Source organism: Mya arenaria, chromosome 9 (assembly GCF_026914265.1).
Source record: "Mya arenaria isolate MELC-2E11 chromosome 9, ASM2691426v1".
Lineage (NCBI taxonomy): Eukaryota > Metazoa > Mollusca > Bivalvia > Myida > Myidae > Mya > Mya arenaria.
Window position 1 is genome coordinate 76,504,069 of NC_069130.1, and position 72,089 is coordinate 76,576,157.

The 72,089-nt window shown below is 35.3% G+C and overlaps 1 protein-coding gene across 1 annotated transcript; it reads left to right on the top strand.

Annotated features, from left to right (window-relative positions):
• Positions 1 to 898: 898 nt before the first annotated feature.
• Positions 899 to 52,222, top strand: LOC128246634 (ski oncogene-like). Its single transcript, XM_052964931.1, has 7 exons — positions 899 to 1,913; positions 17,594 to 17,778; positions 22,853 to 22,942; positions 35,243 to 35,460; positions 36,035 to 36,237; positions 36,934 to 37,119; positions 45,121 to 52,222. The coding sequence occupies exons 1-7, from the start codon at positions 1,008 to 1,010 to the stop codon at positions 45,466 to 45,468; spliced, it is 2,136 nt and encodes a 711-aa protein (XP_052820891.1). The 5' UTR covers positions 899 to 1,007; the 3' UTR covers positions 45,469 to 52,222.
• The last annotated feature ends 19,867 nt before the right edge of the window (positions 52,223 to 72,089 follow it).

The following is a 72,089-nucleotide window of genomic DNA, read 5'->3' on the forward strand; positions in this document are numbered from 1 at the left end:
GGTCATCTAACTGCACCCAACTTAACCGTAATATCATCAAAATGGACCGGAATCAGCCTCTGATGAATGAACATGTGGTATGCCGGTCGAGAATTGCGTACAAAGACGGGGACATTCTCGCATATCGCATGTTTTTTTTTTACTTTCTCCGTATAACAATTTTGGAATAATCTCCCTTACAGTGTGTATTTAACGTGATATGATTCATATCACTCTTTTTTTTGGTCATATCTAGAAAACCAATAAATTATGGTCTTCCTCGGGATACATCTCACAAGTCTGCCAAATTCCCCGTCAGTCGACCACTGATACAGAATGCCGCGCAAAACCTCTGGAATGTGACCACAACAGCGCTAATTAATGGCATGTAGAAACAGACTATAGACTGTAGGTGGTAGCTCGAGACGACACACGAGTCCTGACGTCATAGACTAGACGGCTACAATGCAAATGTGTAGTCTCCAATTAGCACCAAACTGACCACCGTCTGTGTGCTCTCGACTTGTTTTCTGCCATTAATTTTCAAAACAAACACAATCCTTTGGATTTCTTATTTTTTACACACCATTATAAAAAGGATAAACATGCTTGAGTAGTTGCATTTTGCATTAAATCTTCAATTCTTCATAAATTATTGAGCGACTGGGGGTAAAAGATAACAGCCATTCATTCTCGCAATACACTTACAAGTTTAACATTCCAATAACGTTATTTTAATAACTGGGTTTAAAAAAGAGAAATTTCTTTATACGGCTAGTGCGATGACCACAAAATATGTTAACAGACATCAATAGATATTCTGAAAAATGACAGAAAAACAAGCCAAGGTCGTGCTCGCCAAGAGGCTTTCAGTAAATGTAACAGCGAGTCGTGTTATCCAATCAGTAGACGTCTAGCACTGCTGTATTTTGACTTCATGTGTAGTGTGCAGTAGCTCTCATTTTGATAACAAAATGTCGGAATTCGGACGGTTTAATCGACATAAATGTGGAGTGTAAGACATTTTAATGGAAAACGCGCCTCAATCTGTGAGCCCGCATATTCAGCGGGTTCTAAAAAGTTTTCAAACTTCGGCTAATCGGACGTTACAGGGTCCTGGAGTGGTTAATTTGCCGAATGCACATGATCGAGTTCAGGCTCAGCAAATGGCGAAACTTTCTAGTGAGGAATACACACGTAAAGCGTTTGAGGTTCAAAGTAATATGAGTAAGGAATTTGAGTACATGTACCAATTAAAGTGTCGCGTTCAGCAAATACCTGTGTTTACACCTGCGGATAGTGGCAGCAGCGAGAAGTCGGAGACTTTGTTGGAAAATGAGAAGATAGCATGCTTTTTAGTAGGGGGTGAGAAAAGATTATGTCTCCCACAGATTTTAAACACAGTGCTAAAGCATTCTGAACTTTCAGAAATTAACACAGCGTGCGATGATCTACACATATTTTGCTCGCGATGTCAGCCAGAGCAGTTGGAAATTCTAAAGCGGTCAGGGGACTTACCGATGACCGCCCCAAGTTGTGGACTGATTACAAAAACAGACGCTGAGCGCCTGTGTAACGCTCTCCTTCGTTCAACGGAAGAACCACCTCTGTCCCATCCCTCTCCTAACAGCTTCAAAGTGTATCATGAGTGCTTTGGCAAATGTAAAGGGAATTTTAATACGGATGCTTATACGTCCCCTCATGCTAACTGTATTCAGTGCACCGACTGTGGAAGATGGCTTACTCCACAACAGTTTGTGCGTCATTCACATAAATCTCTGGAAAACCGAACATGCCATTGGGGCTTTGACTCAGCCAATTGGCGACATTATGTTCTCTTGGCGAAACATCAGCCTGGAATTGACAAATTGCAAGAAGTGCTTGAGTCGATAAAGGCTCGATTTGATGGCTCCAACAAATATAAAAGGAAACAGGTAAATATTGTGACCTTTGTCAGATGTGGCTATTACTATTTTATTTTTAAGAGCTTTGTGTGTATTGTGGTGGAAATTTACACAAAAAGCCATAATATTATGGATATCGTTATCTCTTGTAAGCATCATATTGATTTTTTGAACTCATACATGAAGCAGGGGGACTCCATAAAAATGACGGGACTCCGTAAAAAATGTTTTGAAAATTCGTAGAAAATCTTATGATTCTATTAATCGTACAGACAACAAACCGATATGGAGCCAAGGTATTATATCGAGTTCTGATGTTCAAATGAAAAAGTCTCATCACGATTTGGAGAATTAGTTATTAAATAAGTACTCTTTCTATTAAACATACAATCAAATAAGTAGGTGTGTTCATATACTTCTATCGCAACCTTGGGGAGCCTGTGTATGAAACAGTCGGTCAGGGCCATAGAAGTCCACTACCAGCTGCTGTTGCTTATTTCTTAGGGGTGATAGGATTTAAATTCAAGATCCAATCGGAGGTACATGTACTAATTAATCCAAAGGCCGTCAAATGTCAACTTTTTAGCACACAATTATTCTGAAGGATCTTTTACTTCCCCAAGGTTTTTACAAACAAACTGTAACCTATAGGATAAAAAACGCTGGTTATGCAAGTTTTGAAAAGACAAGATTTTAAGGATTTGCATAACTGTTTAAATGCTAATACCTCCAAGATAAGCATTAATACTATTAGATATTGTTATTGTAGACAAATTGCATAACAGCATTGTTGTGAAGTATTCGTAATATGTATCTGTTATGTCAGTTAATGCACTATGAATGAGATGATTTCACAGATTTATTTCCAGTCTTCCAATTAGAGCGTCTGACACATATTTAGTGTATGTTCTTCTTTATATAATTGGTCATGGTGCTAAAATTAGGAATTATAGTTGGGTCTTAAGGTCTCTGCCTTGGGAACTGTAAATTGAATAAGAAATATGGTAAATTGGAGATTTCACATTTCTGAAGTTGAACCCCTATGTATGTAAGCTTAATTGCTCTTGTGCATCATTACAAAATGGGTTAGTACTTGTATATAATAAAAATAGAACTGGGCATAGGTATGGAGTTAACTTTTAAAGAGATGTTTTCGCTTATTTTTCAATTTTTCATGCACTGATTATGTTATTAAATTTTAAGAACTGTATAACTAATTGATATATTATTTTTTTTTGCTTAATTAAAGCATTTGCGCATGGCTTGCTTTATGGTTCAAACTAATGCTTTGCAAAAAACATCATAAAATTAATATTTATTGCGTCTCTGTCAGACCTTATCCGAGTTAAAATCTGTCATTTCATGGTCTAATGTTTTGTTTTGCCTTCCTTTCAATATATTTATCAAAATGTTGAAAGTGCTTGATACCTCAGGCATTTTAATGTTATGATGTTGTTACACCATAAAATAACAACGATTGTGCATAAAAAGTATTTATCACTGGGGTCAATCAGTGTAGACTTTGGTACACACCTTAGGTCTGGTATTTTGTGAACCTTTGACAGCCCAGCCATAACTAATATAGATCACATGGTGGCATGATAGAGGTATTTTTTGTGTACAGTTTGTCTGAAATGAATGCTGTTAAGACAGGTTTTCTTATCTTGCAAGATTCTTGAGATAGAAAATGTGAAGGCCAATGTGATATTAGAGAACAAGGTGGTTGTTATGGCCTGACCATGGCATTGACATTTTGAGACACAAAAGCATTAAAATTTTGACTGAACATGATTGCCAGTATTTATCAGTAACACCTGATTTAAGGAATTTACCTGTAGCATAGTATGTTAAATAACAGGATTTTAAACTGTCTGTAAAAACTTCTTTTCATTTTATTAAATAAACCATAACATAATATATATTAGTTTGATAAGTTAGCAATATTTGCACATTATGTACTTTCTTTGAAATACAGTTAAGTCTAGCTTTCAAAAGAAAAACAAATCCGGAAATTAGCCTGCTTATTCCCCCTAATGTCCCTCACACATACATGTACTTCACCAGCCGTTTCATTGATTTCCTGACTAAGTGCACTGCCCTGGAGGTGCCTCAACTGACCGACTTAGTAGCTATTAATACAGTAGACTGATTCAGTATAAATGAGTATGATCATCAGATGAAATACCTAGACCCTGTAAAACTCATTAACTTGGTAACATAGTTGTGGGTTCTTTGTCCTATAAATTGTATGAACATAATAATGTTCATTTGTGATTATTTGGTAGGTGTGCAGGTCATGTTTTTGTATTTAAGATGGAAAGAAGAACAAGTTTTGTTTATTGATATTCATAATTAGGTTATTATTGAATATTTAATGCCTGTTACTTTGTAGGCATCGTTTAAACTTGCATATATTTAAAACTCTGTAATCATGGTAGCTAACTATGGTCAGAGATTGCATTCTCTGTCATTGAAAACTTCTGAATAGTATTTATTGTGAATTGGTTCCATGGGAATTATTTTGCACATGGCCCTTATGTTGGTTTAGGTGTGCAGCATTACACAAAGGCTTATTGCTATTATAAGTACCAGTATGTAAACTACTTATATAGTAGTACTGTATTGTTTTAACTTATGTTGGCCTCCTATGGACATACACCTTTATTGACCAGTGTCCAGAAAGGCAGAATGACCAGTGGTTTTTGAGTGTCATGGCGCCCAGGGCAGGATTAGTCCACATAAGAATACAATGCCTCTGTATTGACTGACTGGACATCCATTGACAAAATGGGAGTGGACATTTCATTAATGATTTCTCTCAATGACACTGGACAAAATAAGTGTTATTACTATTAGTTAAAGATTACACACCTTTTAGTTCATTTCAGAGGTCTTAATTCTGTCCCTCCTTTATGACATACCATTTCATAAGACTGAAATTGTTTTTTTTGGTATGTGTACAGTGTTGTCAGAGTCTGCTTTCAGAGAATGCAAGACACAAGAGAGTGATACATGCTACATATAGCATTATTTGCTACATGAATGCATACTCGCAAAATCACTTATTTTTTATACGCAAGGCAGCGGGTTTCACCTTCACATGTACCATAAAATAGAAATTAAACAGCTCCCTTTTTCAGCCTATTGGTCTCAGGTTGCTTGGATACAACAACTCCGGTTTAATTGATTTTTCAGTCAGATACATGTTAATTCACTTAGGCTTCTTAAGAACATAAGTATCTGTAGTTCATCAAAGTCATTATCCTTTTTATTGAACACTGTAACTTGAACTTTGGCTTACAATTTCGTTAGTAAATATAGTTCTCTTTATAAAATACAACTTGGGTCAAGTGCATGAGTTGTTGATACAAGTAAATACAATCCTTTTAGTTGTCACCGATACATTTTGTTGTCTATCAATGCATGATACATCATCAATTCTCTTGATAACATCAGTTTAATTAAATGCGTTGTTGGCTTGATCATGCTGGTGATGGAAGTTCATAAAAAAATGTTTTTGGTTTTTAATAGGGAAAACAGAGGACATTCAGGGCTGATTGTTCTGGATTTTGTTAAAGTCAACACCATTGTTAACAGAATTGTAGCTGAACTATTTTATGATGTGCTGATATTTTCAAATATATCCAGCATAGCTGAATCAGTTGACATCACATGTGTGTCAATGAGAATTTCAGGGTTTTAAAGATTCAATAGTTAACAACGATCCAGGTTGTTCACTTTATAAATTTACAATATTCTGAACAATCGACCCAGAGTTCTCTTGCTGAGCATCAAACAGTACCACACTGTATTATCTGATTCCATATTTAATAAGTAAATCATGTAAGCAGTCTTGTGGGGACAGGTACCAGTGCCCTTTTGAATAAAGGGGAAATTAGACAATATTAAGGTAGTGAAACAATAGGTGGTGCCTGGCATACATTTTAAGTGGTCTAAAATATCTAGTCAAGTCTCAGATTTAAGACCAGTGGTAACAGAATATATAAATGATAAAGCAAAAAGGATTCATTTGAGGACATAATATAAACACCTTATTAGTATGTTAATTAAACCACATAGATCTGAAAGTCATAAAAAGTAAAATATTGACAAACAGAACATGGCACTGACTTGTTAATTTGTCTTACAGTGTTTCAGGGCCAAAGATTGAGATAGTATGTTGCCTTTTTTTTTAAACCAACAAATGTAACAACAAGTAACTGTCCAGAATTTCAGCATTCAGTATACTACAGGAGCAGGTTTATGTGGAAGTGATATCAGCAGGTGGGCTGTTAACAAAATGGCAAATGTTGTGATCATAGCAAAGGAATTTGCTTCTTTTTTTGTAATATTTTTGAGTTTGTTTAAGCTCTGTTCAAGTTTCTGAATCAAACAAAGTTATATTGTAACCTACCGAAAGGACCAATTGTGCATCTATTCAGGCATGTGTTGTTTAACAATATTATCAGTAAACTTTATAATTTAATATACAGTATAAAATGTTCAGCCACAAATTAAATATTCATATTATAAGGGAATAAGGTATATAAGTATTGTACATGTACTTTAAGCCAGAGCCACCTTGATGAGGTATGCCAACATGGTCTAAGTGACCAAGGTGACTGGTGGTCAAGCGGTCATTTACTGGCCAATTGTAAGTACTTGACCACACCAAAGAGACTGTTATGACTGTGTCTACCTTTGATAATGATCAATAGTATTGACTCTTATCCCTGATATAGCAAAATGGCAATTTCCCTTTCAAAATTGCTGTAACTGGCAATATTAATTTGGGTAGTTAATAAGTCTTGCTCACAGCCCACAAATTGTCAGACTGACCGCTGCACAGGGTAAATTGTCTGCTCTTAGGCTTGTTACTGGCATGTTTGTTGATAAGGGGGGTTAGAATTTAGTATTTTAATTTGACTGGACACAATCTGCAGAATAAATAATAGCTATAATGCCTACCTGCAAGGCTGTAGTAACTCATTACCATATTTGACCATATAGACATCTATGCCCTAATAGACATCCATGCCCTAATAGACTCCCTTGCCCTAATGCATCAGTCAGTTGTAACCACATTCAATTAGACATTCAATTGCCCAAAAAGACAACCTATTAAATGGATGCGCTGAGTCTTTTGCATGTACATTGTCTAATTCTGGGACTTGAACAAACTTAAACTTACTAATGTCTCTTAAAAAAATTGCAGCTAACGTTTTTGTAAACATCCTTTTGGCTGTCTTTTTTCAGCATTGCTGATGACTTATATTAAACCAGCTACCAAATTGTACCACTGTAGGTTACAAAAAACTAATGTTGTAAACAATGAAATTAACCTGCGCCGTGACATTGCATCACTATTAGGACATTTACGGTAAATAAGTTTTAGTAAGTTATTACACTTTTACAGGCACTTCATTTTTATGTGCTTAGTTTAAGCCGTAGACCTACCAGTTATAAATTGACTTAATGAGGTTAATACTTTCATCTAATTCTATTAAGACTTGATGATGAAATACTTACTTGAAATATTTCTTTTAATGTGAATGAAAAATGAAATTATTGCAGAATGATAGGTTCAAATTTGAGAAATTCCTTGGTGTTTTTGTTCTTGAATAATAAAACTAATATTCTGTAAGCCATTCCTCAAGAGTAAGTATAGAAAGCATGGCAAAGCAGGCTCACAAAATATTTTATTTATTCCTAAAAGCAACCATACAGTTTGCTGTATTCATCAATAAATTGTCACCCTGGGAGATATTTTGGAGAACAGACTTTGTTGTTATTGAGTTTCATTACTATTTATCAAGCCCACCATCCTCCTAGCATTTCCGGGTCTCTTGTCAAATTTAGACTTCCACTTCATTTTGTCTGAGGACTGTCTGACGGCTCCATTGAAACAAAATAATGAATTGTTTGATTTGTTTTCTTGTTTCCCTGGCAACTGTTTCAGGAAAACCTACTACCGCTATAAAAGCAGCAGCATATATTATTGCTTTATGGGCTACAGCTATTTGGAAAAACAGGATTTATTTCTCCAATATTGGTCTGTCTGTCTAGATGATTCTCATGGTCTGGAAGTGGCGAGACTGGAAGTCTGGTGAACCCCCCTCTCAATAAAAAACAATACAAAAATGCTGCCTTGGTAGTTTTTCACTGGCGCTGAGGGAACAGGAATGTATTTGATGGCTGTAGTCTTAAGTTGTATTGATCTTTCTCTGATGACTGACTGGGCATTTTTCATAATTTTCATTCTCTTGTGGTTGTAGGCCCTCTGATACTGTCAGATTGTTGATAGTCTGGACTCTGAGAATATAATGGTGGCAGACAATCAATACTGGCTGAAGAAGCTGTGGAGTATCACAGGGTCAATAAGTAATCAGGCTGTCGCCATTTAGGTAATGGGAAGCTGCTCAGACATGACATGAATCTGGAATCAATGGCAGAAGATAAGTCTCCACTAGCCAGACTGTATCCACTATTGTTGACAGGAGGAGCCTGATTGATCAGAATATTTGAGGCCCAGTCTGTGCCTGTCTAGAATCGCTAAATAGGGTATTGATTTCAGAAAAAATGCTGCCCATAAAGAGTTAAAATGAATTCATTGTATAGGCTTGCTGTTCATTCATCTGTGCATCACTTGTGGTTTATAGCAGTCATCGTATTCAGGCTTTCAAATAAACAATCCTGATAATGCATCAAAATTTTCAGCAATCAATTTGAGCAAGCTTGGAAAGCATTTACCAGTTCAGTGATTGTGCTGGGTTGTGCTAATTTTGACCATTGTGATAGGCTGAACAATTGACATATGTGTTATATGAGGGACAACAACCATGCATTTTACTCATTACGTACATGTGCAGGCACAATATTATCAAAGAAATTACCAACAACACAAAGAATTACTAATTCACTATGCAGAAAATGCAAACAAAAGCACTTGCAACATTAACTGACATCCTTTTTAAAAAAATAAAATATTTTTGACTTTTGGTTGTGAAAACTGAATAAACTAGTTTACTATAGAAATGTCAATACATGAACCATGACATTATGCACTGTGCCACAATGTCTGCAAAACAGTGCCACAATGTCTAAAAAACAGCAATCATAGTGCCGTGATGTCTGTCGTATTTCAGTTATATGGTAAAATCCGAGCGTGAGTGAAAGATAAGGTTGTCAAATTGAAAACAAAATCTGACTACATTTGAATTTTCTGTCATCACAATAAAAGTTAAATGCATCATTTGTTATGAGACAAATTTAAAGGTTTTGCATTATACTAGCATAATTCTAGGGCTGGGCAAGTTTTCATATGACATCCTTATATGGCCTATGGTTTGTTTAGGGTTACATCCTTTTCATGAACAATTAGGGAAGGCAGGTATTTTTTTATACTTTTAATAAGCTTTACATAAGAGCGTTATTTTGATCATTGGAGGATTGTGTAAAGCGTTCAAGGTTTCAAAATATACTTATAAAATATATAATTTTTTTATTTCATTTTTTTTTATTTATTTTTTATACCAACTGACTATAAAAACGGTAGGGTCGGCGCCTATTTTTATTTTCCTACTTTTTTCATTTTCTTTATCACAATGTTTATAGATTAACTTCTGAATACTGATTGTTCTTTTACTATTTATTATACACACATTTAGGTTAAAAAACTTATGGAAGTCTTCCTATTTGACTTGGTTAGGAAATAACCTGGGATGATTTAAGAATACCAGCGCTAGGCTAAAAGTGCTAATCTTGACTGCTGTATTGGTGAGAGAGTGGTCATAAGTCTTGCTGAATGTATGCAGGTTATTAGCTAAAAGACAATTTCCAGCATATCACAAATCCTAGCCTAAACTATGGCAGAATGGGTATAAATTTTCTAATAATCTGATAAGATCAAGTCTTTTTAAGTGGATGCAGACACTAAAGCAGTTACCCCCCTTGTAAATGACCCTGGAGCTCAAAGCATATATATATGTGAGCTCACTGTGAACTTTTGAACCTGACATGTCTTTGACCCTCAGGAATAAAAAAAAACATCTTCCCCCTTTATTACAGTGAAACTGTGTCCCATGGTGGTATGTTGACCTAAGTGGTGCTTAACTGATTGGAATATAAAGTACTTTGGCTCTTGGTGTGATATTGAACACAAATCTCCTGGAGTAATGTAATTTGTCTTGCAGACAGTAGAAGTTCATAACATTCTTGTCTCTTGGAGCTTAAGATGGGTCTGACCTTTATATGAACTCTGTTCATAATGACCAATGACCTTGGGGAAATAACTGGTGGCAAGTCTGGAGCACTTTACAATTGATATGTACTTTATGTACATTGTGAAGTTTATTTAAGGACTCTGGGCATCCCTCTGTTTTTGCAGGTGGCATATGATCGAATGTAGCTTTTTGTTGAACATAAGTAGGCATTAATTAAATCATTGTAGATAATGCACATCAATTTTCCTAAAATTTGATATATAACCAATCAACCTCATAATCAACTCTTTTGAAAAGTGTGGTAAAAAATTGTCCTTTGACCTCCAAATCTTTAAGCGCATTTTTAGCTTGACTATTCGAAGAATAAGGAGAGCTATACTACTCACCCAAGCGTCGGCGTCGGCGTCACCCCTTGGTTAAGGTTTTGCGTGCAAGCACACATAGGTTAATATCTCAGCAACTACTTGAGGTATTGCATTGAGACTTTATACAATGGTACTCAACCATCCAACCTAATTGAATAATCAAGTTTTATAACTGTGTTTTGCAAATAATGGCCCTTTATTATTACACTTAAAAATTCTGGTTAAAATTTGCGTGTAACCACATTTATGTTAATATCTCAGCACATCATGTATTGCATTGAAATCTAATCTTACAGTGATCCATGCATGTTTCGCCAAAACTTTTCAATCCTTACACTGAAAAGCGGCGGAAAAGTCGAGCGCGCTGTCTCTGTGACAGCTCTTGTTTTAATCAAAATCGGAAAACATGCAGTTGAGACTTGAATTCAAGCAACGATATGTATTAAATGTCATTAAGTTAATTCACATAGAATCCATGAGCATATATTTGGCGAGGGTTATCAGTGGCCATTTATTAATAAGAATATCGAGGTTTAACCAGGTTAGGTGTCATGTCAGTTTGACAGTCAGTCTAATGCATTTAAGCAGTGGCAGCATCATTAAAAATATGTGCATTTTCAGTCATTAAAATGTTTGCAAAGGAAATCCAATATTCATCATCATCATTAAACAAAATGTCATGCTTTTCAAAGAATCAATAATATGTTTCATTTTAATTGTCTCTTGTGCATGCCCGGTTCTAAATACAGTTCATTGGTCTTATTTTTTGTTGGAATATTCGTGCAGTGTAAATGAGTCACGCATATTAAATTGTAAAAAAAGAAGAGGATGATTATCTAAAAGCTATGAAAATGCTCATAAAAACTGGGAATCCGTGTGTTAAGGCCTTGTGATTTTACCATTGTTTACATGGTATTTTTGTGTTCACGTTTTACTGCCAGTGTAGCTTAGTCCTCAAGATATTGCCTGGTGCCAAAATTAATATTTTATTTTCTCGGTGAATCAAGAAGCGCAACTGAACAAAAATGATAGACAGAGATGAGACTAATTTCTATGCACATTCCATGAATATATGTAATTAATTATGTGTACTGCCATTGCAAATGTGTGTTTTATATCGGTGTGAATTAAAGAATGTTGCCTGCAAAATGTTGCAATGGTATGATATCAGGGAGAAAGTTGAACTCTGAGTACTTACAGATAATTTAGTTATCCATTTTTCAAGGCCTGCCCCAACTAGGTTATATAGTTAATGCAAACGTACCACAAGTTATTGGAAATAATATAATTATATGTGTATAAAAATCAGGACATTATAATTCAATTGTTACACATGAAGATTTGAATAGTTATTCGATAACTTTCTTTTTCTTGAAACTTTCAAATGTTGAAAGTGTAGGTGTTTACATGTCTGCGTGCATGCAGAACTTTGTGTTTTGCTTGTTTGCATTGATGTTGATATTTCTATGAAGGCAAATATTATTGTTGTAAATAAGATGTGTTACTCAGCTTTAAATGTGTTATCTTTAATAAATAAATTATTATCATTCTTTAATGTCTCCCCCTTCTGTGGCAGACTTACTGTTTTTGCCCTGTCTGTCAGTCTGTATGTCATTCTTTGTTTCTGCTCATTAATTATAGAACACTTGCACCAAGAAACTTACTTGGTATGCAGGTCGGTTATGACCAGTAGATGAAACTATTGATTTTGAGATCAGTAGGTCAAAGGTGAATGTCTTGGTGACCTTGAGCCGAAAAAAAGTTTCCTCATAACTAAAGTACGCTTGCACCAAGGAACTTCATACTTTCAGTCTGCTAGTTGGTCATGACTAGTTCAGATGACCCCTATTGGGTTTGAGATCAAAGGTCAAGGTTGCAGAGACTATGAAATGAAAAAAAATGGTTTCTTGTCAATAAATAAAGAACTTTTGCTCCATGGAACTTCATTCATCATACTGTGAATGCTAGTTGCGCATGACTAGTAAATTGTTGATGGTCAAGTTGCAGTGACCTTGAGGTGAATAAACAGTTCTTACTCAAGAACGCTTGCACCCAGGAACTTGATGCCTGGTATTCCAGTTGGTCATGACTAGTAAATGACACTTATTGATGGTCACGTCAAATGTCAAGGTCGCGGTTTTATCTCGATAACAATTAGGCCAAGCTAATTTGTCATTATATGTCCGCTTTTGGAGTCGAGGTACAGAAAAAAACAATGGAAACACTTTTAAACATGGTAAAATCCTCATATTGCAGGCCAGATCGAGGGGCACACAGTGATGAATTCATTATCTACTAAATTTATGGTGCAACTGTTATGCCATGCATGTGTTCAAATTATTATCAAACATACAATTCTACACAAAGTAGTTTTTGTTATATGAGCACTCTACCGAGTTTTAATTATCATTTCCATCATGATAATTGCACATACTTGACCATGAACAAGGGCATGATATCATGATAGATGATGCACAGCATATTTTGATAACAGTCAAGTGCATGTTGATAAGATTATTTAATCATTGTTGGAGTTCAGAATAAAGTTCAAAATCATTGAAATATCACATTGTAACCATTTAAAAATCACAATTTGTATTGTGCAAGATCATTTGATAGCATTGGCTGCAGTATCAGCCAGAGATGGTTTATGTTTCAGGGCTTTTTCTATAGTACCCACGGGTCCGACTATCAGACCCATTCTCAAAGCGAAATATAAGATATTTTTCCCAATTCTCAGAAAAAAATCCAAATCAAAAGTAAAAAAACACCCCAAAAAGTATTATTTTTTCAGGAAGTCTTATTACCTGTACTGGTTCATTTATTTAAATAGATATTTATACCCCAAGGAGCCATTTTGGTCTTTTAAAAGGGAAAAGAAACTAATATTAAATAATTTCCTCATTCGCAAGAGACTAGATGTACAGCTTGTTCTTTTAACTGTAAGATTTCCCAATTTCGGCATTTTCGCGACGCAAATTTTCCCAAAATGTCTAGGCCGGGTCTCTTTCCTAAAATGGGCAGAAAAAGCCCTGTGTTTTCACCAACTCTGACCAATACAGACACCATTTATGTTTATAAAAGTTTGTCCTTCTTTGGCATTGTATATTTGACAATTAGTTCTCATAAACCGCCCAGAAGCCTTGATATAGAAAAATTAAGTCAGCTAATTTTTCCTGTATGCGGTCTACATGATCCAACTCAATAATGAAACGTGTACTAACGAAATACAGGTCAAACTGTTTTTGTTATTGGTATCTTTTGATTTTATGGAACATATCATGGCAATTATAGTGCTTAATAGTCACTTATAATAGCCCATTCAAAAAAAGTACAATAACAAATACACATTTATATATATATATTTATATCGTTGTGTTTATTATATCTGTTGAGATGTTTGGTTTTTGACCAGTATACACAGTCTTGTGTTCATTCGATCAAATTCTTTACTTGTGGCATGACAAATCATTGGTACATTTTATGGGTTTTTTGAGTCTTGAACATTCCCTATATTTGTTGAGTAAATATAACATACAGCTCATTGATCTTGTTCCATTTCTATAGTTATTTATTTAACCCCGTAAACAGTTACTAGACCAGAACATTTGACTGTGTATTTGTAACATTGGTACAATCTTTCTCTCTGAGTCCTGTCGAGATATTTCAGTAAAACATCACTTGTGCTATTTTCTACTGCATAATTGTACTAAAGACACTTATCTTGGTGATTTATATTGTGTGGCTGACGGCCAGGTTTAAGGATTGTTAAAATACCTGTGCCGAATATCTTGCCATGAAAATAGAATATATAATGCTTACTATAAACCAGTCAATAACCGTTCTGAACTTGCCAATATATTTGGAATCATATCAAAGCCAAACAGTACATTATTAAAGATCAATGACAAAGCATGCATGGTAGGCATAAGATTATTTAAATTCATGATAAAACACATTACTTAAATTAGAACATCGCTATTAAAATCATTGTTTAAAGCTTGTCAGTTTTTCCTTGTTATGGGAGAACTTTAACCTTGAAGCCATTACTTAAAAATCATTCAAGAATTTGAAATGTAACTTGGTACACATGTTGAGAAAGAATGCACCCATGTACAGTCAAACTCTGTTGGCTTGAAATCACAGGGACTGGCGAAAATTATAAGCACAAGTCTCAGATAATTCGAGCCAAACTGGACTGTTTACCTGTAGTGTAAAGAAATCGGTCCTTTATATCTTGTTCAAGTCAATAAGGAATTTGAGCCATCATGGTTCGGCTGTATAACAAGGGGAATAAATCTGGAGTTAATAATTGTTGAGTTACGCATCTTGTATAAAGTGACACTCTTATTCAAAATCAATACATACACAATTATAACAAACATAACTTTTGAGTGATAAACCTTTAATAACTTACTTTATGGAAAATACCAATTATTTATAACAAGACTGTAACCTTCTATTTACCGTTAATAGCTGAAAACGCAGTAATATTAAATGATTGGTGATTGCTAAAAGATTTACTGTGATCTTCTATCTTCTCATAAGGTAGAAATTCCATGTTTTCTGCACCTTTCTTTTAAACTTAAATCGGTATCCTTCAAAAGAACCTTTGTTTTTGACATTTATATATCTCTTTTTGTGTATCAGAACAATTGTATTAATTGTGTGGTATTAAAATCTTATTTGGTTGAGAGTGCATCTTTGAACTGAAAAAAGACTAAATGAGCGATGGTGTTCACTCTGCACAGCCTTCACTTGTTTTTTGTTTATTTTCTGATGTTTTAAGTTTGCCACACTATTGCTAAGTCATTGTATTTATGTTTGTTCTAAAATTTGGCTAATTGTCTTGTTGACCTAATTAATTGGCTTTGGAAACAAAATGTCTATTTATAAATATCAATACTGTACCTTTGAGACATTGCAATTTTAAAATTGTTCAAATTAAGTTACAAAATTGCGAACTGAAAGGTAGACTCATGTTGCAAGAGTTTTATAAAGATAAGTGTGTCTGTCTTGTCAAAATACCATCTGAGAGAATGATACATGGTACATATGAAGTGAATTGAACGAATGTTGTATTGCCATCTTAACTTACAATTGCTTCCAAATTTTACCGACAATTTCACTTGTTTCTTGTTTCACTCTATTGGGAATTGGGTCGGGAAAAATGCGCCATATTGACTAAAATTGGGAGTTGAAATCTCGTCTAGATATGAACAAGAATGCTTTCGAAAATAGTAGGAGGATAAAACAAATGTGGTAAAGTTTGTTTCTTAAAAAATACACCCAACTATTCTACAAAAAAGGTTTTGATTATTTAATTTTACTTTGCAAAAACATTTAAGTGGTAGTTTTAATTTGGAGGGAAAAAGACAATTTTTAATAGGATGGGCTGAATTTCAGCCCAAATTGCTAAAAAAAACACTCTTAGATTTTAAAAATATTATTGAGCTAGAAAAAACGACATGAACAGTGCGCAAATACAATAGACGAAAAAGCCATAAACATGCCATTTTTTTAGGTATATTGTGGAAACTTCTCTTGGAATGCCAGAGATTTGTGCACTGAGTTTTCTCAGCTAGGAACATCCTGACAGAATCAGGTTAATTTGGCTTGAAAGTCTTTATAGTTCTATAAAGATTATGTTGGGTTGCGTTTTTTTTTCTTTTTTATTTTCTTTATAGCTATATTAAAGTAGACCAGCAAATAATGTTGGGAGATTAGAATTTAAAAAAAAAACTCAACAAAGCCATGTTAAACAATGTGACAGTGTGACAATATCTCATTTCATTTACACAATTTCCATTTTAAACAGTTTAAAAAATTAAACTTCATTTATTTCACTAAGAGTGTGAAGAAAGTCAAATTAACTTTAGCTATTAAGTCACTTTTTCGTGTTCCGTAATTCTGTGGTTTTGTGTTGTGGTTGAATTATGGGAGATAGGACATTGCTCCAATGATAGGAATCGAAACCAAGTCGACTTGGTGAGAATCGAGAGCCCTAACCACAACGTCTAAGCCAGATAACCTTTTTAAATTCCTATTGAATTAGATTGAAGCAATTATTAAAATTGATAAACTGGTGAATAATTGTTTAAATTATTTTTAACAAATATATGTTCAATTGAAATATACTTTTGAAGCAAAGTGGTACTATAATTATTTTCTCTTACTCCCTTGCATAAACGATTTAAACCACATATTATATGCTTTATCCTTTTTGCTGCGGAGGCTTGCCATGATCAGCTCCAGAGGGGGGTAAATGAATGGAATATTAGCACCAAGGAGTACAAAATTGATGTTTTCCTGAGCATTTAAATGCATATTAAAAGAAGCATTACCATAAAACTAAGTACTTGAGGTTGGCAAGGGTAGATTCACGTTCACTGGCATTCTTGCACTTAGGAAGCTGCTTCCGTTTTTTTGGAAACAGTTTTGTGAAAAGATAAATGCTATCACAATGCCATTTATAATGATTCTGTTGTTTTAAAAATTGTCAGATATTTTGTTCTTTAAAAAAAGTATAATGTTCTTTGTTTAAAAGAGTGAACCACAAACAGGCAACTTATTTAACAATAATTGAGCTATTTTTTCATAGAATTACTTTTAAAAAAACAGCCAATGGGCTGGTTTAAGTCATACCAGGAACATTTTAATCATACAAATTTCAGTAACAAGGATTGTTAGTAAAAATTACATGTTATTTCAATCAGAGCATTTCCGTATAAATTTTAAGAAATTATAGGGGAGAGGGCAATTTTAGTTCTATTAATTCACTATGAAAATGAGCCAGTAAATTTACAAAAAGGAGTGTTCGGTCATTCACAATTAATGTTATGTCACTCATGTTGACAAGATTTTGCATGTGAGCGTGGTGTTGCTTACATGTATATATGTTGAGGGTGTAATCAGATTTTCTAAGAAACTCCAATTGTCCAGCTTACACCAACCATCCCTCATACACCAAGGCAAGGAATCGATCCCGAGATCACGCCTTTTTGAGATGTGAGTGAGTGTGTCCTTCGAGACAAGGTATAATGTTTTGTTCTGAGATAAATGACTTCATGATTGACTGTGTTAAAATCATCTTAATAATCTGTAACCTTGCTCAATGTTTCAGGGTTCAGACGTATTGTTACAAGATGGCGCGAAGCGAAGCAAGAGCGATGGATCCTCCTCGTCCTCCCCTGATGCATCATGGGAAACTGGGAGCTCGTCGCTACGGGCGATGATGTCAGCGTTCCAACCCTGGTCTGCAAAAGACGGGAAAATGTTGCCGACCCCCCCTGCTATCATGAGAGAAGGGTATGTTGTACAATAGAAATAGAATAAAAACCTTTTCAAGTTGATGCTTTAGCTTGGCGAGCAAGATGACAAAATTCAAAAGATAAAGATAAAAAATGTAAAAAAAAGTAAGAGGAATTGTTTGTTTTTTTAATTCAGTGAACTACTAATAATAAGCTGCATTAATATTATTGTTAAGTATTTTAGTAACAAACACTTTTTTTTACTGCCCTTCTTATGAAAAAAAGTAGTAAAAGAAATCAAGTGTGTCAAGAATTGACAAACACTAAACATTTGAGAAGAAAGATGCTGATGTTTTTATGCACTAGCCTAGTAGCGAATTCATTATAACCCAGTGAACTAGGAATCATCAAATATATGCTTGGAATGTGGAGTATTATCATCGTAAATCAGCTACTGGTAGGCAAAAGAGAACAATTCGTTCTAATTTCTCATCCCGGTATTAAAAAAACAACTAGTTTGGTGCAATTTTTATACTTTTTTAAGTGGCATCATATGTTAACATTTTTCTTGCTTTTAAACCTAATTTTAATTTTTTTCTCCCTTATTATATAAGATACAGGCCCAAAAGTCAACACATTTTTCCCCTTGACCTAAGCGAGAGACTGCTACTCGACAAGGTCATTGCCCACTTTTTGCTTGAGCCAGACATGTAAATAATGTAGAATTAGTATTATATGACTAGGTCAGTGCCCACTAACAGCCATAATAAGATATATTCCAGTTAAATATTCAGTCTGTCTTCACCACAATAAGTCAGTAACCTCTTGGTATTATTGCAGTGGTCTGAGTACTTATACCATAATAGTCTATGTATTTGTTCTGGCCATTGACATTTGTTAGTATTTAATTAAGACATAATATCAGTTTCTGTCACACTTAAGGCTAAGTGGTAATAAAAGTGACAAATTTGCAGTGATTTTTGACAATTTAATATTAATATATATATATTTCAAAACATGAAACATGCATTCTCTTTGTTTTTCTAACTTTACACGTTAATGTCATATTTTGAAAACATTACAAGGGCGTTTTTGACAAGGTTTTGAATGTTCTTGCTTTATGCTCGTTGTTTTTGGAAGAAATAATGTTATTAATTGTCATGATGAAGTTGACATTAACGGTTGTCCTTAAATGCAAAACTTCAAACTTGGTCATAGAAATGTTCCAGATATAGATCGTGTTGGGCCCTGCTTGATCCGGATTGGTCCTGGATGGTCCGGGAAACCACCAGGGCAATTTATCTGTTTAAAACTGCTGTGGTGACCCAGGCCCATCAGGGAGGGTTTTTCCTTATTTAGTCTAGGATGCATGGTCTGTATAGCGATCGTGTTGGCTCTGGGAAGGTCCGTAGTTGCACTATGTTGATCCTGGGCAATCAGGCATGTTGTGTTGAACGGCGGTCTGTGGTGGATCAGAACAATCTGTAGCTGATCAGGGATGGTTCAGGATTTAATCCATGTTGGTCAAGGACAGTCCGCAATGTGGCGCTGCTGTGGTGGTACTCTGTTTCTATCTCTTGTGGTGTCCACTGTTTTGAGACCGTCAGGAGATCATCAACTCAATTTCACCCAGGACCACCCCGCATCACGATATCTCTTGATCCGAGATGGTCTGGCTTAGGTGTGACTGTACCTTTATATGTAGCCCCTTTTTACCCTGCTTTGGGCATTAAATCCCCTCATACTCAAACAGCCCCCCCCCCCAAAAAAAAAACAAACAAACAAACAAACCCAACCAACCTTTTTTAAGATTGACAATTATCTGCTAATAGAATAAAAGAATCCCTGGAATACTTGTAACATCTTGTTGTAAAAAAATATGCAGGAAATAAAATTGTGGGAAAATCGGTCAATGACTTGCATCTTGAGTGGATTCAAGTGTCAGCTAGCATAAATATTCCAGCATCACACTTGTCGTGCAACATTCCATTTTTGGGATAATGAAAGAATAAAAACAGCATTTACATAAAAACCTAAAGCCTTGATTTTAATATGCAAATTTATTCATTTTCCTTTGCATTTTTATACACAATATTGGTTATCAAAAGTGCATTAAACCTTTGGATTTTGTGCACATTCTTTTTTTCTGAAGTATATAATTTCGTTAGTATTTGATACTTTTTTGTCCTTGCAAAAATGTTATTGTCTGAATTTGTTCGTAAGTCTAGAATGCCATGGCCCTTATTATGTGGACCTCCAGGCTTCGAAGAGAATAAAAAAAAAAATGATGTGCAGCTGCATTTTGCAGTCCTTAAATTGCGTAAATTGACAATATTAATTTATTTAGTAATTTGATATATGGGTTTTGTCTTGTAAGATAATAAAAAAACAAACTGCCAACAGGCATCAACCAGGGTTTGAATATTTAAATTAGTTGTAATAAAAAAAACACTAATTATTATATTTGTTGCCCAAAGAACCCATCTCATTAGAAATTGTATTCAACAATGGGAGAAAAAATACACACTGTTGTTCATACTGCTGGTTATTTTTTCTTAGGCCTCAAATTACATTTGGTACGGGTTACCCGACCCTACCCAGGTAACAGGTGCTGACCCTACCATTTTTATATTCATTTTTCTTAGTGTGTTTTATATGTTGTTTAAAACCTTGAAAGCTTTATACAGAAGATTACTTAAACTCATTCTCCAATGATGAAAAAAAACATTTTTATATAAAGCCTAATAAAAAAAAAAGAAATAAAAAAAAGCCAACCTGATTAGAGCCTATACATATTTTTATGCCCCCTTTTGAAAAAAGTGGGGTATATTGTTTTGCACATGTCGGTCGGTCGGTCGGTCGGTCTGTCTGTCTGTCGGTCGGTCGGTCGGTCGGTCGGTCGGAATACCAAATGGTTTCCGATCAATAACTTGAGAACGCTTTGACCGAGGGACCTCATACTTGGTATGTGTATTGGTCATCACCAGCAGATGAACCCTATTGATTTTGAGGTCAGTGGGTCAAAGGTCAAGGTCAGTGTGACCTTTACATGAAAAACGGTTTCCGATCAATAACTTGAGAACGCTTTGACCCAGGAACCTCATACTTGGTAGGTGTATTGGTCATGACCAGCAGATGAACCCTATTGATTTTGAGGTCAGTGGGTCAAAGGTCAAGGTCAGTGTGACCTTAACATGAAAAACGGTTTCCGATCAATAACTTGAGAACGCTTTGACCCAGGGACCTCATACTAGGTAGGCTTATTGGTCATGACCAGCAGATGAACCCTATTGATTTTGAGGTCAGTGGGTCAAAGGTCAAGGTCAGTGTGACCTTTACATGAAAAACGGTTTCCGATCAATAACTTGAGAACGCTTTGACCCAGGGACCTCATACTTGGTAGGTGTATTGGTCATGACCAGCAGATGAACCCTATTGATTTTGAGGTCAGTGGGTCAAAGGTCAAGGTCAGTGTGACCTTTACATGAAAAACGGTTTCCGATCAATAACTTGAGAACGCTTTGACCCAGGGACCTCATACTTGGTAGGTGTATTGGTCATGACCAGCAGATGAACCCTATTGATTTTGAGGTCAGTGGGTCAAAGGTCAAGGTCAGTGTGACCTTAACATGAAAAACGGTTTCCGATCAATAACTTGAGAACGCTTTGACCCAGGGACCTCATACTAGGTAGGCTTATTGGTCATGACCAGCAGATGAACCCTATTGATTTTGAGGTCAGTGGGTCAAAGGTCAAGGTCAGTGTGACCTTTACATGAAAAACGGTTTCCGATCAATAACTTGAGAACGCTTTGACCCAGGGACCTCATACTTGGTAGGCGTATTGGTCATGACCAGCAGATGAACCCTATTGATTTTGAGGTCAGTGGGTCAAAGGTCAAGGTCAGTGTGACCTTAACATGAAAAACGGTTTCCGATCAATAACTTGAGAACGCTTTGACCCAGGGACCTCATACTAGGTAGGCTTATTGGTCATGACCAGCAGATGAACCCTATTGATTTTGAGGTCAGTGGGTCAAAGGTCAAGGTCAGTGTGACTGTAAGCTGAAAAAAGGTTTTCTGATTGTCCATATTTTTTTATGTTCAGAGGCAATTTAAAATAACTTGCCATATGTATTTGACACGTAAAGGCAAGATCAACTTTTCATGTACTGACCTTGTTCATAGGTCAATGTCACATTCGGGGGCATTCGTCACATACTGTGACAGCTCTTGTTAAAAATGGTGTAACCCTAACCAAACAATTTTTTTTTGGCATTGCTTAAAATTTTAATTTTAATTATTTTACTTAAGCTTGAAAATTTTGAATCAATTTGCAGGTATTCGTGACGAATAAAAATTAACAACAACATATCGGCCGATTGTTCAGATCGTAGTTATTAAATAAATAATGTTGTTAATGCCATCATTGTCAACTTTCAAATCAATTCAAAGTGCATTTTTATTAACCCTTAAGCTGCTGATGGCGATTTTAAAGGCTTTGCAAACAGCTTGGAACCAGACCAGACGCCGAGTAACTCAGTGCCTGGTCAGGTTCCAAGCTATTTGCCACTCAGTCAATATATCCCCAAAGTTTTAAGTAAATTGAAAGAAATTTAGAATAAACCAGACGACATTTTTGAGCAGACGACAATTTACCCAGCATGCAAAGGGTTAACAGTAACACAAGATTTTATTCTGAAATGGCGGTTTCATGTTCTGGGAAATGATATTTTTTTGCCTTACTTTAATCTATTTTTCTTTTGTGCTGTAAAGGAATTGAAAAACAATATGTTTGATCAGGTGGAATATTAAGTCTGCATGTAGAATGACATTTTTAGCTTTTCTTTTTTCCTAGGAATTGTTGAGGAATGTCATAGCCTTGGTGTTGTCACATGCTAATACTTGAAGCTTCGTTGGCCATTGGCAACCATCGCAACGACTGAAGCTCTTGTTTGAAATTTTATCATCATGTAGCTGTGTTTAAAATACCTCAATTGTCAGAGGTAGTTTCTAAGGCTTTTCTTAATTTTCTTTATTTAAACCAATGTTTCATCTTATTGCTATCAAACCAGATCTCAGTATCTTTTTTGATCCAGGCCTGCCTCTTGATGAATTATTTGTTTGTTTCAGGATTGCTGACATCGCCCCGTCATACCTCCGCTCCGGCCCGCCCGTGCTGCTCCATCCAGACAAAGTCGTGCCACACTCAGAGTCATCACGGTACGTTACATTGTTGTGGTTACATGATTATATGTTGCCGTTACAAAGTTAGGTGGTAGTAATTTTCTGAAGTTGCTGTGACAATAATTTGACATGGTTACAACGGGGTATGTTGCCATGGATACATATTAGTTTTTTTTTACAAGTGATAAGTTTCATAAAATTTCACTGCAAATTTAATCCAAGTTCTGAAATAAAGTTTTAATGTCTTTTTTCCTCCCCTAAAGAAAAAACCTCATATTTTCGTATAATCAGCATGAACTTAATTATGTTGCCATGGTAATGGTAGAATATCTTGTCATGTTCATTTAAAGGATTTCTTGCTGTCCTGATTGAACTATTAAATTTTCTTCTCTTTTTGGGAAATAATGAGTTGGAATTGTTATTGCAAAAAACAAATGTAATGTAGACATTAAATATCTAAAAAAAATCCATTTTGGTTTGTAGAACCATCTTTTATGATCAAAATGAGACATTGCTTTATATCTCCATACTTGAAGGAAGGAAAGCTAGATGTAATAACATGTATGATCAATACCAAACAACGTTCCTTGATCACGACTCCATGAATTTAAATTTAAGAAAAAAATTTTGGTTGTGTGGATTTGTATTTCTTTGTAATCCGATATATTTTTCAAATTTTCTTCTCAATTTGTGTCTTAAATCAGAGCTTGTCAAATCATTTCCACAAGATAAATTCTTGCATTTGTCTCATTGTTGAAAAAGTTTCCTTGGAAATTTAGAACTCTAAAATTGCTTCTCATCAAATAAGCTCACTAGATGCTGTCATTACTTTTGCAAAAACAACATATTTCCCCAGCAAATTCCTGAACTTTTTACTCATGGGGAAACTCATGAAAGTCTTTCATGTCTGTATGAGCTTAATAATTGAATTCATATTGATTTGAACACAGTTTTTTGTACACTTTAACGCATCCTGACAGGCGAAATTGTCTCGTCAGTAGCAGCACAGCAATTAAGGTGCAATTCTGTTGGTCAGGCTTAAAAATGGGATCTTTTTGCAGAAATGGAAATGTTCAGAAATTGTCGTGAAAAATGATGAAATTTAGGTAAGAACTAGAGAAATTGAATTCTATAAATTTCTTCATTTCATGGTTTAAAAATATTGTTTCGTCTCTTAGATGATTAAAAAGACTGCAATACTCGGAGTCTGTGTCCTGGATAGTAACCAGGTGGCCAATATCATACATAAAAAAATCTTAGGATTTCATACTTAGGACAGATTTGAAACAGTGTAGGACTATACTTTCTAAAGTATGTTTTATGTATGAAAACACAACATGAAGAAACTATCCCTTTACTCCAGGTGTCCATTTAGGGAAGTCATTAGAATGTGCCCCCTATTAGGCTTGAACCCACAATCTGTTGGTTTAGAGTTGGACACCCATATACTACTCGACCACCTACACTTAATTATTTTCAGTCGACTGGGTCAGCAGAAATAATCACCAAGTTCTCTAATTAAATCTTTAACCCACAATTCATCATCGCAGGGGGAGAGTGTTGTTAATCTCAAAAGATTTTTGTGGTTTGATATGTATGATTTGCAAGGACAGGTATTGTAAGTGTACCAAATGACCTTTTGTTTTATTAACTGCTAAATGGCTGTGCGGACTGCCCCAGGGCCACTTATTGTAACTTTATGATCAACTGACTGGGTTAATAATCAGCTGTCTGACCACTGCTGTTTGAAGTGACCCTATCATCTTGTGCTTTAATTAATGCTTTGGTCAAGAGAAATGAAATGTCTAAAATAAAAATAAAATAAAAAATCTGAGCATTGAAAAATGCTATAAATATGTGCTTCAGTGTGGAACCTCCACTGAAATAAAATTATTGACGGAGCAAGAAAAGTATTTTTTTAAAGATGCCTTATTAACATGCAAATATGGTTTTTACTGTCCTCAGATTTTAAAAGCTACACTCTCACAGATTGACAGTTTGAAATTTGATTTAGTTTTTGTTTCAGAATAAGCTGATGTTGGTACCAATGCCTTCATTTCAATCATATAATATAACTCACCATATAGTGCATAGAACAGATCTCAATTGTTTGGAAATGACTACTGTTAAACTCAATTTTCTTAAAGTTAAGTAACGCTTTCAGCCATTACATATTAATTTATGAATGTAAATCTTGTATCACCGGTTTCGAGACATTTTTCAAAAAAATAACCTCATTCCAAGACAAAAAATAGTTGTCAAAAAGGTCAGTGACAGTGCAGCTTTGAAAATCATGCTCAAAGAGCTGTTTTTCATAAGAATGAACTATAACATTTTCATTTCATGCTGGTAAACCTTTGAATTCAGCTTTTTTGAGCTTTTTTGAGTGTTTAAATATCGATTTAAGCTCTTGTGTTGAAGATCACAATTATATGAACAATTTAATATCAACAAGTTTGTTTGAATAAACCCAAAACGTTTTTTAGTTGAATAACGGAGACAAGTGCTTCCTTTGCTGTTACATTTTGGAAATGTTCCAGCTTGTATGAACCCAATATGGTCCAAGGTTTGAATAAAAACAATTGCGTCACAAATTTGTCCTTGACGAAGAATGTTTGGCTATGATGTTTTTATGAAATGTACCTATTGTTGAATGCATCTCAACTTTTGAGCTGTCAAAGCCTTTCAGTATTGTCGCTGTCAATGTCATTGTAGTGCATAAATTTTAATCTTGGTAGTAATTTATGAACCAATCAAGTTATTTAAATGAAACTTGGTACATGTATTAATTACCAGTAGAAATAGTCACATGCATAGCAAGGTCTATTACTCTGGACTTTTTTCAGTGAAATACAACAAACAAGCTTTTGCTCTGAAGCTGCACGCTCTTTATGCATATCAATTAAAGCTTGTGTCAGCTAGTTGACTATACAAATTTCACTTTAAGTAAGTTGGATTTAAAGAACTGTCAAACTGCGTTGGCTCGAAGTCCTAGTGACCGGCTATATAACCTCGAGTGTCAGAAATTTTGAGCCAAGCGGGAATGTTTACTATCAGTAAATATAAATCGGTCCTTAACATCCGGTTTGAGCCAACGAGGAATTCGAGCCAAGCGAGTTCAAGTCAACGGGGTTTGACTGTAGTATCAAAGATGTATGCTTATTTCACTGGATTATCCATGGGTGTATGTCTTAGTGAGAGTAATTGCATAACCCCTGTTTAGAGTCCCTCCCGATACATGTTAGCCAAAATGTTGATTGATTGGTTAATATTTATCCAGTTATTACTATTGACGAATCAAATTGCTTGAATGCACAAACTAGCCAAAACTGTGTATAACTTATCCAGTGTTATACAAATGCCTGATGATGTAATGGTGAGGTTGAGGATTGAACCTATGGCACCTGGATTGAGAGTTAGGTGTTTTACCACTAAACCTCTGATCCACCATATCAAAGGTTACCAAATCTCTATGCTACATTTACACGAGGCGTTAACATGTTGATGGATCATCAATGACTCTGTGAAGTGTTTTCATTGGTTAAAAAGTTAAAGAAATGACACTCTTTCATTGATTGAACTTGACTTTCAATTGAACAGCTTTTGCACACTAATTTGACATCAGTTCTAGCTGTCACAGATGTCACACTCTACAAATAACAGACCCAAAAACTAGCTCCTCTGTTGTATGATCAGATTGTCCTTTTTTGCAAAGAAGAAATAGATGTACTATTATAGGTCCTTGGCCTGCTTCAAGCTGTTCCTGTGTGTTGTCCTGGTGCACTCAATAAAGTGACGGATGTAAGGCAGGAGAAACTCCAGAAACTTGGTTAAGTCCTGCAATGACATTATAGTCGAACATCACTGTGACTTAATCATTTGAAAGACAACCCCGAATTCTTACACTTGCGCTGCAAATCAAGTTTTTCAACAATCCTTGCTATACCAAATACAGATTCTGACGAGCTCAATAAGCTTTTTATCCAGTGAAGGAAAAGCTAGGATATATATATGAGCACTTCTCCAAAGTTTTGAACCAAAGGCGGATCAGGGTGGTGGGGGTGGACAGGCATCCAATGTGCACCCCCCCCCCCCCTTTTAAAAGTAAAAAAAAACAGTGGAGTACCCTTAAACCCCTCTGCTCACACTTAAATTTCTACCAAATAAACTTTGGTTCTTTAGCAGGGCTGCAAGTCAAATTTAGGACACAACCCCACTTATGTCAAATACTGGATCCGCCCCAGTGAACTTGATCATTTTCATTGGTTAAATGTAGATGTTCTTCCTTATGATACCATCTAAACCTGTAAAAGTGCACAAGTTATTGTTTGTTTACTGTCCATACGATTCACAGTGTTGAATAATATTATTGCTCTGCACATTTTTTGTGTAAAATCAAATGCAATAGTACAGTGTTCAGGGTGAGATTGTTTGATAATGGGTGTTCCAGAATGGGTTCAAGATAGTGTAATGATACCTACAGAAATAATTGTATAGTATTAGTAAGTTACTAGCCAACAAGACGATGTTTGTAAGGTGGAAAATTGGCACTTTTTTCTGGGATGTGAAGCTGCGATGCTTTAATCATATACAATATAGGGTGTAGTCTAAATAATCCATGCTTTATAGTAGGGCATGGGTTTTTTCAGGAACAAATACCATGTGCCTAACATGCCCCTAGAAAACAGGTGCGTCAGGTTTCAGAAGTCTTTATGGAAAGAGATCTGCTGGGAGGTTTCTTTGAAAATTGACTATGTTCAAACAGGAAAATACTAATTTTGGATTCCAATTAGCCCCCAACATTTGGCTTTGTTTATCCTAGTAATAACATTAAAACATCATTGTTTTCTTTGATTTTGGGAATCAGACATAGCTAAGTATCTTTTTCCTACATTGGATATTGTTGTTCGGTTTTAATAATGTAATGAAAATCCTGCCCCTGGGCTTTGAACATTCCTTTTCATATAAGTTCTTACATTCATTTTTGTTTGTGTTAGGGTTAAAGCAAAAAAAACACATGATAACCAAAACGTTTTATAATTAAGCCTTAAAAATATCTATAAGATGGAGTTTAGGGGAATGATTAAATTTGGAGGAGATAGGGGAGTGATTTAGTCCAGTCAGCAATTTCAGTTTATTGTACATGAAATAATTAATACAAATTTAACACAAATGTTTATCAACAACTAAAAATTGAAAAACTCCGGTAGTAAAAAAATGTATGGTGGAGGGGCTTTGCCTGGTAAGGCCAGCTGTCATTTTCAAAAAGCTTTTTTAGTCCTACGTGAAAATTCCTTGATCCTTAATTACAGTACTGCTTTGTTGTTGACATGAATTTAATGAAATGTGATAAAATATTCTATTTCAAATTTTCTACAGGAAACATCTAATTTAATTAAACTGAGAAAAGCACTTTAAGCACATTTAAACTTTTTTGCTGTTGTATCTTCATTCATAAGTTTTTTAGAATGGCAAACCTTATTCTAGATGTTATATTTTGCATTAGTAATCAAAAACATGTGTTGTGTACATTTCATCAGACTCCTCACAGTCACGATTCTGGAGATATGATGATAAAATTGGCAGGCTGACTGACTGGATACATATTTGTTGGGCTTATGAGTAAAGCCTAATGGCTTATTATATTTGGCAGCAGATAGGCTGGTGTTTTGTCTAGATGGGGAGACTAGGTGCTGTATGGATAGTTTGAGAAATCACGTGGGTTGGATGGGGGGGGGGCACGGTATTGGGGGGTCCTCTACCTTGGTGCAATTGGTGTCTGTTGGTACTGGTTCGTTTCACATTGTATTTTTGCAGATTCCAGGAGTTGCATCTGTTTTGGTTAAGTAAATAAGAATGGAGGTTTTTCTACTCTTCTTAAATGATATTAACAAAAAAATTACAAAGGTTGGATAATGTGGGTTAAGGATGGAGTCTATTTTTAGGCATTAATATGGGATGAACGCACGGGCATAAGCTTAGCACATGTTGGCCAGAATTTAGGGCACCTGAAATGAGGTCTCCATATTGCAGTGATGCACATTAATTAATGTAGTTTTAGTAACCGTCCACAGAACAAAATTCTTTCATTTTGGATGCTTTTCTAGGTTTTATTTTTATCATGGCTGCATGTTCCTGGCCTGCCAACTTAATTGTTTAGAAAACCAAAATTGAACACTCTGTACTATTACTTTATGTTGATGGAATCAAGGTAACAAAAGCAAAATGTTGAGGAATTCTGATGCACTCAATGATGTTGGGTGCACTGTGTATAATTGCGCAGTTGCACACCTAGTTTAGCCTTGAGGCTGTCACGTTTGGGAGGCGAAAATAAATTCCACTAAAAGAATAATATTTTCGCACCTGGCGGATATTTACAACCAAACTTTCATACCATAGTTTACGCATCAATAACAAGAATTATGACATGCCACTAACACAGCTCGACAACAACCCTCCTCGGACTTGCATATGATATAATAAGCCCAAAAATGCTCCTACATCATGTAATAGTTTGGGTTTCTTTTTCTGCGGCAGGGCTTCCGACTTAATTGTTTTGAAAAAAAAAGAAGCTAAATTTCATAGTGTTCAGCAACGAATGCCTTGCTTATGCCTCTATACTGTTAGCTGGTGTGCAAGCTGGAGCATTTAAATAACTTACTAATACACCATGAAAAGACTAAATGGGAAATTGGCATATCCAAACAGAAGTTTGGGATTGAATAATCTGCTGAATGGATTTTTGGTTGTCAAGAGCTCTTCCAAATGTTGAAACGGGAGCATGCAGGTGATCTTTTTGGCATGAGTCTGAACGCTAATATATATGTATCAGCAGTCATGAAGTTCACAGTAACTTATAACGGCTCATCTATGAACAATAAAATTGACCATTATTATTGACAGTGACAATAATACTTAACACGAGTGGGCATTATTCAGAAGACTTATATATTATATGATCAATATGTTGCCAAAATCAGAGAGTGCAGATTTTTATTGACAACAATATTATCAGTATCCGGATACTATAGAAATATTATCAGAGTACAAATGAATAACATTATTTAGGTAAATGAATCAGCATTTCGAGGCAAGGATTTAATATATTTTTTATTTTATTGAGTATTACATTGTTGCCTATATTATTTGATCGCGGAATGGCGCAGCTTGAATGATGAAGCATCTCCATGTTCCTGGACAGGATTTTAGTTTAGCTTCTAACTGTGAGTCTGTATGTCTTTTCATAATGGTTCATCTTGTACATCTACTGCACTTTTGAGAGATTGGTGTTTTTTACTGATAAAACAGGTCTGTAGATCTTTTGCCATAATCTGTCTCCAATCTACTTAAAGGGAAATCTCATTGAGATTGTGTGTTTGTTTCCACTGATCTTATGAAAGCTTATATATATAGTTTTATACATTTTTTTCACTATTGGATGCGCAAGTTCCATGATCATAGTTGCTGAACAATTTCTTTAAACCAATATTAAATTTATTTTATATAAATTTATTTTAATATCATAATTATTCTATTGATTAAACTTATGCATTGATATAAAAAATAAAATAAAATAACTCATAGGCAGGGGCGTGCCTTGAGCATTTTAAATTACACTCTGACATTTAAGCGAGTTGTCGTTTGGGTTGGTCCAAATATGCGATATGAAAAAAAAACCCCACAAATTCATGCTCTCTGAACGATAACATTGAGTGAAATTTCGACAAACTTAAACTATTAAAACAATCTATACATATGATACCCATTAGCCTTCAATATGTATTGCTGATTTCAAGATTTAAGCACTTGCCATTTTGGCGGAACCAAAATAGATTCGTACTGGAGTAACTGTATGCCTCGGTACGCCGATGATATAAATATGAAAATGAGAGAAAGGAAAAATGTAACTTATGCGTGAGGATCTTGTAATTTCTGGTAAGAACATGTGATCTCCCTTTAAGATTTATACAGTGGAAACTCACTAATCCGGACAAGGTCCGGAATGGGCAAAATATCCGGTTTAGTGAGGATTCCGGTTTAGTGAGGATTTGATATACGGAGTAAGTTTACTCAAAATATTAACTGAGTTAACCTTTAGAGGGAAGTTGAAAATGGAATAAAATGAAAAGGGACAGTTCAATTCTTCGACGTTTAGACGGAGGTTGAGACATGATTAAAGCACATGCAAAAGTGATAAACATAGTTAAACATTTCTGCGTTTTTAAAATCATCTTTTTTTCCAAGTCTTAAAATAAAACAACTCAGGTAAATTAATGTGTGTTAAGTTTGTTTCATAGTTTAATTAACGCACCGCTCTGATTTGATTTAATCATAGAAGTCTTCAGATAAAACAACCCTCCAAAATAATCACTTAATAACCGTTTCTAGTTCTTAATTTTCTGCAACAAACAAATTAATGTTTCAATCAATCAATCAATATTCTTTTCACAAGTTTGATTATCGCGCGGCAGTCAATCCTAAGCGCAATCATCATTATCGATTATCGAGTTAACACAACATCACAGGTGCAATATTTAACGACGCACCGGCTGTCAAAACAAAGTGACACGCGATTCGCGAATTCCTAATACACAAAATCATTTTGACATGTTTGAACAAATATACGTCCGGTTTTGTGAGGTAAAATTACGTTGACATCTAACAAATTTTCTCGATTTTTGGTCCGGTATCCGGAATTCCGGGGTTCCGGTTTTGTAGGGATTTCATTACATTGAAAACAGAAGGGGGAAACTGGGACTCTGAAAAAATTCCAGTATCCCGAGGATTCCGGTTTTGTGGAGATCCGGTTTAGTGAGTTTCCACTGTATTAGGTCAGAAAATTGTGGTAATTTATCATCCAAGTATATTATCATCAACAAGTTGAAAAGTAGGGCAAAATTGGAAACATTTGGTTTACTTCATGTAACATTACATTCATAGCCAAGAAAATCTTGTATAGTTTGTTGTTTTTTTCTTTGATATATGGGTCAAAACTGACATGGTGAGGAATCCTGATTTATCTTCCAGAAACTCCTTCTTGGAGTCTTCAGCCTGTAGGAAAAATTGTAGAATATTTGTGGCTGGAATGGAAATTATCTTGCTGTCAAAATATTGCCTATTTAGATTGCATTATAATTGCTGTCAGGTTTATGTTACAGTTAATGACTGGAAAATTGTTGTGAATAATGATTTGTATTATGAAAAAATGCGGTTATCAATACTAATTTGGTGGTATTTGACATTTTGTTTTATTTATAGTGCCATTTTCTTTTTCTAAGACATTTGTTGAAAATACCTAGGTGATAAGATGTTAGTTGTCTTGTCAATTTAATAATAATATATTATTTTAATTTTTTTTTCTTGGGTAGCAGGACTCAGAACCTTAATTTCCCTCTAGATCTGCAGTCTTGAATCATATCTTAGTCTACTAGACCATGGGAGACCAATGCGCCTGATAAGTTTTATGTTGCAACATACATAACTAGGGATGCCATTTTTTCTTTTTTAGCTGATTTTCTCTTTTTGGCCGCAAAAAATGTAAATAGTGTGACAGGGATACTCCTATTTCATACTAGTTTCCTCTTTTGTAACAAATTTGCATTGGCGTCCCCTGATAAACACAATTTTAAAATTGTCATCGTTGAAATGTCAAAGTTGTCAACATCTCAATTTTTGATGTTATTTTTCTTGTTATTATTTTGGAAACAGTTGTGGGTTGTCGGAATGTTTTTTAAACAAAGTTACCATTTTTGTTAGCGCCTTTGTGCTAGGTAGTTGGGTACTTATAGAAGCTTTTAAAAGGCCTAAATTTAACCAGGACTTCTTTTTGTATGCCTTAATATGACCAAATGAACTCACAAAGCCAACTATGCCCCATTTAAAACAATAGTATAGAGATAAAATTAAAATTATGTTCTAGAACTTTTTTTTTTTTGCTTTTGTGTGACGTTTTAAACCTTTCGAATTCTTGTTATAAAAATACATCGCAAAGAATGTGTCCATATTTGGAGCTGCAATTGTTTTCTGCAGTAATCTTCTCTGAGAAATTTAGCTGGCAGATACTATAAAATTCTGGAAAGATTAAACCCATGGCTTTATAATGACTCATGGGAGCCGTATAAAATATCATAAAATTTCTCTGAAAAAGGGAAGATGCTTTAACACTGTCAGCATATGCAAAAATATGATATGGTGAAGCAATCATGAAATTATTGTTGTTTTTTACTCCAATGTCAAGGATGTATGAGTCTTTAAATGGATGTTAAGACTTGGGTTCTAGGATGTCCTGTCTTCATATTACCCTTAGAGTTGAAAGTGTCTTCATCATGAGGATAAGACAGGTCTTTACAATGAATTGACATTGTTAACAGCATTATTGTTAAATTTAAAAAGAAAACTTTTTTTTATATTTGAATAAAAAGGTACAGCTTAAACAGTTGAAAAATACTGAGGATAACATTTTTAGGGTGTCCATTAAACTTCCAGTGCTGCGTAAAGATTTGAAACTTAAAAATGATGACGTTAACAACATAATTGTTAACTTTAACAAAGTTCTTAACAATGGCCCAATGTATTTGTTATCATCGTTTTCATGTTTATAACAAACATCATGCCTGACTTGTTTTTTTTTATATTTTTTTAAATTTCAGCAACATCTATTCACCATGAACTTTGTTACATTCTTTAAAGAACTATTAAATCCTCTGTGTCTTTGGTTTTGTTACTGTAAGAAACAAATCCACAATTTGCTGTGGTATGTGGTATAGACTCCATGTTACAGAGCAGCTGGTTTGTGGCATATTCCTGTGGTTATACACTGTGTCTGGTCTGTCTGGCTCAGGGCTTATCAGGGTCTGGCTGTGCTCATCAGACTTTTGGCTGCAGTTGTGTGTATCATCATAGTTACGGCTCCTCAAGTATTTTAAGACGCCAGAAGTATTACTTTTTCACAAGGTTTTGGCTCCAATATTAAATAAGTGTTATGCAATTTGTTAAGTTTGAGATATTCTTTGTTAAATTGTATTAAGTTATTTGGCCATGTGTAAACTAATAATAGATCATTTGAAATGTAACATGGTGGTGTGTAGCTTTTTATATTAGACAAAAAAACAACAATTGTTTGTTTAGGGTAACCTTCCCAAAATTTCTAGGTAGGGTAGGCAGGGAATTTTTATTTTTTTTTTTTTTTTTCAAAATCTGAGTTCAGAGTGTTTTCTTGCACATGGCAGTCTTTCCTACATTACTGTCATTGCCTGACTTTGTTTTATCATATAAACAATAATTTTGATTAAAATCTGCATTTATCCGCCCTTCGTAACTCTCTATTCGCTAACAAATAATTTTTTTGCTCAGAAACGGAAAAAAAAATAGTTAGGGTCGGCGCATTTTTATAGGTAGGGTCGGGTTACCCGAAACGGACATATTTTTTTTTAGGCCTTAATAAAATGACTCAGATGTTGAGCTTTTTAGTATTAAAATAAACATGTGGTAATTCACTTTGTACTTTAACATTGATCTACACACACTTTGATGTTTTGTCACTAAATATACGCTGGAAGTTCATTGAAGGGTAATTAATATTCTCGTTTATAGATGGATGGATCTTTTATAGTCCGCTTTGTAGGTGCTATTACTATTGATAAGTATGGTTTTGCACCAGCTTTATGGTATTTTCATGTGAGATGATGTTTTGAATCAAAAACAGCAGTTATCTTGAACTGAATGAACTCATGACCTTCACCTTATTGTTTATAATACATCTCTTATATAAAATGAGCTGCTCAAAACATGTTACTATATTATGATCAATTGACATGATGGAAAAACATGTTTTTGTGTTTATGAAATCTGCATTATTATCAAGATCCTGTTTTTTGGCTCACGATGGCTTTTTTTCAAGGGCAAACTTAAGATAGGAAAATGGTTTTGATTTTAATATGATGAGTCATCTTGTTATTCTGATGTTTTACAAATGTCACAAGTTGCTGATTTCTTCAACTATGATATTTTACCAACTGACTCAGAATTGGTATCTGCTATAATTAGTAGTGTAAGTTGTCATAGCCCAAACTGTTACTATGAAAACATGATAATTATTATGTTTGCAAACCTTTTTGAAAACATGTTTTATTCATTATTTCATTGAAAGTATGCGGTGCATTTTTTTCTGCAAACAGCTATTAAAACATGTTCAACAATTTGTTTTAAAGCTTAAAAAACTTTGTCAAAGAATCAAAAGTATTGAAGATTGAAGATTTCCTACTGTTTATCTGTGTGACAGGTTATAGTATGTCTTTCATTATTTTCGCTTAAGGCTAAACTGTCTCCATTTTACAGGTATGAGCCCAACTATGCCCCAAATGTGTCCCTGGCACCTGTACAGAAATGTAAGGGCGAGGATGACGAGGAAGACACGCTCGAGCCCGAGTCAGAGAAGAAGCCAGGGAGCCCAGCTCATGTGGACCCAGTAGAGCCCGGGCCATCAAAGCCGTACCGGGAGTGGGACCTGTCTGAGAGTGATGACTCCTCTGTAGGCCAATCATCGCCCTCACATGGTAAGTGTACAGGAAATGGCAGCCAGTATTTATTCATAAGAATTCATTTTGTTTTATTTGAAAGAAATTTTATGCGGATACCAGTCAAATATGTTTCCTGTGTAAAAAACACAGAGGGCAATTTTATATCCGGTGCATTTTTCTAATTCAACTTTGATGGAATTTAAAGATCAAAGTAACATTACAGCCTTGATATCATCTTGCCATGAACGCTTAAGCTTAACATAAGGGCAAAACTGAAGTGATGGTTATCATGCATCATGTCCGGGGGTTTACCGAGACAGCCGAGTAATGGGCCGTTTACCTTTCATGTGGCCGGGTGAATGGTTTTGTGTATGCGCCAAAAATAGGGGGGTCCCTGGGGTACGAGGGCCTTTGGCTGGGATTTCTCCAGCAGTTTGGCTCCGCAGGGCGGGGATTTTTCCCAGGCTTGGCTGGACTGAAAGTCAAAGTCCCCGCTATTACAATTGACTGGTGCATAACCATATTGGAAACCATTTAATCTATTCCAGGATACTTCTTAAAGACACAATATCTATATGTTATATTAATTCACTATACCTGTCTTTCTTAGGGGAAGACTCCCGACTTTCGCCAACAACTGAAAACCAGCGGGCCCTTGAAATCGAACTGGAAATGATTCGTCAGGCGCTCGATGGAAAAATTGGCAATGAAAAAGAGGAAAAAGACCGATTTCTGCACGAGTTTTGTAAACTGCGTGCAAAACACCAAGAACTCCTCAATAGAAATATCCAAGCTCGCAGAAATTTGAAACAGGTTCCATTATTTATGATTACTTCACTGTGCTATTTGATTACGGTTGGACAGTAATTGATAATTTGGTGTAATAATGTGTGAGTAATTTTGTCTCGCAAAAGTGTAACGTGGCATGGATTGATTGCTCACTCAAAAATGCCTGTCTGTCTTATTTAGGAAATCTTTTGAAAAAAAGTTCTTGTCATAAACAATGGCATTGTAGATCCACAAAAATAAAGCGTCTCGGTTGCTAGATTATTGCGTATTGCATTTGCAAAGGGAGATGATCCGTGGCATGCCACAGTAAACCTGAATGTATTGGTTGGATTACTTACAAAGTAAATGTTTTTGCATATTGCTAAATATGCAAAAATACAAAATTTGTTAGGGCAATTTCTAGAAGAAATAAAGGAAAAATAATCATGAATTTTATAATGTTACTTATTTTGCAAAGCGCTAGATTTTCTACTTGTTTCTCACTTTTTGGTCTTAATAGCTCCCTTTGAATTGAAAGGTTAAAGAAAATATCCTTGTAATTCAAAAATTTAAAAAAAGGTAAACAAAGTTACAATTCTTGAAATTTAACAGACTGTTTCGAATGGAAGAATTTTGATGTGGTAGGTAACATTGGTGATTAAATGAGCAATGTACCGTAGACTGTCTTCCTAATAAGATTTTGAAAACTTCAAGTATTCATCATCTACTTTACATTCTTAGGAACTGGCGAGTGCTAAAGCGAACACCAAGGAGCGCCTACTTGAAGTCCACGAGCGAAACCATGCTGTTGAACTGGAACTAACTAAGGTGCGCCGGGAGTCCGAGTGTCGTCTCAAAGAAGTTCAGGATGAGAATTCCAAGCTTCTCAATGACGTCAAGCTTCTACAGGATCGAGATGACATTGGGGTAGGTAGATGCTTGTTGTTTGCAATGCTAGATCAATCAGGGTTAGGGTAGAGGATCATTCCCATGGTGAGAAAGGACGGAGGCTTAAAATAATGAATTTTGATTTCAGGTGAAAAAAAGGTGCGAGTGGTCTACTCGTTTATATGCTTTGTTCTCACGCAAGAAATTGTGTATTTGAGCTCAACCAATAACACATCATCTTGGGCTCTCTTAAAGGCTATCATATCTGGTTCGACATGACAATCTTACCCAGGAGTGTGCTTCATGTATCAATGAGCATACACTAAACTAAATGAGCAAGGCTAAGTGTCTGAGTAATATCAAAATTATGCCCCTTGCATAAAAGAATATTGAGCTTGAGAAAAACAAATTCTTTTTTTGCCAGTCTAGACCATCATTTGCATACAGGGAAGTTTTTTGGAACAAAACACAATTGAGAGAATGTAGCATTGCATGTTTTTATTAAATACAAAAAATAAATAATTCATTTCCATGATTAGTTTTTGTCCAATGTAGAAGATAAATCACATTATAGAGGAGAGAGTTACGTAATGATGATTTGATTAAATGAACTGTGCTCTAAAAACATGTGACATTTTCCTTTAAGGCAATTTAAGTTTCAAGAAAAAAGGTCGAGGTATCTAGGCTGTGGCATGGTGAAAAAAAGCTTGTCCATAACATGACGACTCATATTCAGTGCTTGGTACACAAGTTGTCAGAGTCAATATGCATATTTACAGCAAGGCCAGTAACTCTGGTTTAATAATTGTTGAGTTACATCCCCTGTTTCACTGAGAAAAAAAAAAATGGACAAATATCAGTGATTATTGCTCCCTAGTGTTCATGATGTATTAAGAACATCAGCATGCTAGGTTTCCATACATTTTTGGTTTCTTCATAAACTAATTCGGAAAGTGGAATATCACATTTCTTCATTGACAGATTTTGCGGAACCATTTATGATTTCTTAAGTTAAGTAAAAAGAAACAAAATGAATGGCTCTGCTTAACTTTTTATTCTTATCTTATGTCAATAACACAACTCTTTTTTTAAGAATATAACTGAGCTTTTTATAATCACTTTTTTCATCCTATTTGGTTTGAAATCAGATTGTTTTATCACGTTGGTGTGTTATTTATAAGGTAAACAACCTTTCCTGGGATAATTAGCAGTGCATGAACTATGAACATAATGACAGTAAAAAATAGTTGATGAACTGGTGGTTATGCAACATTTCCTCACCATAAACAGAATAAACTTTACGGCTATTGAGCAGTGAGATATGATATTTCATTCTCGCCATGCCCACATTAACATAGTGGAATAAAATTTCACATGCATGGTTAACAAATAACTGCGACGTATTTTTAAAAAAAGGTGTAAATACTGAGAGCTCTTTTAAAGGTTGTTAAACCAGTAAAATTTTAAAACACAACTCTGAAACAAACTATAGCTTAGGTATCATATAGTAAACATACCTCTGGTGTGTATAAATCATGGAATGCTTAGGTATGGTTCACTCAGGTATAAAAAATATATATGTGGTTTCAAGTCATTTAAGTTTGGTGGTAGAACATGTTTCATGTAGATTTTGTGTAATTTGTTAAAGAAAAAAGTATATCAGACTAAAGTCTTTATGTGTTCTTTCTGTATAAAAGAGATCTTCATAATACCTTAACCTTCTGAAATACACATTTAAGTTTAAGAAAGTGTTTAGTTTTGGCGTTCTTAACCTTATAGTCAGCAGGGCTGTCACAGGCGGGCACAGCCTGGCCCTGTGTGCCTGGCTCTTACTTATCATTTAGATAACGAAAATTATATGCTTTCTTAGTGTTTAATGCCAAATTCGGTTCTAATGTCTAAATGATGAAATCTGAATCTGCCCAGCTGTGAACACTGAAATTATTTAAGTTGAAAGTAGCCCTCTCCAGTGCTCGAAACTAACACATTTGGCCTGCAAGCAATTAAAAAATATGATGCTAAAGAAATAGTATTAGAATTCAATTGTTCATCCAAAAGTCTAATTTTGATGACTGCCTCTCTGTGGTCTAATTGTTTGCCCCTTACCTTACCCAAATTGTGACGAGTTCAAGCTGTTTAAGGGAAACAAGCTCCAAAGTGATGGCTATCACTGATAGCGCGTAACAATGTTGTTTAAACAAAAGCATTCGTTTTAAACTCCTCATGTTTTTTAAAGATTTCTTTTTAGGTATTGTATTAGCCTTGGTGTCGTTGTTGTCTTGGGTGTTGTGCAAAAACTTCAACCTTGGCCAATACTCAAAAAATTGTTGAATTATATTTAATACACACGTTTCCAGGAACATCATTCACATGTAATTGTATTGCAAGGCCGATGACTCTGGCTTTAATCATTTTTGAGTTATACCTCTTTTTCGAATGAAAAAAGCACAAGAATAGACGAGCTTCGCGCACTTTTGTTTCGAGAGGACGTGTCATTGAGTAAAGCAAAAAGCTAGGACAACCTGTCAAATAGAACGTGTTTACTGAATAAGCAATAATTTGACACTTCTATTTTGTCGGGTTATGATGAATGCTTGCATATCAATTACGAAGTTTAAACCAAGTGTGGATTTCTGCGTTTAAATTGGTCAATTAAACAATGAAGTATTGAATAGCTCTAATATTTCATATCAGTTTGTCTCAGTGCCACATGGCCAATGTATATGATTGTCCGGTTTGGGCATTTGTACAATGTTAAACTTAACTAATAGTCTGTTTTCTGGCATTCGGCTCGATATGTATTATATTTTTTTGCAAAATTTTGGTATTTAATGTCAGTGATAAGACTCATGTTTCTTCTACTCTAATATACTACAGTGTGAAGTTAGTGACCCATCTGTCCTTGATCATTGACTTTTGTCACACTGCACAATAACTTTTAACTGATATGGTCAATCGATATAGTTTAACTATTGATCTATCCATATCTTATACAAGGCCGTCTTTGGTGGTCTTGGCTGAATAAATAGACTATTTTATGACTGTGCTTTTTTGTTTAAACAGAGAACAAGTCAGCAGGCAGGTGCTGAATGATTTACCGATTAATTAATAGCTATTCAGTTTCTTTATACACAACTCACTTCAATATCATCATTCAGTAAAATCTAAAGTCAAGGGAGTGGTTAAAAGCAGCAGTGTGCTTTAGGGGACCAAAAGCGCTGTCCAAACCCATCGCCAAAATGGTTTCAGTCTTTCAGCTTCCTGGTCAATCACATTCCTGTTAAGTGATTAATGTTCAATCTGAGTTTGTGTAGTCTGTGTAGACTTACTTTTATTTTGTTTATTAGATCTTGTGAAATAATGCATTACAATTATGTGTAGGTGTTGAGAAAATCCATGAAAATTTTAAGTTCCCTGGCGGGTATAGCACCCACAAACCCTCAGGTGAAAGGTAGATATTTATAGCTTGAATTTTGCATAATAAGAGGGTTAAATATGTATTATTACTTTAGTGATTAACAGGAATAAACAACTTTGAGAAATAAATGAAAGTGTGGCTGGAATCCATGTTAAAAATGTCCCCTCTTAAAATCTTGAAATAACCATTTGGAATGACGTCTTTAGTACTTTAATTATATTTGTGACTCAAAGATGTTTATTGCTCAGTTAAAAGACTAAAATGACTGCAAATGACGTCATCTCATTTAAGAACAGTAAAAACTAACAACTGTTATTGTAGAAGTGACATTACTTCTAAGATTTCTTTTTCTTTGAAATATACAAAACTTGCTTTTCTAAATGTCATTCAAGGAATATACCTTTTGAGTTGAACTTGTGATGTTTATTTGATCAAAACAAAAAGCGAGACCTTCTAGCTACTTTCATTTTGATTATTAATTCATTTCATAATATAAATCTTATTCTCAAATTATCGCTGACTCTGTGTATTAATTAATAAATAATGAAGATATAGAGAATATTTTCAGGCTTGTTGGTTGATCTGTGTGGTTTTGTCACTTAAGACTTGCTTGTGAAAAAGGCCATATCACACAAGACAGAAGGTTGAGTGTGATGTCCCTTATCGCCAGGAATAAGTGATTATACAATCCAGCAGATCAACAGACTCATGAAGAATTTCTATTATCCCATACCTTTACAATTATTTTTTTAAATACAGTGACAAATGCCAATTTCATTTGCAAAGTAATGGGGAAATAGATTTTCGCATTTGCACTAGTTTTGGGTGTGATATGGTAACAGTGGTCGAAATTAACACAAGCCTGCAAGCCCTGCACTGGTAAAATGTCCTCCGGGCTTGCTTAAATTCTGAATTTTATACAGCAGGGCTTGTTCAAAAATTAAATGCCCAGCAATAGTATAAGAATTCAGGCTTGTACATCCAAAAGTCTAATTTCAACAAGTGTGTAATATGGCTTATTTTCTGGATTCAATATTTTATGTTTAAATCCCTGCAATATTTTAGATAGAAATTTAATATGTCCGAAAATAAATGTTACAGTAATACAAAAGTATGAAGTGTTAGGGATAGGTGTTAAAAGTGTTTGATTTCATAACATTAATTTATCAGTCAGCATGCAGTGTTAAGTAAAGTGTAAAGTGCACTCACTCATATGGCTGTCGGCTATAAATAGCATTATGTGGTAAATGGAAGGTTTGGCCATTTGAACCTTTCAACCTGTCAATCAAAGGTCAATAAAGGTCAAAGTATGATTATCACAACCCTTTTTTGCCAATTTTTGAAATACCAACACACTTTGCCCTTAAAAGTATGCTCCTTATGAGGTAATGGAAAATTATGATCAATGCTTCACGATGTAATCATTTAATTTACTATCCTATTTCTCTTTTTATGTGTGGGCTTGCCTGATGAAATCTGTTATATACCTAATTTACCTTCCATCTTCTTTAAATGTCAAGACATCATATACTTGATACTTACCTTTAAAGTTTGAATTAATAAGTATTAAATTGCTGTTATATAGAAAGGCGCCCTTGAAGATGTTGTTGACGACACACCTGACACTATTGTAATAGAAAATACTAATATAAGCATGCCTTAGATTACATTGATTACCAAGTTTCTACAAATAATGTTCCATGTTCAGATGTCTTTACTATTATATGTTTATATCTTGGATCACTTTTACATTTTTTATGGGTAACTGATTAATTTTGATTTTAGAGCAAAACTTTTATAGTACTTGTCATTCAAATATCACTTTTGTGTAGTTGCTTGACATTTAACAGTGTAGAAAATATCTATTCTCCAAGCCAAACTTAATAGAATAAATGAGCTGCTTCAGGAAGGTTTTCCTATAGGTGCCTGAAAGAAATTGCCCAAAGCATTCGTACACACTTTAGTATTGATTAACTGTCGTCAAAGAGTTGTTCAATGTTCATAAACTTCATGAAATTCTAAGAATTTCAGGAATATCTAATCTATGAGCGTGTTGTCAAAGCAATGCTGTGGAATTGAATTTTAGCGGTTTCACAAATTGGAAACAAGAATTTATAATTGCAATATGGGTCTCCATAGAGTTATTAGGCCTTCTCATGCCGAAGAAACAAATTTGAAACTATAACATGTACCCTTCCTGTAGTTATATTGTATCAATTGTTAAAACCAGCGAGGAACTTCACAAATCAGAGGAAATGTAAACATCTTTGTATTGTTCAGATAAAATGCATCAATTTGGGCCTTATTTGGAATTCATTTTGTAGGATTAAAGTAAATTGGCGTGATAAGATTTCCACCAATGCAAATTTTATGTAAATTTTGTTGAGCGAGGTTAACTGAAGATATATAGATTAGACAAGAGGAAATGAAATTGGTGTAAAGTTGTATTTATTGTTAAGCTCTCATTAGATACTGTTCTTTGAAATAAGATTAGAAGTTGAATGAGATTTTTTATGCCCCCCGAAGGTGGGCATATTAAAATCGCACTGTCTGTCCGTCTGTCCGGTCGGCTCTGTAACTTTCCCTTGTGTGGACAGATTTTAAAATAACTTGCCACATGTGTTCCACATACCAAGACGACGTGTCGCGTGCAAGACCCGTGTCCCTACCTCAAAGGTCAAGGTCACACTTAGTGTTTATTCACAATGGAGTGCTGCATACAAGGACATAGGGTATAGGTTGTCGTGTCCGGGCTGTAACTTTCTCTTGTATGGACAGATTTCAAAATAACTTGCCACATGTGTACCACATACCAAGACGACGTGTCGCGTGCAAGACCTGTGTCCCTACCTCAAAGGTCAAGGTCACACTTAGTGTTTATTCACAATGGAGTGCTGCATATAAGGACATAGAGTATAGGTTGTCGTGTCCGGGCTGTAACTTTCCCTTGTATGGACAGATTTTAAAATAACTTGCCACATCACATGTGTTCCACATACCAAGAAGAAGTGTCGCATGCAAGACCCGTGTCCCTACCTCAAAGGTCAAGGTCACACTTAGTGTTTATTCACAATGGAGTGCTGCATATAAGGACATAGAGTATAGGTTGTCGTGTCCGGGCTGTAACTTTCCCTTGTATGGACAGATTTTAAAATAACATGCCAAATGTGTTCCACATACCAAGACAACGTGTTGCGTGCAAAACACGTGTCCCTACCTCAAAGGTCAAGGTCACACTTAGTGTTTATTCACAATGGAGTGCTGCATATAAGGACATAGGGTATAGGTTGTCGTGTCCGGGCTGTAACTTTCTCTTGTATGGACAGATTTCAAAATAACTTGCCACATGTGTACCACATACCAAGACGACGTGTCGCGTGCAAGACCTGTGTCCCTACCTCAAAGGTCAAGGTCACACTTAGTGTTTATTCACAATGGAGTGCTGCATATAAGGACATAGAGTATAGGTTGTCGTGTCCGGGCTGTAGATTTTCCTTGTATGGACAGATTTTAAAATAACTTGCCACATGTGTTCCACATACCAAGACGACGTGTCGCATGCAAGACCCGTGTCCCTACCTCAATGGTCAAGGTCACACTTAGTGTTTATTCACAATGGAGTGCTGCATATAAGGACATAGAATATAGGTTGGCGTGTCCGGGCTGTAACTTTCCCTTGTATGGACAGATTTAAAAATAACTTGCCAAATGTGTTCCACATACCAAGACAACGTGTTGCGTGCAAAACCCGTGTCCCTACCTCAAAGGTCAAGGTCACACTTAGTGTTTATTCACAATGGAGTGCTGCATATAAGGACATAGGGTATAGGTTGTCGTGTCCGGGCTGTAACTTTCTCTTGTATGGACAGATTTTAAAATAACTTGCTACATGTGTTCCACATACGAATACGACGTGTCGTGTTCAACACCCATGTCCCTACCTCTAAGGTGAACGATACACTAAGTGTTTATTCACAAAGGAATTCTGAATATAAGGCCATAACAGTGTAGGTTGTCAAGTATGGGTGTTTTTTTTTATGTTCAGAGGCAATTTAAAATAACTTGCCATATGTATTTGACACATAAAGGCAAGATCAACTTTTCATGTACTGACCTTGTTCATAGGTCAATGTCACATTCGGGGGCATTCGTCACATACTGTGAAAGCTCTTGTTTGATATGATTCAGATTCATAACAATGAAACTAGACAATGTATAAGCTCCTAACACCCGGCACTGTCACACAGGGCTACTTATTATAGGCAAGGGAGACAACTGAGATCACATCTGTACTCTCACAAGTATATGTTGGAGTTACGTACCTTTGAATTGTAAGACTTGTATTTAATTTCTCTTCTCAGACTGTGTATTAACGCTCCAAGTTCAGCTTATGCAACTATTCAGTCATACTATAATTTAGAGTCTCTACAGAGACACTTTAAAATTCAAGCTGTAATTGTAATAAAAATCCAATACGTGTTTCTTATGGGAGGTTTGCAAGAGGACAAAAACATCTTTTACATTTTACAATGATAAAGCGTAATATACTGGAGTAATACTTGTGGTGAATGACAGATTGCAAGTAAGCTTAAATCATTATTTGTGAACTTGTGTATTTTCAGATGGGCAAAGTGATACAGCTGAACCAGGAGCTGTCCTCGCGACTTCAGCAGTACGAGGTTTTACTAGAGCAGGTCCGTATCGACAATATGATGATGCGGGAAAAGCTCCTACAGATGGGGGTGAATGTTATGGATCTCACAAAAGCAAGCTACCCTGGTGGCAACTGTAAACTGCTGTGCAGCCCATCGGGATCGCCACCGCAGCGGTCGCCGTCGGAGACACCGGGGGCAGCCCTGTTGGCGGGCTACGCTGCACACATGTTACACTCGAGTATGCTGCAGCAGTATGCCGGGCTGTCAGGGGTGTCGGCAGAAAGATACATTAAAAAAGAACGGGATGGAACTTGAAGGACTATTAGATCTGTTTTGTGGGATTAATAATTACCAGTGTTGTTTGGTTCTTACGTAATATGAGTATATTGAGTTGTATACGTTTGTTGTAAAGTGATTGTTAAAGATGACTATTCATGGTGTAATTATTATGTCGTTGCAACATGGCACTTTTCAATTCTGGAGTAGAACTACACTAGGATTTTCTAATTGGAATTTCATCGAGGGTGGTCTTGTTTTAGCTAGTTACTAGTTCAAAAACTGAGTTCTATTATGTCTGTGATGTTTTTAGATTCATGCACTTAGTTGCACTATAGAGGTTATGCCTGCTGTGTTATGTTTGCTCGTGTTTAACGAGTTTCAATGACCAAGTATGGATAAGAATGTCAAACGTGATTTGAAAAACTCTTGAGGGAATATTTGAAGGCGTTTGAAGGTCAAGTGAAGTTGATAGTATAACAGTGTAAAGTTGCCATAACAACCATTTGTAACTGCTGCTTTCTGTCATGTACTTGCACCAAATTCGTGTTTTTCTAGTACCGTAAATTGCTTAAATTTTGTGAGGGTTTAATTTTCTAAATTTCTGACCATTTCGCATCGCATATATTTCTGAACATCTATAACCATGTTTACTGAAGCGATTCATATGATAGTTAGGTAGCAAATTTCAAACATTACGAAAATTGACAAAATCATGAAGAAAGGTCACAATCTTTAAGCAATTAAAAGTACACTTTGTTATTTACAGAATCATAAAACTATATCATTGTTGGTGTTTGATATGCAAGTTCTATTTGTGAATATAGAGTCATGTTACATTTGTGCTAAAAATGTTGCAAAAGTCGGCCATTTTGTCCAATTACAGTTACGAATAACTGACAATTAATCATGTCAATATTGTGCTGTTAAGTGAATATGCTGTACAAGAATTGATGTTTCTCGGATGTGTTTTAAGACTTAAAAAGCTTAGCTTTGCTGTTATTCTGTTTTGAAAGTTTACTCTTCAAGAGTCAATAACATGGGGGTTTGCCAGCTTTGGCTTTAGGCTGACAGAAAAGGTGACATTTTGTCTAAGTGATGGTTTTGTTTTCATAGTTGCTAGATTGGAAAAGACCCTGTTATCCAAACACAAGCAAAACAAGCAATGTTGATCATTTTAGACTATTTTAAAGGCTATCTTCAACGCAGCTCAGTTGCAGCTCAGTCGTTTATGCGTGAATTTTTTTCTCATTTTCTCTGACAAGGCTTGGTCTTGTGCAGTTTGACGCCATGTTAACTTTTGGTACCATTTGAAATGTTATCACAAGATGAGCAAGAAAATATATAAAATATGCCGTAAGTAATCACAAATGCTCTTTTGACCTGGAAAGATTGCAAAATAGGCCAGTTTCAGTGGCAAATATACAAATTACAATTATTTTCCCATAATGTAGTTTTGGCCATTTATTTAACATAAAAGTTATCAGCAAGCATTTCGGCCATTTATTTTACATATAAGTTATCAGCAAGCATTTCGGCCATTTATTTAACATAAAAGTTATCAGCAAGCATTTCGGCCATTTATTTAACATATAAGTTATCAGCTAGCACTACGCTTTCAAATGATACCAAACAATATATGGCATCACCAGGCACCAAAATTAAACATTATGGTCAATGGCTCAATAAGATTAAATATATTTGCACAATGGATACCTGAAAATTTATTGTCATCATCAACTCACTTGACTTTATATGCTGCACTGCCATGGTCATTAAGTAATTGTAAGTTATTGACCGCATTCATAAGTACCTTCCATTTCATGTAATATACATATTGTGTAAATTCATTCACTGCTTGATGTGGTATAATGATGTAAGAATCAACCAATCAGAAGGTTTCATCTCATTTATAACATTGTTGATAACATTTGATAAAGTTACAGGAATCGATTCATCTATATTTTCATTAAATTTTCTTGCATAGCGAATAATGATGTTAATTTGAACAAAATGTTATCATATAAGTATTGTATGAAGTAGTCTGTGTTTTCAACTGTTTGTAAACGCCGAAAGTAAATAATGTCACATTTTGCAGCTAGTAAAATCATTGTAAAAAAAATTGCTTCTGTGTATTAAATTGTGTTGTTGGTTAGATATAAATATTATATTATTTGTTATATTTGATCTGTTTGTTTAAAAATTGTTGAACTTAAGTGCATAGATGTATATTGAAATTATTTAGGGTTATGAGAAGTGCTTACTTCTATTTTAAAGCTGTACTTAAAGGCTTGAAATTATGAGAAATTGTTTTTAACGGGTTATTTTTTTCATATTATGCTGTGCAATTTTTTTTCACTCTTCATTCGTATAAATTGTATGGCCTATATCATTTTTATGGAAATAATACAATTTAATTAAGAACTCTTTAACAAAATCAAACTCTTGCTATAGTGTGATTTTTATATATATATATAAAATTTGCTTTCGATATATGTAGACGGTGACTTCGAAGCAAAATGGCAAAAAAGTCCAGTCAATATAAATTCTTGTCTAGTTTGTTTAAATATTCTGTGTTCTCATAGCTGAAACTTCATGAAAACCATATTTAGTTCGACAGTGATAAAGTAACATTGGGTGGATTGTTCAGAACTTTGTTAAAAGTAACAACATGATTAACGACTTTTTGATGTGGAATATTTCATGATGTGCTCACTATTTTAATATAAACAAGTATGGATAAAACAGTTGTGTCAAATCTTATTAGAAATACAGCAAATTACAAGTGTATCCTTTAAACTTCTAGAGCAGTAACAATTTCAAAGTTTACAACGATGACGTTATCAGCATTGTTAGCATTAACAAAGTTCAGAATGATCAGCACTATGTCAGCTTGCAATTCATAAAAAATAAAAAACCCACAGGGCATGTACCTACCTGCTGAGACAGTAAGTCAGCATTTTCCTGCTTAAAGAGGAATTTTATGTGATTGGGTTTTCTTCTTTATTTAAAAACAAACCATTGCCTGAAGAAGTCAATTTTCAATAGCATTAAAAAATTTTTTTTGGCAAAATAAAGCATTTTCTGTCTTACTTTAAAATATATGTTAACAACAGACACTTTATTTTATATTGGTTGATATTTTATCATTATTACAGGCGTTAAATGCTGGATGATGTATTTATCTTGACTGGGCTTTTTGTATCAGGCAAAAGCATTTTACCCGCAAATACCTCAAATTGATTGGTTGTTGAAGTGAAGTTCGCTTGTGACATAATTTACATACGTTCATTGAATGACATTTTTTTTCTTGGAAAACTTTTTCACCAAGTGAGAAATTTGCATGATATTGCTTTGTAGTTTGTTAAATATCTTTCACCCGGTTATCTCTATGTGTCATATGTAATTTTTTGTTGAATTTTGACTCTATAATAGGGCATTTCCTGTCGTTTTTGTATGAGTAAACAATTTTTTGTGGCGCAAACTTATATTTGGTAGAATTTCATATGTTCATGTTTTTCATTAAAAGTTTGTATCTAGAAAAGAAAGCTGTTTTGTTTGCTGTATGAAAACGTAAAAAAAATATCCCAATATTGTGAAAATACTTTGTGAAATGACATTTTTTCAAGGCCAGTATGTTTTTTGTCTCGTAAACTGTTACTTAAATTCATTTTTACATAATAAGAATTAATACCCAAGGAAGTCTGCCTATTTTGTTTTATGCTTGTGAAATTCAAATAAACTGAAAAAATTGAAGTTTAAGAATTAATGTTGTGAACAATTGAAATCATAAAATGTTGTTATTTATTTAAGCTCATTATATTATTGAATTAAGAATGTAAGAAAAAAATAATTTAATTCTTCGCAAACGAAGTTTAAGTTTTAAACTCCTGCATTTTTTTTGTTTCAAAATATTTTTATTAGAAGGATTCCACTGAATTCTTAGACAAGATTCGTTTTGGCTGAACATGATGAGGTCCATGCAAAACTGAAAAGAAAATCATGTGACTAAAATATTTGTGAAATTGTCATAAAATTCCCGATTATTTTTACTCCATTTGCCGTGTAAGACCTCTGATATTTGTTGGTGCATAACTGTTTTAACCCATTAAGAAACACAGAGGTACAACCACTCATATTGCTTCTAGTTTAACTACAGGGGGTCCCAACAACCTACCTTCGCTAGCTGGTAGTTCTGAAGGAGTTATTGGGTTTATATTCAGGTCTTCCTTAAACACCATATTGGCAGCATAACACAAACATTTGTATACAAATTACCGTAATTGTTATAAATAATGTATCTGGAAAATGACTCTTCAGAATTTAAGAACGACTGGATAAAGTTATGTAGAGTTCTAAGGGGGAAAATGTTTCTAAACTAATTGGATCATTTTCGTGATGATTAATATTTGGACCAGTGTTTAGTTTCCAGGTACTTGATTTGTAACAATTACGGTACCTTGTATTAAATTTGCCATTATCCCACAGCAGCTATATGTTTATGAATTTTAAAGAATATTGTAGGAAATGTGAACTGTTTGTTAAAGATACCAGGGTGCAGGGATGGTTAAATTCTGGGTCCTGTTTCAATAAGATATCTTAGTCGTAAAACTTCCGCTGCTTAAGAGTACTTGTAAAGTTACCAGCAGTATATATGGGATAAATGTCCTTACGATACGCAGTTACGCCAAAAATTGAGTTGCGCAGCATAGAAAAATACAATTTTAAGCCATAATATCTTGATTGAAACAAGCCTTAAGATCTTGATTGAAACGGGCCTTCAGATCTTGATTGAAACGGGCCTTTAGATCTTGATTGAAACAGGCCTTAAGATCTTGATTGAAACAAAGCCTTAAGATCTTGATTGAAACAAGCCTTAAGATCTTGATTGAAACGGGCCTTAAGATCTTGATTGAAACAAGCCTTAAGATCTTGATTGAAACAAGCCTTAAGATCTTGATTGAAATGGGCCTTAAGATCTTGATTGAAACAAGCCTTAAGATCTTGATTGAAACAAGACTCAGGATTAATACTGAAATCTTGATTGAGAGCTAATCACTTTTATACATTATTTATTTATTTATTTATTTGATAGACATTTTTGTTTTACAATAACAAAAAAGTACTTTCAAAGTAGTTTATATTAATGGCTTGGTAAACAATTTCTACTGCGGTCTAACCCTAGTTTGGGCTTAAAGCCTCGTACTCTAAGGTTTCAGGATCAGATTTTCAGTATTTGATTATCCCGGCGGAGACAATAAAAATGAATATGAAATTAATCTCTGATGGTATGAAAAAAAATGTGTTACAAATTTTATTCAATGATGCTGCATAAATAATGAATTGATTTGAATTAATTTTTTAATCACATTGTGGTGGCTTCTTTCATTTTTAAATTTCTGCACATTGTTGTTTGTTTAATGATTACTTTTATATTTCAAACTTGCATCAAAAACCTGGACCCATAAAAAAAAACAGTTTTGTACAGGAAGCATGTTTTGATATGGACAATGATATGAACTTTGTGTTTACACTTTAAATCAAATGTGTAAAAGAAATTTAGGATTTCATACAAATTATAATTATAATGACTGTTTTGTTTTTTTTGTTCATCTCACACACAAGATGATTTTCTTAATTTATTTGCAAAATATCTTCCATTTGTTGACAGTATAAATATATGTGTCCATTTCACACCACACCTTTGTTTTCATATTGTCACTAATTGTGTTTCGACACTATTTTCATAGTAAGCCAGTATATATGTATAGTTCAATTTTCTGTTATTGATAGGTCAAAAATGAGGCTAACATTGTTATTCTGTGAATTTGTTGAAGGCAAGGATGTTTTTATCTTACGGTACTTTCTATCCAACAGTGATGGAACTAAGTTTGGTGAAATAAGCATACAAACCAATTGTTAAGACCGGGAAGCATCGTAAGTCTTGCTCGAACTTAAGGTTTTCTGAATTTAAGTATTTCACTGGTTATCTGGTATAAAAACTTCTGGAATACTTTATTTTCATTAACTTTATTGAAAATACATACTTTTGTGTTAAAAAACAGTTATACATTTCTTTTAATTTGACTACAAACATTTTAAAAAATTAACTTAAGTTAGGAAATGGCTTCATATGTTTAATGAAGATTTCGATAAATCAACTTAAGTTAGGAAATGGCTTAAGATGCTTAATGAAGACTGGCCCAGCTTAATATGATTGTATACAGTATAGACTATGCTTTCCTCATTTTCGATGATATTGTTGTTGACTTTCTTTTCAATTGTACACTGGACACATACACTATATGTAAACAATAAGTACGTACGTTTTAGTTCACGTCTTGTTTTGTTGACAGGGGTGATTTGACACTTGTGTTTTTATCTCTTGTTCAGTACTAGTTTCTGACATTGAAGAAATAGGTAGTCTGATAAGCCCCGTCTAATACAGAAGTTTTGTCCCTTATACTATATCAGTATAATATTTTAATAAGTTAAGTATTTGACTTTTTGTTTGAAAAGGGAGGCAACAAGTTTTACATGTTTCAAAAATATGTATTTAAATGTTATATTTCATTCAAAAAAGCATTTCAAAAGTCTTCCAAAAATTTTGCAACAATATATTCATAATCTTTTTGAAATGAAAGAATAACACAATAGTGGAAATGGTAGACCAATTTCTTCAGTGCCAGAAACAGCTGTTTTATCTGTTATACAGTAGTCTTTTTATTTCTCCGGTGACATTGAAACAAGTGTGTGGAAGTCATTGTTTCCTTAATAAACTTTCATAAGCTTACCCTCACTTTCTTGTGTATTACTCCCCAAAGAGTCATGCTGTGTTTGGTAAACAAGTTCTTATGGGGGTAAAGAACCTATTATTGCTTGTGAATTATTGTTATTGGTGAGTTTACTCTTTGGAAGTAATGATGGTTGTCTGTCTATAAGATATATAAGACGCGAAGATATATCACACTGAAATGGGTTTTTCTTCTAAAAAAAGTGTATGTACATACTTGATCAGTGTTAGCCAAACGACACATCAAGCGATAACAGTATACATACATAGTTGTTAGATGCATATTACTGCCATGATCATATTTGTGGCACACCCAATGAGGCCCCGCCCCACATGAAACTTTTACACTGACAAATGAGTGGACTCGCATTCTAGGGCCTCAAATACAAGGCAGTGAATGGAACATTTCATTGAATCAATGAGGACGTCCTAGTTTGTTGCATCAAAATTGCAGATTGTCTTTATACCCCCCGACAAAGGAAGTTTGAAGGGGGTATATTGGAGTCACCCTGTGGTCGGTCGGTCGGTCGCTCCGTTGCAATTTCCTTGTCCGGAGCATAACTTAAAAACTACTGGATGGAATTGGATTAAACTTCATACAATGATAGAGCATAATTAGAGGAAGTGCAGTGTACAATAACCATAACTCTATTCTTGCTTATTACTGAGTTATTGCTCTTTGTTACTTTTTTTGTCCGGAGTATAGCTTGAAAAGTACTGGATGGAATTCATTGAAACTTCATACAATAGTAAAGCACAATGAGAGGAAGTGCAGTGTTCAAGAACCATAACTCTACTTCAGCTTATTACTGAGTTATTGCCCTTTATTTATTTTTTTGTTGTCATTTTTTTTCCAGACATTTACTTGCAAACTACTAGATGGAATTTATTAAAACTACATACAATGGTAAAGCACAATGAGAGGAAGTGCAGTGCACTAGAACCATAACGCTATTTCAGCTTATTACAGAGTTACTGCTCTTTGTTACTTTTTTTTTGTCCAGAGCATAACTTGAAAACTATTGGATGGAATTTAATAAAACTTCATACAGTGATAGATCATAAAGAGAGAGAGAGTGCAGTGTACAGGAACCACAATTCAATTTCAGCCGATTACAGAGTTAGTGCCCTTTGTTACTTTTTCTTGTCTGGAGCATAACTTGAAAACTATTGGATGGAATTTAATAAAACTTCATACAGTGCTAGATCATACTGAGAGGGAGTGCAGTGTACAGAAACTGCAATTCTATTCATACTGAGAGGGAGTGCAGTGTACAGGAACTGTAATTCTATTTCAGCTAATTACAGAGTTACTGCCCTTTGTTTCTTTTTTCTTGTCTGGAGCATAACTTGAAAACTATTAGATGGAATTTAATAAAACTTCATACAGTGATAGATCCTAATGAGAGGGAGTGCAGTGTACAGGAACTGCAATTCTATTTCAGCTAATTACAGAGTTACTGCCTTTGTTACTTTTTCTTGTCTGGAGCATAACTAGAAAACTATTGGATGGAATTTAATGAAACTTCATACAGTGATAGATCCTAATGAGATGGAGTGCAGTGTACAGGAACAGCAATTCTATTTCAGCTAATTACATAGTTACTGCCCTTTGTTACGTTTTCTTGTCTGGAGCATAACTTGAAAACTATTGGATGGAATTTAATGAAACTTCATACAGTGATAGATCCTAATGAGAGGGAGTGCAGTGTACAGGAACCGCAATTCTATTTCAGATAATTACAGAGTTACTGCCCTTTGTTCCGGAGCATAACTTGAAAACTATTGGATGGAATTTAATAAATCTTCATACAGTGTTAGATCATAATGAGAGGAAGTATAGTGTACAGGAATCGCAATTCTATTTCAGCCAATTACAGAGTTATTGCCCTTTGTTACTTTTTTCTTGTCCGGAGCATAACTTGAAAACTACCGGATGGAATGTAATAAAACTTTATACAATGGTACAGCACAATGAGAAGGAGTTCAGTGTACATGAATCACTACACTTTTTTTAGCAAATTACAGAGTTATTGCCTTTTTCTGTGTGTTTTTTGTCAAACTTTTGTCCGTACAGTAACTTGAAAACTACTAGATGGAATAGCTTAAAACTTCATACAATGATAAATCATAATGAGAGGCGGCGTTCGGGGGTATTAATCACCTTCAGTGATAGCTCTAATTAAAGGCTTGTGGCACAATAGTCATGGTTATTTTCTGAAACACACAGTATCAACATATATGGTGGATGAGATATTTCCTTATTATCCCCCGCCTTGAAAAGGCGAGGGGATATAATAATGGTAGGCGCGATTCCGTGCGTGCGTGTGTGCGTGCGTGCGTGCGTCCCACATTCATTTCTTTGCATCTCCTCTTACATTCCTCATGCGATTTCTACCAAACTTTCACAGATTTATGATCATAAAGTAAAGCAGCGCATATTGTCGGGCTTTCCCGATTCGACCATTTTTTAAATAGTAATTGCCCTTTGCTTATTTTACATTTAAAATTAGTTTCTTCGCAACTCCTCTTACGTTTTTCATGTGACTTCTACCAAACTTTCACAGATTGATGATCATAAAGTGAAGCAGCGCAAATTGTCTGGCTTTTGCGATTTGACCATTTTTGAAAGAGTAATTGCCCTTTGCTTAGTTTACAATTAAAATTGGTTTCTTCGCAACTCCTCTTACGTTTTTCATGTGATTTCTACCAAACTTTTACAGATTGTTGACTATATAGTGACGCAGCGCATATTGTCGGGCTTTTGCGATTCAACTATTTTTGAAAGAGTTATTGCCCTTTGTTTATTTTACATTTAAAATTAGTTTCTTCGCAACTCCTCTTACGTTTTTCATGCGATTTCTACCAAACTTTCACAGATTGATGACTATATAGTGAAGCAGCGCATATTGTCTGGCTTTCGCGATTCGACCATTTTTTTAAAGAGTTATTGCCCTATCTTTATTTTACATTTAAAATTGGTTTCTTCGCAACTCCTCTTACGATTATGACTATATAGTGACCAGCGCATATTGTCAGGCTTTTGCAATTTGACCTTTTTTGAAAGAGTTATTGCCCTTTCTTAATTTTACGCATTGCTTATGTTCCTGAGAAACTACCCTTACCATTGATTGGCTTTCGTTACAAAAAATGCCCACATGAGGCGGGGGATATAGCTGTCTATGACCGCTCTTGTTTAAACAAGAGTTATCACAGAGACAGATAGCGAGCCTGACTACTATGCTGCTTTAAATAAAAGGATTGCAAAGTTGTGATGAGGCATGCATGGATCACTGTAGAATTAGATAACATGCAAAACCTTGACCAGAATTCTAAATGTAATAATCGCTGTTGGGGGAACGGACACCGGATATAGCTCAAAAAGTGATAAATCGATAAGCGATTGATTTTGACACATGGAAAGTTTTTTTTTGTATTTTATGGTTATATATTTATCAAAATCGAAGAGTTTCGAATAACTTGATCCTGTGCAATATACGACTATGATGGAAATGTGTCTCCTCTTTTGTATAATAGCCCAATTCTTGCCGAAAGTTGCATGATCGCTCACAAATGTTCATTTATGTGGTACGATTTCAAACATAAATCAACAAATTGAAAATAAGAATAAAAACTGAATCGAGCGCTTTTATTGTAATTACATTATCTAGTAATGTGTAAGATATCAATACGATATATTTTGTTGTTACGGAGATATTCATACCTTTTGATGCCCTGGCGGTGTACTGGGGATAGATGAAGCAAATAAATAACTGCACAGGGGATAGCTATTAAGTGGATTTAGGATAGTAACGATGTATTTAGAATAACGAGACTGTGATAATGATAACGGCCATTTACCTATACGCGAGCTCGATGGAAATTGTTTGATGTTGTCCATATCGAGGGATGATAGCAAAACAAATGTTGCTGTTTTTTTGTATCTGTATGCACTTAAAAATGTTTCATTCATACAGATTAGTTAACCATGATGTGTTTATCACAAGCATCAACATTCGATTCGCAAATATCTAAATATTTGAAATACGCCGGTAAGCTGATTTATTGAGGAACATAAAACATTTGGCCGTAGAATTTATATGGTGTTTGCTATTCATATATAAAGTATTGCGTTGTAAATCAAGTAGGTTCGTTTTTGCACACAGAAAGTAATCAGTAAGGAATGAGGTATTGTGATCAAATTTGGAACACGTGAAGCTTTTTTCTAAGCTTGGGTCGATGTTGCTATTACTTAGAACAGAATAATGGTCTCTGCTCGTTCATTTCAGTGAGAAAGTTTGTATTGCGACCAACCCTGATATTTAAGCAGCTTGCATATCTACGTTCATTAAGGAGATCATGGATCAAACTCATTGTTAACTAAAGTTTGCTCAATAATTTCTTATCAAATTGTACTCTCACTTTTTGCAGATTTTTTGAAAATTCGAAATAGACTTACATGTATATTGTATATTAACAGTGTCAATTTTTGTCCCATTTTACATGTTATCACCAGGACACATTTATCAACTTTGAAACTATCCTCAGTACATGATACGGCTATCCCCAGTACAGTACTGTGAACATTTCTAAGGGCATATCTTTAACAGTTTAAAAGTAACATTGCCAGTTCTAACAATAAAATTAGTTGAGCTTATGCTTGTGAAATCCATCGATTCAGATTTTTTTTACTTATTCGATATATTTCCTAAAAATAACAATATTTGTCGAAATTCTGTAAGTTTTGAGGTGATCATCTCATATTTTAAGAAACATTATTCGAGGTCTGCTAAATTGTAAGCACTTTAAAGTATTTCATAGGCCAAATTTAGCATTCAGCTATTAGTTCAAACACTTGTTTCATTTGTGGATACGGTAGATATGTGTTAACACAGCAAGATCTTACCCCTGGTAAAAAAAAACAATTGCATACTTGTCTGTTTACTTATCACTTTTTGAGGTATGTCCGGTGTCCGTTCCCACACAGTGATAATACAGGGGCAAAATTTGCATATATTTTGTATGCAAAATAGTGTTATCATGTTTGATTGTATCAAGTTTAAATGCAATACATTATGTAATTGCTGAGTGCCTTGCATGTGGTTATTTGTAAAGCCTTAACAAGAATGCCTAAACTAAAAAATAGCCGGGGATAATATTATATTATATGCAAGGTAGAGTCATCTTTCTTAATTAATAAAGGAGGTTGGATGGTTAGGAGCCCTGGCACAAAGTTTCAATGCAATACATGATGTATTTGCTGAGATATTGACCTAAATTATGGTTACATGCAAAACCTTGACCAGAATTTCTAAGTCGAATAATAAAGAACCTGAACTAAAGAATAAATTATTTGCATTATATGCAGTATAAAGGGCAATAATTTGCCCCATGTGCAAGATAGACTTATCTAACTTGATTAATTAAGTTGGTTGGATAATTGGGAACATATGTCTATAGTTCCAATGCAATACATGGTGTAATTGCTGAGATATTGACATGTGGTTACATGCAAAACCTTAACCAGAATTTTCAAGTCCAATTATAAAGGGCCATAATTTGCTTTTTATGCAAAGTAGAGTTATCTAACTTAGTTATTTAAGTATGTTGGAGGGTTGAATACCATTGTGTAAAGTGTCAATGCAATACACCAAGAATTTTGCTAATATATAACCCTATGTGTGCTTCCTAAGTCGAAAAGTAAAGGGCAATAATATGCATTATATGCAAGATGTGGTTCTCTTACTTGGTTAATCAAGGAGGTTGGACTTTTGGGAACACACGATAGTGCAATACATGATGTTTTTGCTGAGATATTGGTTGGATGTTTGAGTACTATTGTACAAATTCTCAATGCAATGCATCATGTAGTTGCTGAGATATTTACCTATCAGTGCTTACATGATAAACCTTATCCAGAATTTCTAAGTCGATTAATAATGGCAATGTTTATATAATAGGCATAACAGAGTTCTTTTATTTGATTAAGTGGTTGGATGGTTGAGTATCATTGTGTAAAGTCTCAATCCCAAGTAGTTCCTTATATATTTACGCATGTGTGCTTACATGCAAAACCTTAACCAGAATTTTTAAGTATAATATTAACGGGCATTACTTTGCATTATATGTAAGATAATGTTTTCTCCCTACCAAGATAAAGATCCAAATATTTGGCCATGCTGTAACTTTTTATCTTGCCCACGGGTAAAGATTAAAAAAGTACCAGTATGGAACTACATTTTATTGTCATGACGCACTTACCTGCCTTGTTGAAGACCCTCGTCAGTAGCATCATGGAAACATTCTCTTGTGGCAATATAAACTAAAAAGATCATTTCTCGCTTCAAATGGCACCAAAGTTTTCACACTGCATTCAAGAAATAATGCTGCATTCCCCTCAGAACCATGACAAGAACGATTTTATTATTTACATATTTTGAATCACTGCGAGCACATCTTTGGCAACTACAGATGACCACATATTTTCACTTCCACTACACATTAAAGAGTTCAAGCGAAAAAGGCCCATACTTTGAATTATATTCTAAATAGTGCTATGTTACTTAATTTATTAGGATAGTTGGGAACTCATTATTTATGCAAAAGGCTACAGAAACAAGCTCAGTAGCAAAAAGTTTAAACATAAACCTAGTTTAGTGGCACTGGGCAAACGCCAAAGACATAGAACACAAATTTTAAAATTTATCATGTCTAAAATTTCAATGCAATACATGATGTATTTGCTGACATATTGACTTTAAGTTGCTTACATGCAAAACCTTACCCAAGTTGTGACACCGACGCTAGGGTGAATAGTATAGCTCTCTTTCTCTTTCTCTTTCTCTTTCGAATAGGACTTCCTGCTAAAAATAGCTAATAGGCAGGTGTTTAATGCGATTTTCATACAGTAAACAATACAACAAAAAACTCCTTAACCAGCATGTCAGTGAAGAATGCTGCTGCAATAGAAATTTCAAATAGAATAATGATTGAATAATCATCAACTGGCCTTTTTCATAAGAAGTTTTCATTGGCATAATTGACTCGCCAAGACTGCCCAGATTCAGAATTAAATACAAACTTTACTTACGATAAGAAACTGATTTGCTTCCAACTTACCCAAGACAAAATATTGGACGAGTCCATATCGCAAAAATAAGGACATCCGTTTAACAATTGTTGATTTTGAATACAAAGCGGGACCAATAGCAATAATACGCCTCCCAATAATTATAATCCATGCATACCTACATTATAATTGCATACAATACAAATGCATAACGCAAAAGAAAAAAAAAACTGCTAAATACATGTATGTTTACCAAGGGGCAAAACTTGACAACAATTGAAGTCAGAGTTGTGAACCTTGCTTTACATGTTGCATATCGTTACTGACATATTGTACACCAAGTTTCATTTGGATGTCATGAAACGTTGAGTTATGGCAATGGTTAAAGTTTATGCAAGATGACGACGTCTTTCAACAGACTTGCTGAAAATCTAAGATTTAAGTACTTCAAAGTTGACATGAATAATGATCTTAGTCCATGTCATTGTACTCATTTTGACATTATAATCAGGGCACACTTTTCCATGATGACCCACACTCGTATAATTAAGTTGCATGTGTGTGCAATATTACTAAAGCTGCATGTGGCAAATTCAGACCATATTTTACTAAGTCAAGGGCCATAACTCTTGTTAGACCAAGTGAAAAGTCACAAGCACTGTAGGTGCACAATTTCTATTGCTGGCCTGAACATTCCTCTGAAGTTTTATGGGTGTAAATGCAATTCTTGGAGCTAGATTCATTAACAGATTTTATGACATGACAGGACGTTTATATGTAAAAGTCCTATATAGCCCCAGCTATTGGATAATATACCAAGTGTATTTGCATTTATCCTGTGATTGTCAATGTATTTTGTATGACAACCAGCGTATTGTTAATTCACTGAAAAAATAGCACTAAGCACCAAGAGAATACATACACTTGTTTTTCAAAAAAACGTTTACCAAGTTTGTTTTTTCTTAGCTTGGTACCCAAGTAGATGAACAATAATTATTTACCGACAAGAGCATGAACAAAATTGGAGCTTTATACTGTGAAATATTGTTTTCCGTTGCCAGAGATTTCTATCTTGGGATTTCTTTTACTGGCAGTTACGTCTTTGGCAGACAAACATGAGTAGTTATCATGTACTTATCAGAACTGCCGAAGGTCGAGTTTAAGTAGCCATACTGCTCTCATAATGATTGATTTAAGATCCATCAACAAAATATAAGTGGGCAATCTTTAGAACACTGGAAATTTTCCGTACGTTTGAGGTATTTTCTTGGGGAATAAAACATATTTATATGAACACAAAACATTGTTTGGTTAATACGACTCATTTTGGCACATGCCGGTATTCATTTTGGCACATGCCGGTATTCAATATTTTGCAAAAGATTGTACCCCCAAATTACCGAAGAATATAAATGTATCAATAAAATAGTTATTATCGATGCTTTATAACAATCATTCCATAAATGTAGGATATTTGGACCGGACACGTAATGCAATGATCAATTTCCCACCTAGTGGAGTGACATTGACCTTGAACTGGCAAGGTTCAAACATGTATTAAACATATCTCTTTGGTAAGTAGAATATGTGACCCAAGCTTCCTCAAGCCTATTCAATAAGTGTAGGAGATATGGTGTGGACACGATTTGCCAGGCTCGAATCATTCACCCAGTACAGTGACCTCGGCCTTAAAGCGGCGCAGTTCCAACATATATTCAATACATCACCTTGGTAAGTAAAATTTGACTCAAGTTCTATCAAATTTTTACCATTAATGTAGGAAATATGTAGCGGACACGAAATGCAAGGCTCGAATCATGGACCTAGTACAGTGACCTTGACCTTGAAGCGGCGCAGTTCTTGGTAAGTAGAAAATGTAGCTCAAGTTTCATCAAGATTATTCCATAAATGAAGGAGACATGGAGCGTACATGAAATGCAGGCTCAAATGCTTGACCTAAAACCATGTGGTGAAAACGTTTAAGAACGATAAATTTGAAATTATTTCATATAATTGTAGGAGTATTGAGCGGTCATAAAAATGGTTCATCTGTTAACCTAAACTGTGACCTTGAACTTGATGACAGGTGGCTGGGACAAGCTCCCTACACTTCCCCTCGATAATACGATAAGACATGTATACATACAGCCATTTGACTCATTGTTTGTGTCTAAAATGTGGAATCGTATTATTTTGGGTTTATATAATAAAATAAACAACGCATCAGCAAATACTCCATTCAAAGATCATTGAATCAAATGCCAGTGAGAATGCCAAGTAATTTTAAAAACCTTCCATCGGTTGAAGAGTTATGGGCCAGACATGATAAAATCTAATCATTGTGTCGCGGGAATAATATAAAAGAAATGTTAGGTCTTGTTTAATAAGTTAAAAGCGGAAATGTAAAGAAACGTTTACTTTAAAACTTATTTTCGACCGTAAAACTTCACGAACTGTGAGTGAAGTAAACTTTTTTATCAATGTGAATTTTATTTGTTATTGAAAAACCTATAATATCACTTGCAGATATTTCTGATCATTCAGCATTATCATATTGGGATGTCGCAATGTTAAAGTATTGAACATACACATTCAATAGCACGGGGAAATCAAGACTGATATGTATGAGTAGCGGTATATGTACACTGAAATTGACAATGTTTTCATCATTCCAAATCCAGTGGTTATATTTCACAACAAAGAAATAAAATAACATTTTTCAGTTAACAAGTCAGTAAAATTCATATAAGGCGTATTTTTTTACTAACCCGACCATTTTTACCGTAGTGTGGATATTTTCGTAATATCCTAAATATATGCATTTATTAGCTGAACATGTTAAAATTGGACCTTTTTATGCACCAGTCAATTGTAACCACGGCCCCAAGGTCCGGGGGTATACCGGGGAAAGCCGGGGAAATGGGCCGTGTTTTTACCTTTCAGATGGCCCCGCAGTGCCGGGTGAATGCGGTGGTTTTGTCTTCGCTTTAAATATAGCGGGGAATGGGCCTAACCTACGGTCCCTGGGGTGCGAGTGCATTTGGCGGGGATTTTACCATCTGTTCGTCCCCGCAGGACGAGGATTTAAGCCGGGGTTGGCTGGATCGAAAGTCAAAGTCCCCGCTATTCTCCGGACCTGGGGGCCGTGGTTACAATTGACTGGTGCATTATATCTAAAACTTTCTGCTATATACCCTGATATAGGTCGTTTTGGTACAGAATCCCGGTTCGCGGAAAGAAAAAAAGTTATGCCTACCCACATGTACTGACCCTATCAATAACCGTTTAAAACATCAGCACAAACAAAGGTGAACACAAATCTTCATAGGATTCATGATAATACTGAAACGAAAGAAAATAGATAATGGTCGGTGGGAACGGCGGTTCCAAGTCCTCAGCGGCTGGAATATAAAAGTGCACACGCCATTTACCATTCCAACGAAACATTCTTAAGTGACCCAAAAAGATACATATTTTCTTTTAGAACCTTCATCCCAACATTACTTATTAAAATACTCACCCTTAAAACAACAATACATACATATTTATAGGTGTATGCACTTCAAGCAGTATAATTATGAACATAAGGAAGGGAAATTAATAAAATACAGTACTATTTAAAATAGCATTACTCCTATACATTAAAATGAATGGCTATTCTGAGGTTCTGTTTATTATCTAAATACCCAATTTTAAAGAAACCTGTTTCTTTTATTCAATATTTTTTATATTAGTATCTATAGATTTAACAGTCATCCTCCGACCATGCTTCCTAATCAAAGAGTCTAAAACTACCGATTATGTTGCACAAGAAGCGCCTTCTTACCTTAAATAATGGATTGATCTAATCTAAAAACAGATAAATTCTTCAGAATTTGCTCCTGCTCATCTGTTAGAAATTAGTTTGTTTCCCTTTAACTTGTAGCATACACAATACATTTCTAAAATAATTCGTTGATATTTGTTAAGCTAGTATATTTTTCTTCAGCCTGGCTAAACATGATTCTTTTTCAGATTTACTTATAACGACCGTCTGCCCTTAGCTACATTGGTCAGTTTTAGATTTTTCAATACATATCTCCAGTCGATCTTCTTTAAATTTTAAATCTGATTTTCTTAATTTAAAATTTCATTAAATCTGAAAATTCCATAAAATAAAACTTAGAACTGACATAACCACGAATCCCTTATTCATGAGATCATCACCATTTCCGAAAGTTCCAACAATTTTAAACTCTTCCTTTTCTGTCAATGTTTTTTCTCTATCATATTTTATGAATTATCTGAACTTCTGAAAATGCCATCTTTAACATTTCCGACCAACACGGAGTGCAATTTCAGTATCTGCAAATCTGCCAACTTTAGTTACAAAAGAAATTCCTTAAAGAACTAAATGCAGTTTTGACTCTGAAAACACAGACACACACACACGCACGCACGCACGCACACACACACACACACACACACTGTTTTCTAAGCAAGATAAATACAATACTACAGTATAGTCATTGGATTAAACTGCTTTAAACTAGTACCTCGTACACCATTTAGTACAAAACGCTTTAAAATATGAGTAAACTGAATCAGACACAAAGTTTTTATTTGTTTTTGATACTTTTTCGATTCCGGATGTGAATCACTGAATCTATTGATTCAACTAGGAAGACACTGAACAAAAGACAATGAACCAAATGATATGGCCTTGAAGACACTGAACAAAAAACAATGAACCAAACGGTACAGCCAGGAAGACACTGAACGAAAGACAATGACTCAAAAAATGGTACAGCCGGGAAGACCCTGAACAAAAGACACTGAACCAGATGATACAGCCAGGATGACACAGAACGAAAGACAATAAACAAATGGTACAGCCAGGAAGACACTGAACAAAAGACAATGAACCAAATGGTACAGCCAGGAAGACACTGAACAAAAGACAATGAACAAAATGATATGGCCTGGAAGACACTGAACAATAGACAATAAACCAAATGATACAGCCAGGAAGACACTGAACAAAATACAATGAATAAAATGATACAGCCAGGAAGACACTAAACGAGTGACAATCAACCAAATGATATGGCCTGGAAGACACTGAACAAAAGACAATGAACCAGTTGGTACAGCCTTGAAGGCACTGAACAAAAGACACTGAACCAAATGATACAGCCAGGAAGACACTGAACGAAAGACAATGGACCAAATTATATGGCCTGGAAGACACTGAACAAACGACAATGAACCAAATAATACAGACAGGAAGACACTGAACAAAAGACAATGAATAACATGATATGGCCTGGAAGACACTGAACAAAAGACAATAAACCAAATGATACAGCCAGAAAGACACTAAACGAGAGACAATCAACCAAATGATATGGCCTGGAGGACACTGAACGAAAGACACTGAACCAAATGATATGGCCTGGAAGACACTGAACAAAAGACAATGAACTAAATGATATGGCCTGGAAGACACTCAACAAAAAACACAAAGAACCAAATGATATGGCCTAGAAGACACTGAACAAAAGACAATGAACCAAATGGTACAGCTGACACTGAACCAAATGATACAGCCAGGAAGACACTGAACAAAAGACAATGAACAAAATGATATGGCCTGGAACACACTGAACAAAAGACAATGACCCGAATGATACAGCCAGAAAGACACTGAACAAGAGACAATGAACCAAATGATATGGCCTAGAAGACACTGAACAAAAGACAATGAACCAAACGATATGGCAGCCTGGAAGACACTGAACAAAAACACAATGAACCAAATGATATGGCCTAGAAGACACTGCACAAAATACAATGAACCAAATGGTACAGCTTGGAAGACACTGAACAAAAGACACTGAATCAATTGATACAGCCAGGAAAACACTGAACTAAAGACAATGAACAAAATGATATGGCATTGAAGACACTGAACAAAAGACAATGAACCAATTGGTACAGCCTGGAAGGCACTGAACAAAAGACACTGAACCAAATGATACAGCCAGGAAAACACTGAACGAAAGACAATGAACCAAATTATATGGCCTGGAAGACACTGAACAAAAGACAATGAACCAAATGATACGGTCTTGGAGACACTGAAAGAAAGACAATAAACCAAATGGTATGGCCTGGAAGACACTGAATAAAAGACACTGAACCAAATGATATGGCCTGGAAGACACTGAACAAAAGACAATGAACCAAACGATATGGCCTGGAAGACACTGAACCAAATGATAAAGACAGGAAGACAGTGAACGAAAGACACTGAACCAAATGATAAAGCCAGGAAGAGACACTGAACGAGAAACACTCAACCAAATGGTACGGCCTGAACAACAATTAACGAGGGACAATTAACCAAATGGTACGGCATGGAAAACACTGAACGAGAGACTCCCAACCAAATGGTATGGCCTTGACGACACTGAACGAGAGACTCCCAACCAGATGGCATGGCCTGGACGACACTGAACGAGAGACAATCAACCAAATGGTACGTCCTGGACAACACTGAACGAGAGACACTCAACCAAATGGTACGGCCTTGGCAACACTGAACGAGGGACACTCAACCAAATGGTACGGCCTGGCTGACACTGAACGAGAGACACTCAACCAAATGGTACAGCCCAGACAACACTGAACAAGGAACACTCAACCAAATGGTACGGATTGTCAACACTGAATGAGGAACACCCAACCAAATGGTACGGCCTGGCTGACACTAAACGAGGAACACCCAACCAAATGGTACGGCCTGGCTGACACTAAACGAGGAACACCCAACCAAATGGTACGGCCTGGCTGACACTTAACAAGAGACACTCAACCAAATGGTACGGCCTGGACGACACTGAACGATAGACACTCAACCAAATGGTACGGCCTGGACGACACTGAACGATAGACACTCAACCAAATGGTACGGATTGTCAACACTGAACGAGGAACACCCAACCAAATGGTACGGCCTGGCTGACACTAAACGAGGAACACCCAACCAAATGGTACGGCCTGGCTGACACTAAACGAGGAACACCCAACCAAATGGTACGGCCTGGCTGACACTTAACAAGAGACACTCAACCAAATAGTACGGCCTGGACGACACTGAACGACAGACTCTCAACCAAATAATACGGCCTTGACGATATTGAACGAGAGACACTCAACCAAATGGTACAGCCTGGACGACACAGAACGATAGATACTCAACCAAATGGTACGGCCTGGACGACACTGAACGATAGACACTCAACCAAATGGTACGGCCTGGCTGACACTGAACGAGAGACACTCAACCAAATAGTACGGCCTGGACGACACTGAACGATAGACACTCAACCAAATGGTACGGCCTGGACGACACTGAACGAGAGACACTCAACCAAATGGTACGGCCTGGACGACACTGAACGAGAGACACTCAACCAAATGGTACGGCCTGGACGACACTGAACGAGAGACACTCAACCAAATGGTACGGCCTGGACGACACTGAACGATAGACACTCAACCAAATGGTACGGCCTGGACGACACTGAACGATAGACACTCAACCAAATGGTACGGCCTGGACGACACGGAACGATAGACACTCAACCAAATGGTACGGCCTGGCTGACACTGAACGAGAGACACTCAACCAAATAGTACGGCCTGGACGACACTGAACGAAAGACACTGAACCAAATGGTACGGCCTGGACGACACTGAACGAGAGACACTCAACCAAATAGTACGGCCTTGACATCACTGAACGAGAGACACTCAACCAAATAGTACGGCCTGGACGACACTGAACGAGAGACACTCAACCAAATAGTACGGCCTGGACGATACTGAACGAGAGAAAATCAACCAAATAGTACGGCCTGGACGACACTGAACGAGAGCAAATCAACCAAATGGTACGGCCTGGACGACACTGAACGAGAGACACTCGACCAAATGGTACGGTCTGGACGACACTGAACGAGAGAAACTCAACCTAATGAGACGGCCTGTCAGTACCATTTGGTTCATCGTCTTTTGTTCAGTGTCTCCCAGGCCGTATCATTTGGTTAGATGTCCCTTGTTCTGTGTCCTCCAGGCCGTATCAGTTGATTGATTGTCCCTGTAATTTCCATTATATCATTAATATGCCTTTATGCCTTAAAATTTAAAAAAAAAATGAATTGCAAATTATAGTTCCCAACATTTCCATGACATTCGCTCATTGCACGCAATAGTCATTATCCTTGTAACATTAAATATGACCACTGTAGTTTTTCATTATTGCTGAAAAGCTTTTCTTGTTGTGCGTTTTCCATGATATAATTGGTATGTTGTGTGCATACGAATGATATCCTTCATATTTCTTATTTAATTTCTTTGTCTTTTTTGTATTGAAGCAGCAATTGCTTATCTTTGAAGTTTCTATGGTTTACTTAATTGACTAGTTTTGCGGTTTCAATTTCAATTATATGTAATGTAATAACTGATATACCTAGTGACCCTCTGAGGAGTAATGGACTCCATCTCCAATTTATTTTGTTCAGGAACAGTTCAGTTTATTAAATTCTTATTGATGTCTGCTGCAGATACACGGAAATGGCATTATAACTTGCTTTTTGGTAAAACAGTTCAAGTGCAATTGACTTTTGTGTTTGGGGCTATGCGCGCGCGCGTGTGTTTGTGTGCGTGTGTGCGTGCGTGCGTGTATGTTTGTGCGTGCGTGTGCGTCTGTGTGTGTGGCCGTGTGTGCGTGTGCTTTCCTTCTTTACGTGAAGACCACGTTTAGTTTGGTGATCTTTTTTACGAAGCATTAACTGTTTTCATTGAAACTGGTAAATGACAACCATGACATGGCCAACCAACCACCCCTTTGCTTCTGCTTTATCGTGTTTTTTTTCTATTTTCAAGCATAACAAAAACGATATTAAAAAACACGCACCAAAAGATAAAATCTGTGACTTTACTGGAGGTATGTGGCGATTTTTAAAAACGGCTTCACAACACTTTATTCCAGCCTAAAAGAAGGAATAAACCATTCTAGATGAGCCTTTGTCAGCTTGAGTTACCTTTTGAAAGCGAGGTGAGGTACATACGTGCCAGCGCGTGATAACACCGGCTTTAGCGGTATTTTACCTTCCAAAAATTTAAAAAAAACTCTGTGTAAGACTAGAAAAACTACTTTGTGACCATTGACAAGAAAACAGACTTCGGTATTATTCCAATGATACGCAAGCGTTTTCCAGTTTAACATATTATGAAACAAACTTCGGCTTTTCCAGCTAACGGTGTTATACATTGAATATATTTGAAATATTTTGTTTAACATTTTTTAACTCTGATATTTAGAAATTTGAAAACGTGTGATTTATTATTGAGTTATGCCCCTTTATGCCGATATTCATAAAACATTTTAAGTCAATTTCTATCTTAATTCGATTTCCTAAGAATTTCGTAGTCAGAATCAAAGAGATGTACCAGTGACTAATATGAAAGTGTGTTTATTACATTAAATTAATAAGAATATATTATTTAAGATAGCATGAAGTGATTATTTCATCTGGTAAGTGAGATCCTGAACTAAGAAAAATAACTTAAGTCAGGAAAGGACTTAAAGCTGCACTCTCACAGATTGAACGTTTTGACAATTTATTTTTATTTTTTGTCTTGGAACGACCCAATTTTTGCGAAAATCCAAGGAAGCCAGTTATTAAAGACTGCTGACAAAAAATCAGATCGCAGATTTTTATATTTACGAAGGAACGGTTTAAGCCATTAAACATTAATTTTCAAACGGAACTATGAAAATCTGAATTTTTGTCAGCAATCTAATATCATTGGTTTGCAGATATTTACGCAAAAATGTGCTCTTTCCAAGACAAAAAAATAAAAACCCTGTAAAAATTGTAAATCTGTGATAGCGCAGCTTTAAGAAGTTCATAAATACTGGCCCAGCCTATCAGTCAGAGCTTCTTTGGGTCTTTCTTGTACATTGCTAAAATATTGTTATAGTTGTTTGCAGAAGTGCATGTTTGGCAGTTGGAAACATATCAGATAACGAGTCATGTGGTGTAGAATACATTATTGAAATAATGGAAAAACAAAGAAACCCAGATGTATTATCAAAACTAGTGACAAAAGTGGATGTGACACCTCAGGTAGTGGATATCAACATCAAGGTCTTTGATTATGACACTGAGAAACGGCCTTGTGCGTGCAATGAACATACTAAAATAAATTCAATAGCATTGTTGAATATGTGGTTTGTTCTCAATACTAAGTTAGACACCGTTAGTGTATATGCTTCAGCCATACCTCCGGTGTGTTTCAGAAGAAAATATGTTGATATAGGTCCTAAAGATACATTGATTGTTGAGTGTCTCACATCATGATGGCCATGGTGGCCTTCTTCCTGTAGAACTTAGTTAAGTCTGTTGTATAGTTTTCTTTGTTATAGTTATTTTCAGTTAAGTTCATAAGATAAATAATCAAGTTACTGTATCAGTAGTTTACTTAATTCCGCATTTTTCCTGGGGAACATCTGCTTTTCTGACCATCACCTTATTGCCTTTGATTAATTTCTGGTAATTTAACATATTAAAGTACTGTTCGTTGATGAGATATAACGCTCTTTTGTTTTGTTTCCCTATCAGTACATTAAAAATAGCTAGCCATGTTTAATTATCCGGTATACAATCACCTATTACAACTGTGAGATAAATAAGCAACCATCAGTTTCATCATTTATCAATCTTAAGACAAACTATACAATACAACAATACAATTCCGTTAATGTTAACTAAGCGAAGTCTTAATACACCATATACAAAGTCAAAATTATTCAGGTCTGAGTTGTGCCTGTAATAGACAATAGTTATAACATTGTTTTTTTCAAAGTCCATGAACATAGAACATGCATTTTGCCATCCCTTAAACGTTGAATCAGACAAATGAAAGTTTTGCAATATCGTCTGCAGTTTTACCATGAATTTGTAAAATTGACAAAAAAAAACATTATCTCCCCACAATTTTAATATGATTGTTAACTAAACGATACTATCTACACACGAGCCAAAGACAATATTGTCAACAACGAAATAAAACATTGTCAACAACGTCACATGCTGAAAATTATGCGTTACAAATTCACAACAATCATGGTTACTCGTAATTAACAATATACAAATTGCACTACACGACACATTAAAATGCCATTGAGTTCAACGAACGGTCGTAAGGATTCCGTGATTAAAACATCTGGCTTCAAAATGTAAACAAATTCTTTACATTTTTTGCTGTAAGTGTCCTTACTTTTCTGATATAATCTCTTCTTTGGTATTCGCCTTTGTTCCAACGCCGTGCTATTCCGTCATTCCCGGTACAAAATAGAAAGAAATCTGGTTATCCGGAGTTCAAGTAATTATATCTTCTCATTTGTCGAACGTCATGGGAATTCCATTGTTGTGCAATTCTATCCAAATCCGTTAGTAACGCATCCATAAATCAAAATTTCAAACACTCTTTCATAATTGGGCTGTCATTGTCATTGTCAAACACTCTTTCATATTTGGGCTGGCATTGTCATTGTCAAACACTCTTTCATATTTGGGTTGTCATTGTCATTTTCAAACACTCTTTCATAATTGGGCTGTCATTGTCATTGTCAAACACTCTTTCATAATTGGGCTGTCATTGTCATTGTCAAACACTCTTTCATAATTGGGCTGTCATTGTCATTGTCAACCACTCTTTCATAATTGGGCTGTCATTGTCAACCACTCTTTCATAATTGGGCTGTCATTGTCATTGTCAAACACTCTTTCATAATTGGGCTGTCATTGTCATTGTCAAACACTCTTTCATAATTGGGCTGTCATTGTCATTGTCAAACACTCTTTCATAATTGGGCTGTCATTGTCAACCACCCTTTCATAATTGGGCTGTCATTGTCAACCACCCTTTCATAATTGGGCTGTCATTGTCAAACACTCTTTCATAATTGGGCTGTCATTGTCATTGTCAAACACTCTTTCATAATTGGACTCTCATTGTCATTGTAAACCACTCTTTCATAATTCGGCTGTCATTGTCAACCACTCTTTCATAATTGGGCTGTCATTGTCATTGTCAAACACTCTTTCATAATTGGGCTGTCATTGTCATTGTCAAACAATCTCCTATCCCCGATATCTAAAAAAAGATTTATTCACCAATGAAAACTAAGCTTCCGAAATGTGTCCTTCCTCCTCTTCCCATACTTTAAACTGTTCATGGTTGATAAAATCATAATAAACAAATAATGAGGTCACAATTAAAAAGCACCACCAGAGTTCCCAAGACAACATAAAATTACAGAGCCACTCATGTTTCTGCTTGTGTGCAATTTGATACAAAATCGGTCCCATTAGGAAATGTACTAACGCAAAGTTGCAAAAGTCCGCCCCGCTCCGCGTTTTGAGTAATCATAAAAGTCACGTGATTTTGTTCAAAGAATATCTGCAAGTGTTTCTAAAATGGTTGTGAAAAACTCAAGCTGCTATTTTCTGTTCCTTTATCTGCTATTTCTGATCAGTCAAGTTCCAAATAATGGACCATTTGACGGCACAACATTCTCTATACGTGCGCGAATGTACATAAAAAACGTTATGATAAATATCGTCGTTGACATGTACCAGAAAGAAGCATTCATGAATGCACCTTTCATTATTGTTATTCCCGAACAACAATGCAGTGTAAGTAACACTAATAAAGCAATAAGAAATAAAAAAAAAGTGATAA

What these genes read in the sequence shown, in the direction of transcription:
- LOC128246634 (XM_052964931.1), top strand. Translation starts at nt 1,008, where the DNA reads ATGGAAAACGCGCCTCAATCTGTGAGCCCGCATATTCAGCGGGTTCTA. An exon ending in CCTGCTATCATGAGAGAAGG is followed by an intron (nt 17,779 to 22,852) that starts GTATGTTGTACA and finishes TGTTTGTTTCAG; the next exon opens with GATTGCTGACATCGCCCCGT. An exon ending in CCACACTCAGAGTCATCACG is followed by an intron (nt 22,943 to 35,242) that starts GTACGTTACATT and finishes TCCATTTTACAG; the next exon opens with GTATGAGCCCAACTATGCCC.